Below are 72,089 nucleotides of genomic sequence, written 5' to 3'. Positions count from 1 at the left end.
CAATCTAACCTAACCTAACACAATCCAACCTAATCACTCTTACCTTAACTCATTTAGGTGCATCAACTATGGCACTCAAATTTGAATGTAAAGAATTATACTGCACGTCTTTCCTTTGAGAAAACATTTGTAATGTATGGAGAACAATGAGATTTTAGTAAGAGCCGTAGCAAGCAACGATTTTTTTTTTTTTTTTTTACAGTACCCATTTCTTATTCTGTGTTTTGTAATTAACCAAAATATCAGAGTTTAAAAAGGAATATTTGGTCTTATACTTTTTATACACATTTATTATCTATTAGCTCATAATAATGTCATTGAAAAGCAAAGTAATCAAGTAAGAATAATGTAAGAAGATAAACAGAAAAACTAATCATCTTGATTTGACAAAACCAGGAGCCACGTCATAACAGTCCCCAAATCGTGGTTACCAGGAGGGGATTTGCAGGTCTGTGTCCAGGTGACCAACCCAGAGGCTCTACAAGGGGAAATAACTGTCAGTATTGAAAATGGCCCACTTTATGCAAATCAACGAAATACGGACACCAGTCTCCTGATGCAGGAATCAATACAGGTTCTACAAGGTAAAGTCTGTTGATCTGAGTGTCCTGAAATACTCTGTTAATGAAATTGATAACTCGATGTTTTTCTTGCCTAGCTGTAGATAATTATGATCTTACGTTTACAACTTAATAAACCCCAAAACAAAGTGGCACTACATTATACATCCCTTTCAGGTAACCAAAACTTCTGCACCAACATAACTCTACCCGAAATGGAACAAGACTCAATGTTACATCAGGAAGGAAGAGATATCATACACATAAATGGAACACTTGATGGTCTTACTGTAAACTATAATAGGACTATTTACCGTCAAATTATTGCCAGAAAGATGATTGTACAGACAGACAAGCCCTTATACGAACCAGGCCAAACCGTCCACTTCAGAGTGCTGTCACACACTGGTCGCTTGAAGGAGATTTCAACTGAAAACGTCAGTTCTAAGCACAAGAGTGAACGATTCGTTTTATAATTTATTTCTCTGGTTCTTAATACGTTTATTTATATATATATATATATATATATATATATATATATATATATATATATATGTACATATATATACATATATATATATATACACAGATATATATATATACATGTATATATATATATTTATATACATATATATATATATTCATAATTATATATATACATATGCACACACACACACACATATATATATATATATATATATATATATATATATATATATATATATATATATATATATATATGTATATATATATATATATATATAAATGAAAAGTATATTTGCCCTTGCCATATACTTTAGCACTGGTTGGTCAACCATAGAAAAATCTTACAACATTAGCTACATCATGCACCATTCACCACTTCCATAAAAGCCTGTTCCCAAAATTCAAGGTAGCACCAAATCCTGTGTAATACCATTGATTCCTGGTGTCCTAGAAATCTTTATCCTTTTGACAGCCCTCCCCATCTCCTAAACAATCTACTGCAAAAATGTTCAGCCTTACAAAATCTATTTCTACTCATTTATTCAGCTCTTTTTCTCTTGCACCCTCCACAGAGAGCATATCCTCAAAATGACCAAGCTAGGACTACAATTACAGTATAATTTGCTATAGTCAGAGGCTATTTATGGAAAGCTCAGGGAAAATGGGAATATTAAGTTGACTAATATACAAAATTTAATGTTTTGAAATTATACCTCATGTCGAAGCTTAGAATTTTCATTAGCTTCCTTATCTTCCAGTACCAAGAGATATACATAACCAATCCATCTAAAATAATAATTGCCCAGTGGTTAGATGTCGACAACTCCAAAGGTTTGGTCCACTTGTCGTTTCAACTCACCGATGAACATGAGGAGGTAAAGTAGATTTTCTTCTTTTCTATGCTTTATATTTTATTAGGCAATGCTATAAATAAAAAGACAAAGTTTTATAATCACATTCTAAAATATGAAACTCAAATCTTCATATTTCTGGTAACAATTAAAATAGTGCTATAATCTTATCTAAAAATCTGATAACTTTACGTTCGCTGATCGTTGATATCAATATATCAATAAACAGGGATCCTACTACATCACAGTGAAGAGTCAAGAAGGTAAAAAGGAAAATGAACGCTTTACAGTGAGAGAAAACGTCAAGCCAAGGTTCCAGGTAGATGTAAAGCCACCTAACTCCCTCCTTGTCACACAACACAGCTTCACCTTCACTGCATGCGCCAAGTAGGTTGCTTCTTTTTCACTGACCAATTAACAGCACCATAGAAAACGAATAGTGAACATAGACCCCAGTCAGTGAAAAACTAAAATATAATATTGACCCATTATAGTAGACAATTTACAGTTAACAGAACTAAAAATATTATTCAATTTTCATGATTTCTTCCAGTAGAAAAAAATTACATTTATACTGTATGTATCTGAGCTTAACTTCAATTTAGTAAAAGTTCTCTTACCCTTGTATATAACAGGTACCCTTTTGGTCAACCTGTCAAAGGTAATATTCATTGGGAGGTCACCAACAATGATAGGAGGAGGTGTAAAGCAGTCATCAAGATGAATAACACTGTAAGGATGTGGTACATTTTTATTCTAATCCTATGAGAACACCAATGAAGTACGCACGAACTGATTCCACCTGATTGATAAGAAACTAAATACCTTTTCACTTGGCTCACATGAGCAATTATAGCCCATTTGAATATTCTATATTCTCAATATCTTATTATTTGCTAGAGTAGTGGAATAATTAATAAATTCATAATTCTAAAACATATTGTTTTTGCAAATTCCTTTGAATTCCACTTCTCAAAATCCATTTACTGAGAGCATTCCTTTCCAGATTTCTGGCTGTAGTGACATAACAGTCAAATCCAGTGATCTTAGAATCATTGAATGCGGTATAGAAAAAATTGAGGCTAAAGCAACAATAACCGATGCGGCCAGTGATGAAGTTGAGAAAGGAACAAGTGCAATCAGAGTTCAAACGACTAACGTGCGTTTTGAAACCCTTTATCAAGATGACTTTATGAAACCTAATTTGCCCTTCACACTCAAGGTACACCATACAAGTTTTTCAATTACTGACAATTTATTCATTACTTACCTAATATGTATTGTGTGCAAAGAGAAAAAAAAAATGACCCAAGTGTGGTTAAATAACTTAATTTTTGTGTAATTATAGTGAATTGTGAACATTCCTCGCTAATAGATTTATTTTTCACAAGGTATTGGCTAAATTACCAGATGGATCTCCTGCTAGTGGTGAACCTCTTGAGATCTGCCATGGACATATTTGCAATAACATCACTACCCCATCAGATGGCATTGTCAAACTCTATTTAACCAACCCCGACAGTCAGAGAGTAGTGGTAAGTATAGATTATCCTTAATCCATGTTATTCAGTTAATCTTCTGTATATATAACTAAAAAAACAGGGAAGACAATCTTCCTACTTTATAATGGGCAATGCCTAAAGTATATTTTCTATCACTTTTACTTACAGATGAAACACATGGTATCCAGAGCATTCTTAATTGTAAACACTTTTGTAATCGGTGCAAAAAGGTATTACTCTCCATCCAATTCCTCCTTAGTCATTCATGTTCCAGAGGAGACTATCAACTGTTCCAATGGAGAAGAAACCAGACTCACACTTAAAGTCTTGTTTGCAGCTGTTCAGCAAAGGTCTGCTGTTGTAAATGTTCAGGTAAATACTTCTGTTAACATTCATAAAGAAAGTAATTCATATCCTTTTTTTATAATAAGTGGTATTACACAAAAGTCATTCAAATCTCTATTACACTATTGGGAACTTGGTTTTCTACTAACAAATGAAGTCTCGTGGATGAAATAAGACCCAATATAACCTATTTAGGTTAGCAATATAACCTTCGATTTTCACAAGGTGACATCATCACTAATGCTTCCTTCCAAACCCACAGGTGATGTCAAGAGGAAAAATGCAGTACTTCAAGTCAGAAGAATATCAATTAACTTCCTCCAAATTTCCATTTGAAGAAGAATTCTTCATGGGTCACCTACCCCTTGCACCAAAAGATACTGTCACTGGTATTCTTAACATCCCAGTAACCTTGCCTTTAACTGCAGGACCAAAGATACAGGTAAGGAGTATTCCTACATTCAATGTCACTTATGGGTAATCCAATAATTTTACATTCAAACTGGTAAAACCTTATTAAAACCCTCTAATATTCTATTATTACAGGTGCTAGTATGGTACATAAGAGCTGATGGAGAAGTGGTCTCTGATGTCAGGGAGATAACTGTTGAAAAGTGCCTCCCTAACAAAGTAGATTTTGCCTGGTTCACCAACAGGGCCCAGCCAGGACTCGCAAACTCCCTCACAATCACTACGACCCCAGGCTCTATATGCAGTTACGGTTAGTTGCTAAACCTTATTAAGGTCATACTATCCTTTGCCCAGCAACCTTTACAGCACAACTGTCTTCAACTGATCTAATTTAATGCTTCAGCACCACCTAACTCCCTGTTTTCGTATCAATTCATTGTTATATAGCAATTCCCTCTTTACAGTCAATATCAGGAATATTTATAAAATATACAATGTTAAATATTTAACGTAAAACCTTGATACTGGAATTGTTTGATACAGTGAAAATATAAATGGTATAAAGTTACCAATGATGAATATAGAATATTAATTATTCAAAATATTGAATCTATTGTCAAAAATAGAAGCCCACACCTCAAAGCTCTCATTCATAACTACCTTCAGATACAGAATAAGACAGAAATACTGTATTAATTATTTAATATTTGAGTCACCTAAATATAAGTTAATGAAATGATATTCATGAAATTTATTCTGATTTATTCTATAATCTTAAAATATTCATTTTGTTGGAGTAAGTAGGTTACCCAATAAGGCTAAATATGAACATAAAGGAAAATGGAATTGTTTATTTTTTTGAGGGCAAAATTATGTTTTCATTGACCAACAGGTGTTCTGGGAACAGGAGTAGATTTGGACACAACCAGACGAGATACAGAAACCATTGACAGCTTCTTCTTGAGTGACCCTAATTACAACGAGTATCCGTGGAGTTCAACGCAGGTCGATGACCACGAATACTGCGAGAGGATGAAAGAGGAAAATCCTAAAGGTATGGTAGAGATTTCATACAAAAAATAGGCAACATTTTACATATTTTACGTCATCAATTAGGCATACCTTACTCCTTTAGTTGCAAACCAAAGATGTATGATACTACATAATTAAAATGCATTGAAAACATGTCATTTCTTTTTTAATATAAATCTAAAATACATCTTTATCCTCTAAAACATAATTTTTCTAATTTCCAGATCACACAATATCCCTATTCAGTACTGATTACATTGATACTCTTCATATGTTTGATGTAAGTAGAATATTAAAAGTACATATTATGAAAATTTATTTATGGAATAATTATAAAAATTTTACTATTCTCAAATCATTAAAAAAATTATTTTCCACAAATTCTTGATTTTCACAGCAATCTGGACTTTACATTTTCACCGACCTCACCTTAGAAACCAGACCATGCATCGATCTAGGTAAGAATCTCCAGCACATTAATGCCTGACTAACATAAATCTACATTACTGTCCTAACCTAAACATGGTGTCAACACTGCTATGCAAGTATTTTGAAATTGAGCCAGAAGTGTTCCTCATAAAGCCGATATAAACATTAGAATGGGTAGATGTAATTACAAAACTGGCATTATGAGAGTGGAATCGTTCGCAAGAGTATTTGTCATATTTTGGTTGATCCAAATCAGTTTCTCAGACATCACTGAGCTAATCTCGTTGACCTCTGGAAAACACTTGAGCCATTCCTATTCTGCTCAAGGAAAGAACGTCCTTCTTTATGATAACATACCTACAAGTAATGAACTTATATCATTTAAATTGATGTTTACTTGTTACCCGCATAATAGTTATATATACAAAAAAAAGGCTAGGGAAGACATAGATATATTCCTTTAAATTTGTATTAGGTACTCTGACTTTAACAAAAGCTCTATAAATTCACTGCATCTCTCATCATTGGCATCATTCATATAAAGCTGCCTCACTTCAATAGTAAAAAGACTACTAAACAACTTGATTCCTTTCTAAATTAAAATCCAACACTATACGTTGCAGGTTACCATTTTCTAGAAATACAAGGTGAAAATCTTTCCATCACAATCAAATCCCTCCTTCCTAATTGTCCCCCTCTGCTACTTCCATCTATCAAAGTCTTACTTGAAGAAGGTATGGCAGGCATTGGGATCTAAGGACCTAGCTGTGATACACACCACCTACTTGCTACAAAATGGTACTCTTTATAACTCTTCTAAATTTTGGGAAAATTAATACATACATACATATACCAAGGCACTTCCCCCAATTTTGGGAGGTAGCCAACATCAAAACAAATGAAATGAAAAAAAAGGGGGCCTTTCCTCTCTACGTTCCTCCCAGCCTGACAAGTTCGGCTGGTTCTGCTAGAGTGCCACAGCCCACCCTCCCCAGTTATCCATCACAGATGAAGCTTCATAACGCTGAATCCCTTCAGATGCTACCTCTGCGGTCATCCAAGGCGACCGAAAGAAGCAGCAGGACCTACCGGAACTGCGTCAAAATCGCTCATCATTCATTCCTATTTCTAGCACGCTCTCTTGCCTCTCTCACATCTATCCTCCTATCACCCAGAGTTTCCTTCACTCCATCCATCCACCCAAACCTTGGCCTTCCTCTTGTACTTCTCCCATCAACTCTTGCATTCATCACCTTCTTTAGCAGAAAGTCACTTAATTAATGTGGTAGGCCTACGTGTATATTATGGGCAGCTGATAGAAACCCGTAAAAAATATTGGTATAAATTCTATTTAAAATCACAATACCTAAGTTGACCCAAAAGAGTAAGGGTCATCTGATAGAATGACTGACTGCCAAATAGAAGATAATATCTAAAAATTAACTTTGGATCAATTTAATTAGATTGTTGGTTTACTAGCAACTTTTAAATTGGACATAAATAGCTCTTTATCTAAAAATAAAGTAATATCCTGGTTAGTAATTCAAACTCTGAGACAGTTTTATCTGCCCTCTACCTTGCAAATTGACATCTATATCTACATACCTGGTACACTAAGGTGATTACAAATATGAATGATAACAAATTTGGAAAAGAATTACTGTCAGCCATACAAAAAGATTAATATCAATATGTACTGTTGTTTTTCTACATTTATTGGTATTAGCTTATGTATCACAAATACATCTTCTGCAATGAAAGTTAGGTCTATCATTAACATCCCGGGCTGATGTGAGTCCTTGGAAGGGAGAAGACAATCTCCGTTGGGGGACTGGCTACATCTGCTGCACGTTTCTAAAAATGTTAAAATTCAAACAAATTTTGCATTTATCTACAGATTATCAGAAGTCTAATGAAGGATACTACAGCAGCTACAGTTCATCAGAAACAAACTTCCATGAAACATTGCTTTGGAATCTAGCAGTTGTTCCGTAAGTGTGCGTTCTCTATTTTTCTTTATATAGAAGCAAATCAACAATTCTTTATCACGAATATAATCTCTTTATATAATAACTGAAATTTAAATTCGTTTCCCCAAAAGGTCAACTGGGATACTCAAACAGGATGTTGAGCTCCCACCAACCTTTACCGAATGGATTGGAACTGCCGTGTGCGTCCATCCACATGTAGGTGTTGGAGTGTCAAAAAGTTCTTCGCTCACCAACTACACTTCCTTCTATGTAGACATGTTGCATCCTCCATCAATCAAGAGAGGGGAAGATATGCCTGTAAAGATCTTTGTCTTCAATAACCTTCAGCAACCCCTGCCAGTGAGTGTTTAGAATAGAATAGATTTGTTAATTGAATCTATAACAATTACATAAATAAATGACATTTCCTTATTTGTAACTTTTCTCAAAATATCATGCAAGTACATAGCTACTACAACTACTTATCATATCTAATAGGTGAGAGTTACTCTGGAAGGAAGCACTAAATATGAGCTCATTGGGGAAAACAATGCAGGCTTACCAGCTGGCCAAAGACTATCCTGTGTTGGAGCCCAAAACAGACATGTCCACACTATCAAAATAAGGCCTATCACCATTGGTCAAGTGAACATTACAGTCAGGGCCTCAGTAGACACTGAAACCTCTGTGCCTTGTGGAGATGAATCTCTCAATATCGGCAAAAGGTAATTACAATGTTTCAAAGGTCTTTCTGAACACAATATGGTTATAAAGATAATTTTTGAAATATATTGCTTTTTTTACGAAATATAAAGGACATTATTCTAATTATGAAATATTTTTTCATGGATTTTTCATTTTTATATCTTATCCATAAGAGAATATTCACTTTTATAGGCATGATCTTGTGAGTCCACTACAAGTAAGAAGAGAAGGTTATTTGAGAGAAAAAACTTGGAGAAAATATATCTGTGCAAAAGGTAAACTCAGCTAACATTCAGCTCTAAAGTATCAGCATTTCATTGTTCAAAAATATTATACTGTGCATTTAATAAAAGAAAAAGAAATTACTTTTAAACTAAAAACTGGAGAAATCATTAAACTTCCATACGAGAATGTAAACATAAGGGAGAGGTACAATCACAAAGATATATATATATATATATATATATATATATGTGTGTGTGTGTGTATATATATACATATAATTATATGTATATATATATATACATATATAATTATATATATATATATATGTGTATATATATATATATGTGTATATATATATATGTATATATATATATATATATATATATATATATATATATATATATATATATATATATATTTATATATATATTTCAAAGTTTCAATATAATTTAAATATATATATATATATATATATATATATATATATATATATATATATATATATATTGAAATTATATTGAAACTTTGAAATATATTTTAAATTTTTAATGCTTGGCATTCAAGTAATTTTATGTATAAATCTATGTATCACTTTGAACCAAATTCATTTATTTTCAGTAGTAGATTCATATGAACTTAAATCACGTATTACAACACTAACTAAAGTGAAAATGTGTCTATTCCATCCTGCAAAACTAGCAAAAGGACAAGACTCCCTTGAAACAACAGAACTGACCATACCCCCAGGAATGGTGGAGGGATCTGTAAAGGCATGGATCAGTGTTGTAGGAGAACAGTTGGTCATACCTTTAGAAGTAAGTCTTTTCCACTGTCTTTAATCAAACCATTTTCATCTTAGCTCCCTAAAGTACAGCTAAGCAGTTAGTAGAGTCATACTACTTCCAATTATTACTCAGTAACAATGGCTTCTAAACAGTACCGCCTTACTAAAAGACTCATCACACTCATCTCATGAAAAAATATTCATAAGATTTAACTCAAAATTATACAAATTCGAATGAATTTTCCCACAATACTGATAACTCCCATCTCGATGACAGGATCTTGAAATCATGATTTCGAACTCACAAAAATGCAACGGTGATAATATAATAGAGTTGTACAGACACTTACTCATCTTCAAGTACTTACAAGCTACAAAACAAGAGACGCCAGAAGTAAAAGCAAAGCTTCTTGACGTCATGAGAAGAGGTGAGTTATATCAGCAAAACGACTACCATTCCCTCGCGTCTCCTATTTCAGGTTTAGATAGCATACATCCTTGCAAATATTTTAGGAGTTTGCCAGTGGTTCCTCTCAATGATGGTATGACAAAAGACACTTTATATCTGTACATCAACTTGGTCTGAAGTACATTTGAAGAATTCGGTACCTCAACCAAACCTTTTAATTAAGGACTCTGTAACACTTTTATTTACCATTACTAAGGCATCTAATAATAGCACAAATTTGAAGCAAATTATAACTAAATTCAAACTTGTAACACCAAAACACAATATTGGATGAAATGTATAATTTTCTCTACAACGTTTTCTTGCAGGATATCGATGCCAGATGCTATACCAACGTTTGGATGGTTCCTTCAGTAATTTTGGCAATGCTGATGATTCTGGCTCAACTTCGCTCACTGCTCTTGTTCTAAGGATCTTTTCTCAAGCAAAGGAATTCATACCGGTCAGTTCAGCTAATTACCTTCAATAGATGTATTTACAATATATTGGGAAAATGTAGTGATAAAAAACTTACTATATTTTCATAATTACTACATACTCACAAAAAAAACAGCAAAAATTTGATATCTGCAATTTCTCAAAAATATTGGTACCTAAATGCCCCATAGCTCTGACATCTTCCTGTATTCTGGCTGATATATACCGACTTGAAATACACATTAGATAAAATTCTTTCAGATTGACGATGGAAGCCTGAATGCAGCCACTTCATGGCTAATCAATAACTATGGCAATGAAACTTGTGCTCAATCCATTGAAGATGGTCAGACCACAGTAAGTACATGTATTTCTTTTAGGTGAAACTTGCCTAGAAACGTTATTGGGTTAACATTGGGGTCAGATTGATTGATTGATTGATCAAAGTCCCGTGATAGCATCCTTATCAATATAAACTAATATTATCTAAAAAAAACTTGTTTATAAAGAAACCAAAAGGTGCAAAAAATCCAATAATATATTTAGGTATTCTAAAATTTATTGTGTGGTTCACAGAAAACAATGAATACAGAATAGCCTCTCAACTCATCAGATGCAGAAGGGATTTTCCCCTTCTGATAGGTAACTAAGTTTGATCAGAAAGAAATAATTATACGGGAGAATCTTTACGATATTACAAATCTAGCTCTTTTTTTTTCATCTAGTATTGACCTATAGTTAACTGTAATGTACTTTTTAACATCTAATCTTTTTAGATTAATTGAAAACTTCATCAGATCAATATGATGATCAAGTAAAAAAATCACCCAAAATATACCTATATGTATAGTAAAGAAGTCACTAAATTGAGGTTCACATAGATAAGATGGGATAATAGCCTATATATTTTTCCTACCCCGCGTCTTTAGTCACTCACATTCTTTCAAACACACACCATTACTGAAATATGTACAAACACAATAAAAATCTAAAATAAATTCACAGGAAGATCCTAGTCATGAAGAATCCTCACAAGTCTCACTGACAGCAGACGTCCTCATGGCTCTCTTGGAATCAGGAGTGTCGGCTTCACACCCTACAGTGCTACAGGGTGTGAGGTGCCTCAACCAAAGTAATTCTCTCGACTACTACACGATGGCCTTGAAAGCCTACACTCTAGCACTTGCTGGAATCCCAAAGGCCCGTGTAGTGCTACACAAGTTGATGGAAGAAGCTAATATTACTGATACCTTGATTCACTGGCATGAGAGAAAATCAGACTCTGGAAATAACGGTAAGACTTCAAGTACAGGAATTTTCTTAACTGAAAAACCAGTTACTCTGCTTAATACCAACTCTTACTAAAATGTATTTCAGTTTGCTTACTTCAAAGACCACATCCTACATTATCTAGTAACTTTGATAAATTTATGGTGTAAAAACTGTTGCAAATAAAATTGAAAGTATAAGTTAATACTAATGAAGTTTTACACAAATTTAATCTATGAAATAATTTCTTTCATTCACAGAATTTTACAAATATGATGATGAGACAAGTGCAATAGTTATCTTGGCAATGGTAGCCATAGATCCTTCAACTTATCAGCAAGAATTGCGTAAATTGATCAGGTCACTTTCTCCTAGAAGATATCACTTCTATATACATAATGAAAAAGTAAGTGAATGATACACTGAGATTAAGATTCAAGACATGAATAAGGAAATATAATACATCCATAGATGTTGCCTTCCCAGTAAATAATAAACAAGAACATCACCTATTCAATACAATTCTTGAATTTACAGTGGAAAACAATCCTCAACGCCAGATGTAAAGATTGTAAAGCCTAATATAAAATATTTCTATCCCAGGAATCATTTATCGGGGAAGCTCTATCTGCTTATGAGTCATCACAGTACCAGGGTGACCTGAATGTGGATGTTGCAGTCCAGGCTCGAGATTTCCACCACACATTCTTCATGACAGAATCTAATAAATTATTACAACAGGAGGTTTCTCTGCCAATCCTTCCAACTAATGTCTCCTTTAGCATGAAGGGTCAGGGTTGTGCCCTAATTCAGGTAAGCAAGAGTATATGTATCATGTGCATTTTTTAAAAATTTCTAATGCAATAATTACTACATGTCAATTAAAGAAAAAACCTACATATACTTATGGCCAAATAAAACCAAAATATCATTAATCACCCATCGATTTAGACTTTCTCTTATGGAAACAAACATTTTCTTCATTTCCAGACCATCCTCCATTACAATGACCCTCAGCCTGATGATACTGAATCACATGGATTGTAGTTTACCTCTTCAATTGAAAAAGATGCTTCCTGTGTGACTCATGAACTTACCATTCATTATTTTGATTTTCTGTTATGGGTGCAGTTTTGCAGGTTTCATGTGGTATATTTATACATAAAAAAATACTTTACAAATTTGATTTTCAATTGTAACAATGCTTAGAAATTGGCATACTACACTGAAGACGACCACTCCTTTGTGACTATGGGTCGTGTCTCTGCAATCATGTATTTGCTTCTGTTGTGTTTAAATGCAGTACAGATTTTGTATTTTGTATTTTCTACTGATAAGAACAAATTTATGGGATAGAATTTTTCTTTAGTAAATTATCTTTTCTGATTGTTTCATATGGATGTGCATAGATTTCCAAAGACAGTTATAACAGTAATGATAATAATTGCCCCAATGGACTTGCCACTTGCTTCACCACATACAGTAAATGAAATGGGGGTTACTGAATTGATATGACAAAAACACCAGGAACTGTAACACATTCATTTTTTTGGGAGAACTGTCCTACATCTTTAATACCCTGGGCATTTCAAATAACCCTAGTTGGAATTTCATGACATTTATGCTAAAAATGCAGCCCTTTGGGCCCTGGGCGATATACCAACACCAACCTAAACCAAACCTGGGCCGGATAACATAAGAGTTATCTTATATTTGATTTTAATTTGTGGAACTTTATAGCGATAGCCCTTTGAATTTTTATTGTATTTAGATTAATTTTATAGTTCTAAGTCCTTTTATTTATTATAGTGTTAGAATGTTCGTTTTAAATATCTATTAAATTATGTTTTAACTCATATTTATACAACGTATCTATTCTTAAGGCTCTGATGAAGGAAATAGATTTTCCTAAAGCTAAGCAATAAAGATGTATATCATAACTCTGGTACTATTATTGGTGTTGAAACTCCACTTTCCACGGAATAAATCAATAGCCGATACACACACACACACACACACACACACACACACACACACATATATATATATATATATATATATATATATATATATAAATATATATATATATATATATATATATATATATATAAAGAGAGAGAGAGAGAGAGAGAGAGAGAGAGAGAGAGAGAGAGAGAGAGAGAGAGAGAGAGAGAGAGAGAGAGAGAGAAGGAAAATTGTACACAATTTTTCCTTTCAATAACCGTTGTTGTTGTTTATCACACCAGTATAGTAGATGAATGTGATACCTGGTGTTCCCCAGGGTAGTATTCTGGGTCCAATATTTCCATATAAAGTATAAATGTGGTTTGGCGGAGAAAACAAGCTTGATGCTACTATCTTTGCATCAGTTCAAATTTTTGAATGTAAATCTGGGGTTGCTGAACCCCGTAACAGAGATCTAGCTAAATATTGTGCATTGTGCAAATTACGGGGCAAGAAGTTTAACTCTAACAAAACTCATAACAATATCAGAGATGGTCAGGACAGACAGACAGACAGACAGACAGGCAATTGATTGACCGAGAAGAAGGGATTGCTATGGGATATTCGCATCAATTCTATGGATCCAATCGATAACTTTCAATCTGAATAACTAAACTTAAGCCTTGAAAAGCGAACACGAAAAGTGTCAGGGTCATCGACCTCCTAACCTTTTATCAGGCCTTTCCCCTTCCAGAAACAGTGTGCTTCTCTCAGAGGCGTAGGAGCGTGTTTTCGAGAGGGAGGGGGGGGAGGGTTAAAGTTTGAAAAAGAACTAAAGCCGGGGAGTCTGGGGGGGGGGGGGGGGGGGGCGCTTCCCAAAGAATTTTCTATGCTCCGATGTAATTTCCTGACATCTGACAGCAGATTGTAGCTAGATAAAAATCTTATTCTTTGGAACAATTTTCTTGTGACCAATTGCAATTTGTACACAATGTTGTGGTCTGATTGGTAACGTCTCTGCCTGGTGTTTGCCATACGGGGGTTCGAGTCCCGCTCAGACTTGTTAGTGCCTCTAGCATCTGTAACCCTTTCATTTTTGTGAGCTAATCTGATCTTAAGGAATGAAGAGAATTGATGTAACTAATTTTCAGATTTTAAGAAATATATAATTTTTTTTTTTCATAATGTGTATGAAATGTATAAAAATCAAAGCAATTATCATATGGCAAATGTAATATAGGAAATTATTTTTTCATTTAGTTCATGAAATACCTGAAATTGATTAAATTAATTAATTTATCAAAAGAAGGAGTGAAATCTAACAAAACCTTAAAGCATATCCCAGGTGTAATCCCACTTCAAAATTGAACCATTCCATTTTGCCAGACCACTTCAGAAAAATACAGATAATTCCAATTTTTCATCAAACCAGGTAAAACTGAATCGAATCTAATTCATTAAACAAAGCCTCAAAATTCATCAGTACCTTTTGATAACGGCGTCAAATAACCAAATTAATCAATCATTACTGGTTACAGAATCTAGTGTTCGCTTTCGGACAAATTCTGGATTAAATTCTAAATGCGAGGTGAAGTAAACATTATTAAAACGTGGAGATTTCCCAGCTCATTGATAAATAAAAAAGTTAAATCTACGCTTCTTAAATAAACGTCACAATCTTATAGAAATTTTCTTTCTGAATCAGAAATATGTCAGCTGATTTTTCTGACAAAAAACAAAGGAAAAAAAATGTCTTTAAAAACGTATGCATCCAGAAATAAATATCGGGTTGCAAAGTAAACAATTCAAACACATTTCCATAAATACAAGCAGTTAACATGGAAGAAATTATGAATTTGTGGAAGGACAAAAGCCTCTGTGACCTTGTGGTTGTCCAAAATGACGCCAGGCAGAATGAAATGGGAGGTTTATGCCTTTCTAGTGACACAATACAGCAGATAACCACCTATGGGCTAGACGCTCCGTCAAAATGCCCCTGTCTGGAGAGAAGCTCCGGGCAATCTAAAGAAGAAGAAATATATAGCAGATTCAAACTACATGCCTTGAATGGAAATCTTGTGGATGGTCAGGACAGTCACACAGACAGGTAAATTAATGGACAGAGATTCAGTGATTGGTATGGGGTACCCGCATGAATTACGTACATCATAACAATAACTTTCAAAATCTGAATAACGGAATTTAAGCCTTGAAAAGGGAGTCACAGACCTCCTCGTGTACATTTCCACTTCCCTGTAGGAACAAGCAATTCATTTCCATCTTCATCTTCCTCACTTCCCATCATTAAGCTGAGCACATCCGCATGTTCGTGTGTGAATGATTCGCTCATTGCTACGTCAAAATTCCTATAACTCAGATTTCCAGGTTAAAAGAAATTAATGTCAATAAAAAATAAGTTCTCAAGCCGCTATCCCTTGGGAAGAGCTACCCGGCTAAATACCAGTTTTAGATTAACAGTAAACAGAAGTAGGAAACTTATAGGCACTGAACGGTCCTTGACTTTGTGTTGAACCGGCTGACATAAGTCTTCTTATAGTTTATATAGTATATGACATATGTATTTTTATGTTGTTAATGTTTTTAAATTATCTTATTGTTATTTTTCTCAAATCGAATATTATTTTCCTTGTTTCCTTTCCTCACTGGGCTATTTTTCCCTGTTGGAGCCCTTACGCTTATAGCATCTTGCTTTTCCAACTAGGGTTTTAGCTTGGCTAATAATAATAATAATAATAATAATAATAATAATAATAATAATAATAAAGGACCCATGGCTTCGGAGAAGAGCAGAAGACGACCCTATTGAATAAGCTTTCACAAGTCGTGACCTAAACCTGATGTCTAAAGTATGAGAAGAGTTCTCTCTCTCTCTCTCTCTCTCTCTCTCTCTCTCTCTCTCTCTCTCTCTCTCTCTCTCTCTCTCTCTCTCTCTCTCTCTCTCATATGGAGAGCTTCAAGGGCTCAAGGCGTCTCTCGAAAAAAGAAACATTTTGACCTTCGGTTGCTGTACTAGTCAAGTGTTCATTAGTGCAATACATATACTGTATGTATACATACAATCAAATATGTTAATAATAAACATATGTGTTTATATAGAATTCGAATTGAAAATTCAGTGTGTACGCATAGAAACAATTAAATGCATAAATATTAAAAAATAATGAAACTATAAATTAACATATATCTATACCTATATATATATATATATATATATATATATATATATATATATATATATATATTTGTATATATATATATATATATATATATATATATATATATATATATATATATATATATTTATATATATACATATATATATATATATATATATATATATATATATATATATATATATATATATATAATATTAAAGTTTGAAGCACTCATTTAAGGATAAAAATACGAATGCGAAGATACATCTTAAATACATAAAATACAAATAAATGACCAATACTTATCTTAACAGAATATAGGTTAAAAAAAAATTATTATAAAAAAGGAATATCTTTAAACGCTTAATGTTAGTTAATTCATGTCTGAAATAAAAATATAAGTATATGCAAACACATATTATAGTCCAGCCGTTTTCGGTAAAAATATGGAGGAATCGTTCACATTTGGTTAAAAGCACCAAATTTTGCACAAAGTTAGCTTTTGATGTACCTTTTGAAATGTGATAGAGACCCATTTGATATCTTTCCAATATGGCCGCTTTTTTCAAGATGGCCGACAAAATTCAAGAAAATGCTGCTATTCGAACGATTTTCATCGTATAGTTACAATTTTGGAGTCTTTACCTATACTGTATTTTCAAGGATATTCTATTCAATGAGAATAAAAATAAGTACAGGAGAACAATATTTTACCAGCAAATGCCCGTTTAAATTCTGAAATAAGGCAAACATACTGAAAAATTCCTCCAAATGTTGTTGTTATCTGTCTCAATTCTTACAATTCTACAGTGACAACCATTTTGTTTGTTATGCAATCATTTTGCAGGTGGTAGAAACATGTAAAAGAAGAGATTGAAGTGAGTCATCAACAGACCTAAAGACATCCTGGGCTGCATACCATGCTGATCAGGTCCACACAGAACAGCCTGCTCCTTCCGACATCAGCTCATTGCTCCCACTGCTCTATGAGGAGGCTAAGTCAAGTGCCATGATTGCCCATACTATGAAAGTTGTGAAGAATGCAGTAGATTTTCTGAATCCTGTTCAGATCCCTGTAGTTGCCTGTGATCAGCCACTGTATGCTATTGCCAAACAACTCTAATGGTAATACCCCAACATTCACGGTGAGAACCATGTTGTAGTGATGTTTGGTGGCTTACACATTGAGCTGGCCTTTCTCAAAGTTCTTGGAGACTGGCTCGAAGGAACTGGATGGACCAACACCCTTTTGCAGGCAGAGATAGCCTCACAAGGTACTGCAGATTCCTTCCTGAAAGAAGCGTCACCAAACAGAAGACCACACCACAGATCCTCTAAGCTTTGAGCAATGGAGAGTGAAAATGGAAAATGCAGTCCCTATGTTTAACTTCTGGTCCATCACACTTGACCTAGAACTAGCTTTGATGGATTTCCTCCAATCACTGCGACAAGGCAACTTCAATCTGTACAAGGCTGCACTCACAAAGCTGGCCCCATGGTTCTTTGCACTTGACCACCCAAATTATGCTCGTTTGGTTGCAGTGCATATTAGAGATATGGCTTCCCTAGATTTGATGCATCCTGAGGTTGCTGCTGAATTCTCAGAGGGAAAGTTTGTTGTTCATAAAACACAACACTCATTTTCTGGCATCCCATTAGACCAAGCTCACGAACAGAACAACGAACAGATTAAAGGAGATGGTGGTGCTGTGGGCCTAACTGAAAACTGTACATAACTCCAAAGATGGATGGTGGCTGGGCCAGAAGTGTCAAGAGTTGTGAATGAGTTTAAAACTGTGGTGGAAGGACTCCGGGGATAGGCGGAAAAGCATTCAGACCAAAGACACCATAAAGCTCAACAGGGGGTACAGACAACATACAGAAAGCAAGTCAAATCCTTGTGTGATACATTAGAAGACATGGGAAATCCATTCATGGAAGATTCATCTGATCTTCTTGTATTAGGCACCCAGGATGTTGTAGACAAAGAGATTATAGAAACCGTAAGGCATATCAAAAGGGTGGGAAATGATCAATATAGTGATTTTGTGAAGGAACAGCTAGAAGACAGAACCAAAAGTCTGACAGACCCTATCAATAGGAACAAATTTCCTCTATTCAGCAGCCAGCCTACCCACAAAGTGTCAAAGGAGAAGCAACAAATTTCATCATTGAAACAAGACTGTTCTCTTTTCTGTAAACTGTATGTGTCTTGCCAAGTGAGAGATGGGGATATTGATGAGTTTTTCCACCATGAGAATCAGTCCAGTCCACCATCATTGTCACAGGGTGGAAAACGTCAACATAGGACCAAAGCTGATCTTCTCCCATTCCTTGCACAGCATAGTACCACAATCAAGGACAAGCCTGATACTGATGCAGTTCTTCTACAATAGATGGGGCTGCCATTGTTAATATGCTTAACCTAGGTGCATCAAGAACATTTCAAGAGTATGCTGACCAGGTATCTGTACCACATGTAAAGCGTCAACTGGAGCCAGCAAGAAGAGTTGATATTATCTTTGATCAGTACTTCCAAGACAGTCTGAAGGCGACTGCTAGGAGTCTCAGAGGAGAGGGGGACCGCAGAAAAGTAAAGGCTATCACTCCTGTTCCTGGCAACTGGAAGGCTTTCTTGCGGTGTGATGCAAACAAAGCAGAGCTCTTCAGTTTTCTAGCGGATCACTGTACTACTGTCATCTGTCCAGAGGGCAAGCAAATTATTTTCACAAAAGGAGAATTGGTCCTTTGCAACCCCCAGAGGGACAGTATTGATCAAATATCTCCGTGCTCTCATGAGGAAGCAGACACAAGGCTTCTTCTCCATGCAAAAGATGCTGTTCAACATGATTGTAAGAGGATCATGATCAGAACTGTGGACACTGATGTAGTAGTGTTAGCTATAGCATTGTGTCTTCCAATTCATGCAAGTGAACTGTGGATCAGCTTTGGGGTTGGGGACAACTTCAAATATATCCCTGTACACACCATAGCTGGTTCTCTAGGTCCAAAGTGTCGAGCTCTGACCATGTTTCATGCCTTCTGCGAGTGTGACAACACATCCTCCTTTGCTGGTAAAGGGAAGAAATCTTCTTGGGAGACGTGGCAAATATGTGAAAGTGTAACTGATGTGTTTGCAGACCTTGGGAATGTACCAACACTGGAGAGAATTGACCAGCACATGGCAAACCTTGAGCGATTTGTTGTTCTGCTTTATGACATCTGCCACCTCAGCTTATGAAACGAGAAAAGATCTCTTCACCAGGAAGGGCAGGTCTATTGATCTCATACCACCAACTTCTGCTGCTCTCTACCAGCATGTCTTAAGAGTATCTTCTTAAGCGGGTCATGTTTAGGGCCAGTCACTTCTCCCCAATCCCGTGTTACCTTCACCTGTTGAATGGGGTTGCATGAAAGGACCTGGGAATGCATGGGAACCCTATTGGTCAGATCTGCCTCAAGCATCAGTTTCCTGTATGGAATTCTTGAAACGTGGATGTGTCAAGGGGGGGGGGTGTTGATTGTTGCCTGTGTGTGATTAGACTGTGTACTTGAATTAGTCATTTCAGTACTGTACTAGCAATTGATGGTTACAAGGATAAGACCTATTTTGGGATTAAGTTAATATAAAACTCTTCATATTGAATTAATAAAACACTGTACTTATGTTTGACATTCAAATACATTCTTTACTTTGCGTTAAATTACAGAACAAATATGATTACAGCCGGTTTAATATTTTTGTAGGCAATTTCTGTAACAAAAGGGCCATTTGCTCCTTAAATATTTGTCTTATGTGCCCACATTTGCTTTTAATGTTTAGAACATCCTTGAAAATATAGGTTTAGACTCCAAAATTGTGACTATACGATGAAAATCCTTGAAATAGCAGCATTTTCCAGATTTTTGGCGGCCATCTCGAAAAAAGCGGCCATATTGGAAAGATATCAAATGGGTCTCTATCACATTTCAAAAGGTACATCAAAAGCTAACTTTTTGCAAAATTTGGTGCTTTTAACCGAATGTGAACGATTTTTACTGAAAACGGCTGGACTATTATATATACATACATATACATACATACATACATATATATATGTACATATATATATATATATATATATATATATATATATATATATGTGTGTGTGTGTACATATATATATATATATATATATATATATATATATATATATATATATATATATATATATATATATATATATATATATCGGTAGTAGGTTGGCCAGGGCACCAGCCATCCGTTGAGATACTACCGCTAGAGAGTTATGGGGGTCCCTTGACTGGCCACACAGTATTACAGGGGATCCCTCACTCTGGTTGCGGTTCAATTTCCCTTTGCCTACACATACACCGAATATTCTGGACTATTCTTTACACATTCTCCTCTGTCCCCATACACCTGACAACACTGAGATTACCAAATAATTCTTCTTCACCAAAGGGGTTAACTACTGCACTTAAGTTGTTCAGTGGCCACTTTCCTCTTGGTAAGGGTAGAAGAGACTCTTTAGCTATGGAAAGCAGCTCTTCTAGGAGATGGACACTCCAAAATCAAACCATTCTTCTCTGGTCTTAGGTAGTGCCATAGCCTCTGTACCATGGTCTTCCACTGTCTTGGGTTAGATTTCTCTTGCTTGAGGGTACACCCGAGCACACTATTTTATCTAATTTCTCTTCCTCTTGTTTTGTTAAAGTTTTTATAGTTTTTATGGGAAATATTTATTTTAATGTTGCTACTATTCTTAGAATATTTTATGTTTCCTCGTTTCATTTCCTCACTGGGCTATTTTCCCACTAGAGGCCCCTGGGCCTATAGCATCCTGCTTTTCCAACTAAGCTTTTAGCTTAGCAAGTAATAATATATATATATATATATATATATATATATATATATATATATATATATATATATATATATATATATATCATACATACATATACCAAGGCGCTTCCCCCAATTTTGGGGGGTAGCCGACATCAAACAAATGAAACAAAAAAGGAGACCTCTACTCTCTACGCTCCTCCCATCCTGACAAGGGACTCAACCGAGTTCGGCTGGTCCTGCTAGGGTGCCACAGCCCACCCTCCCCCGTTATCCACCACAGATGAAGCTTCATAATGCTGAATCCCCTACTGCTGCTACCTCTGCGGTCATCCAAGGCACCGGAGGAAGCAGTAGGGCCTACCGGAACTGCGTCACAATCGCTCGCCATTCATTCCTATTTCTAGCACGCTCTCTTGCCTCTCTCACATCTATCCTCCTATCACCCAGAGCTTTCTTCACTCCATCCATCCACCCAAAACCTTGGCCTTCCTCTTGTACTTCTCCCATCATCTCTTGCATTCATCACCTTCTTTAGCAGACAGCCATTTTCCATTCTCTCAACATGGCCAAACCACCTCAACACATTCATATTCACTCTAGCTGCTAACTCATTTCTTACACCCGTTCTCACCCTCACTACTTCGTTCCTAACCCTATCTACTCGAGATACACACGCCATACACCTTAGACACTTCATCTCAAACACATTCAATTTCTGTCTCACCATCACTTTCATTCACCAAAACTCCAATCCATACATCACAGTTGGTACAATCACTTTCTCATACAGAACTCTCTTTACATTCATGCCCAACCCTCTATTTTATACTACTCCCTTAACTGCCCCCAACACTTTGCAACCTTCATTCACTATCTGATGTACATCTGCTTCCACTCCACCATTTTCTGCAACAACAGACCCCAAGTACTTGAACTGATCCACCTTCTCAAGTAACTCTCCATTCAACAAGACATTCAACCTCGCACCACCTTCCCTTCTCGTACATCTCATATCCTTACTCTTACCCACATTAACTCTCAACTTCCTTCTCTCACACACCCTTCCAGATTCTGTCACTAATCGGCCAAGCTTCACTTCCGCGTCTGCAACTAGTACAGTATCATCCGCAAACAACAACTGATTTACCTCCCATTCATGGTCACTCTTGTCTACCAGTTTCAATCCTCGTCCAAGCACTCGAGCATTCACCTCTCTCACCACTCCATCAACATACAAGTTAAACAACCACGGCGACATCACACATCCCTGCTTCAGCTCCACTCTCACCGGAAACCAATCGCTCACTTCATTTCCTATCCTAACACATGCTTTACTACCTTTGTAGAAACTTTTCACTGCTTGCAACAACCTTTCATTAATTCCATATAACCTCATCGCATTCCATATTGCTTCCCTATCAACTCTATCATACGCTATCTCCAGATCCATAAACGCAACATATACCTCCTTACCTTTTGCTAAATATTTCTAGCATATCTGCCTAACTGTAAAAATCTGATTCATACAACCCCTAACTCTTCTAAAACCACCCTGTACTTCTAAGATTGCATTCTTTGTTTTATCCTGAATCCTATTAATCAGTATTCTACCATACACTTTTCCAACTACACAAAACTAATACCCCTTGAAATAAAACACTCATGCACATCTCCCTTACCCTTATATAGTGGTACAATACACGCACAAACCCCATCTACTGGTACCATTGACAACATAAAACACATATTAAACAATCTCACCAACCATTCAAGTACAGTCACTTCAGCTCTCACACTATTCATACCAGATGGTTTTCTTTCTCTCGTTTCATCTAGTGCTCTCCTCACTTCCTCTCTTGTAATCTCTCTCTCATTCTCATCTCCCATCACCGGCACCTCAACACCTGCAACAGAAATTAAATATAAATATATATATATATATATATATATATATATATATATATATATATATATATATATATATATATATATAAGACATATATTATAATCCTAATATCTGCATTCTCTCTACCTCGGGATCAGAGACCCAGTAACTATGGACCTTCCCACTGACCCCTTTGGTCTCTGATCCCGAGGTAGAGAGAATTCAGATATTAGAAGTATAATGTATGGCTTATATATATATATATATATATATATATATATATATATATATATATATATATACACACACATATATATATATATATATATACATATATATATATATATATATATATATATATATATATATATATATATATATATATATATATATATATATATATATATGTATATATATATGCGTGTGTGTGTATATATACGGTATATATATAACTCAAAAAGCTATGGAAAGAACAATAACGGGAATAATGCTTCGAGACAGAAAACAAGCAACATTATTACGAAAGCAAACTAAAGTAGATGATATTCTAATTGGTAAGAAAAATAAATGGACATGGCCAAGACATATAATGAGAATGACAGATAATAGATGGACATTACGAATAACAGAATGCGTCCCTAAAGATTGAAAATGAAGCAGGAGAATGAAGAGAAGACGATGGATTGGCGAACTAAGAACGTTTGCGGGAGTGAACTAGCATAGTAAGACCATAAACAGAAGCGAATGGAAGGACATATCAGAGACCATTGTTCTGGAGTGGACTAAAAACCGCTGATGATACATACATACATACACACACATATATACTGTGTATATATATATATATATATATATATATATATATATATATATATATATATATATATATATATATATATATATATTATTTATATATATATATATATATATATATATATATATATATATATACAACTTCACATACTTGTAATTTAATATGGATAGAACAAAGCCCGAAGCCTGGTAAAGCTACCACCCAATAATTTTAAGCTCATTAATATATAAGATACTTACAAGGATCATAATAGGCCTAATAGAAAGACAGCTAGACTTTAATCAACCAAGAGAACAAGCAGGATTTTGAGGCGGGTATTCAACAAATGTCCCATATCCATATAATTAACCAGATAATGGGAGAATCAGCAAAGTTTGAAACAACACTATGTATGGCATTTATAAACTATGAGAAAGCATTCGATTCTCTCAAAGCTTCAACAGTAATGAAAGCCTTTCAAAGACAAGGAATAGAGTAATCTCATATTAAAAGAATCGAAGACGTCTACACGGGAAGTACGGCAATATTAAAACTACATAGATAGAGAGAAAATTCTGATTGAGAAAGGAGTTAGAAAGGGAGAACAATCTCTCCTCAATTATTCACTGTGTGCTTAATAGTTTTTTAGGATTTAGATGGGAAAAGTGAAGGAATTAACATTAAAGGGGAAAACCTTAACAACTTAAAATTTGCACATGATGTAGTTCTATCCAATGAACCAAAGTAAGAATTGTAAAAGGCAATAAAAGATTTGAAAAGAAAAAGCAGAAATGTAGGACTGAAAATGAATATGAGTAAGACTAAGATAAAGTTTAATGAAAAGGCAGGGACAACAAAAACAGGTTATGAACGAACCTCTAGAGATTGTTAATGAATACATATAGTTATGACAGACAATAAGTATTTCACAAGAATATGAGACAGAAATTAAAAGAAGGATAAGCTTAGAATAGAGGCCTTGGCAAACAAAATGTGAGTATGAAAATTATAATGCCACTTTCTATAAAAAGAAAAGAATTCAATCAGGTGACCATACCAGTTCCAACTTTTGCATCATAAACTTGACAACACTTGAGATTACCAAACAATTCTTCTTCACCCAAAGGGGTTAACTACTGCACTTAAGTTGTTCAGTGGTCACTTTCCTCTTGGTAAGGGTAGAAGAGACTCTTTAGCTATGGTAATCAGCTCTTCTAGGAGAAGGACACTCCAAAATTAAACCATTGTTTTCTAGTCTTGGGTAGTGCCATAGCCTCTGTACCATGGTCTTCCACTATCTTGGATGAAAGTTCTCTTGCTTGAGGGTACAATCAGGCACACTATTCTATCTTATTTCTCTTCCTTTTGCTTTGTTTAAGTTTTTATAGTTTACATGGGAAATATCTATTTTAATGTTACTGTTCCTGAAATATTTTATTTTTCCTTTCCTTTCCTCACTGGGCTATTTTTCCTGTTGGAGCCCCTTGGTTTATAGCATCCTGCTTTTCCAACAAGGGGTGTAGCTTAGCAAATAATAAAAATAATAATAATAATAATAATAATAATAATAATAATAATAATAATAATAATAATAATAAACAGATGCGTGTGTAAGGTCATGTCTGAGGACTTGTAATGCGAGGGATTACCAACGACTGATGAGGGTTAAGATTATATATATATATATATATATATATATATATATATATATATATATATATATATATATATATATATATATATATATATATATATATTACCACTGTTAAGTACTGGTAAGGGAATAGTGATTCAATCAAAGAAAGCATAACATTCTAAAATAAATCCTCTCAAGACAAGGAGGTTGAATCTTATATATCGCAGATAAATTGCAATTATATGAATAAATAAAGACATGCATTCATGCAAGGATGACTCTAATTTAAAAAAAAAAAGTAATTCATTTAAGGCCCAGGCAAATATTTACACTCACATTACTAGAGTCATTATTGCTAAATAGGATTTGATTTTAATGTATTGAACATTTTGCGAACGATTGGCAGCAGATGATGTTCCTATATGCATTATTGCGAATTTGTTGATATTGATAGAAGAAGGCGCAAAGAAATGAGAAAGCAAAGTGTTTCCTAAATTTCTCTAACGGGTTGCCTTAGTTAAGATGACCCAGAGAGGTCCAATATAAATTCTCTGTGCGGCAGAATCCAGCATCACTTCTGGAACCCGTTCTTGCTGGGGACTAGCAGTATATAAGGACTCGGCCTCTACCCTTTGGGAGGAGCAAGCAAGAAAGCATTTTGCTTGACACTTGTTGTGCGTTAGAACTGTGCCGGGATGGGTCGTACATCAAAACTTCTGAGAGCAATCGTTGCTCTGATCTGTTTTGCGACTTCTTCTGGGTGAGTACGCTTTCATACACAAGTTATGTAACCACAAGTATCTTACCATCAATTTCATAATATATATATATATATATATATATATATATATATATATATATATATATATATATATATATGTATATAAATATATATATATATATATATATATATATATATATATATATATATATATATGTATATATATGTATATATATATGCATATATATATATATATATATACATATATATATATTATATTTATGCATATATATATAAATATATATATATATATATATATATATATATATATATATATATATATATATATATACCGTACACACACATAACTTTACATATATATACACACATACACAGACACCTATATATATATATATATATATATATATATATATATATATATATATATATATATATATATAATACGTATATATACACATACATATATATAAATATATATATGCATATATTCATATATATATATATATATATATATATATATATATATGTATATATTGATATATATAAATATATATTTACATATATACATATATATATATATATATATATATATATATATATATATATATATATATATATATATTGAGTAATTCACAAAGGAAACAAATACCTTTTAATATAGAATTCTCCCTTTGGGTCTTTCCGGGTATCTTTAGACCAAAAGGGAAATTTTCCTTTTATGACTAACTGTTGTTGGTAGGGTGGTAGGGCACCAACCACCCGTTGAGAAACTACCGCTAGAGAGTTATTGGCTCCTTCGACTGGCCAGACAGTACCATATTGGATCCATATCTCTGGTTATGGCTCATTTTTTTTCTTTGGCTACGCATACACCGAGTAGTCTGACCTATCATCATTGTATGTATGAATGTATGTATGTATGTATGTATGTATATATTTATATATATATATATATATATATATATATATATATATATATATATATATATACATAATATATATGAGAGAGAGAGAGAGAGAGAGAGAGAGAGAGAGAGAGAGAGAGAGAGAGAGAGAGAGAGAGAGAGAGAGAGAGAGAGAGCCTTATTGCCTTATATTTTGTTTGGGTTCCCCCAGGTCCCTCAGTGTGAGGCACCTCGTATATCCACCAGAGAGTTGCTAATGCATCTTCCGGTGTATTTTACATCTTCCAGTCTTGGATAGTCTGGGATGCATCTTAGGTATTTATCGAGCTTATTCTTAAACATATCTACGCTCACTCCTGATATGTTTCTTAGACAAGCTGGCAGCACATTAAATAGTCGCTGCATTATTGATGCTGGTGCGTAGTGGATTAATGTCCTGTGCGCCTTTCTTAGTTTACCTGGTATATTTTTTGGCACTATTAATCTACCTCGGCTTGCTCTTTCTGATATTTTTAGCTCCATGATGTTTTCAGTAATTCCTTCTATTTGCTTCCATGCTTGTATTATCATGTAGCATTCTCTTCTCCTTTCTAGACTGTATAGTTTTAAAAATTGCAGTCTTTCCCAGTCAAGGTCCTTAACTTCTATTCTAGCAGTATAGGATCTTTGTACACTCTCTATTTGCGCAATATCCTTTTGGTAGTGTGGGTACCATATCACATTGCAGTACTCGAGTGTACTACGTACATAAGTTTTGTAAAGCATAATCATGTGTTCAGCTTTTCTTATTTTAAAGTGTCTGAGTAACATTCCCATTTTTGCTTTACATTTAGCCAACAGTGTTGCTATTTGGTCGTTGCATAACATATTCCTATTTAACATTACACCAAGGTCTTTAATTGCTTCCTTGTTTGTGATTGTCTCATTATTAGGTCCCTTGTATGCATATACCATTCCTTCTCTGTTTCCATAATTTATTGATTTGAATTTATCGGAGTTAAATACCATCCTATTTATCTCCGCCCATTCTTATATTTTGTTTAGATCTCTTTGTAGTGAGTTCCTATCTTCATCACAAGTAATTTCGCTACTTATTCTTGTGTCATCGGCGAAACTTCTCACTACGGAGTTTTCAACATCACAGTCTATGTCTGAGATCATAATAACAAACAGCAGTACAGCTAAAACCGTACCTTGTGGCACGCCAGATATTACCTGGGCTTCATCTGATTTCTCATCATTTGCAACCACTATCTGTTTTCTGTTTTGCAGGAATTCTTTTACCCATTTTACTATCTTTCCCACAATATCATGCTTTCTCATTTTTTTCTCTAATATATTATGGTCTACCTTGTCAAAGGCTTTTGCAAAATCTAGATAGATCACATCTGTGTCTTTTTCATTTATCATATTTTTGTATATGTTTTCATAGTGTGCTATCAGTTGGGTCTGTGTACTTTTTCCAGGCACAAAACCGTGTAGACCTATATTAAACAAATTATTTTTAAACAAATGATTCATTATTTTCTTTTTCATTACCCTCTCATACACTAACAGGTCTATAATTGCTTGCCTCTAGTCTTGATCCACTTTTGAAGATAGGGGTTATATTAGCTAATTTATGTTTAACATATATCTCGCTCATATATACACTTTGTCTTAGCAGTATTGCAAGTGGCTTCGCGATAGTGTTTGCAGTTTTTTTTTAACAAAATCGCTGGAACTCCATCTGGTCCGGCTGCCGATCCCTTTTTAATTTCGTTTATAGCCTTGACAATATCTGCTTCATTAATATCTATATCCGTTAGATATTCAACATTTTCTTCTCTCATTTCTGTTTCATTATTCTCATTCGCAATTCTTGGCGTGAACTCACTCTTATATTTTTCTGCTAATATGTTGCATATTTCCTTTTTTTCATTCGTTAGCCGTCCTTCAATTCTTAGAGGGCCTATTTCTAATCTCCCTTTATTCATCTTTTTTGCATAGGAGTAAAGTACTTTGGGGTTTATTTTTATATTTTGAAGTGTCCTTTCTTCTAAGTCCCTTTTTTCATTTTCTTTCGACTGTATAATCTTTTGTTCTGCATTTTCTATCTTACATTTTATTTCCATCATTTTCCACACATTTTTTTTCTTTTGCAAGATTTTTCTTCCACTTTCTAATTTTCTGTGTCTTGGTATGCACGTCTTTTGTTTATTATTTTTTTTTCGGTACATATTTTTCAACAATTTTCTCCGGTATTTTGTACAGTATGTCCGTATTTACCTGTATATTATCACTTACAAATACATTTTTCCATTCTTTATTCAGTTCTTCGTTTATTTCTGACCATTTTATATTCTTACTGTAAAAATTATATTTTCCATATCCTTCCCAAAGTTTTGTGCTTTTATTAATTCTGCGATCACTTGCTTTGGAATGGACTATCAAATCTATGACATTGTGGTCTGAAATTCCCGTGTTATACACTATTATTTCTTTGACATAATTCACCTCATTCACAAATACTAGATCTAGGACATTTTCCTTTCTTGTTGGAATGTGGTTTATTTGTTGCATATTATGTTCTAATAGCATATCTTGAAGCTTTTCAAATTGCCTCTTATCTTCTGCGCTACTATTACTCTCTTTTTTTATATGCATACATACAACCACTTTCTTCTATCCGTTCTTTCCTATCCACGAAAGGAAAGTTAAAATCTCCGGATAGGAGTATATTCCAGTCTTTATGGTTTCTACATATATCATCTATTTTTTTTATTATTATGTCAAAGTCCTTAGTATTTGGGGGTCTGTAAACTACAATATTCACTAGTTTTTCAAATTCAAATTCTACCGCAATCAATTCACATTCTGTGTTGCTGTATTTTTCATAGACTTTTCCTTGATTTATGTCTCTTCCATATATTGCGGTTCCCCCTTGATTCCTATTTTTTTTTCTAATATATAAGCATGGAAACCCTTTATCTGGTCATCACTGACAGTCTCTTGGGAATACCATGTTTCACTTATATCTAATATATCTATTTTTTTCAATTTGGGTTAGTTCTTCTGAGAACTCTATTTTCCTTTTAGAGTTACTCGTGACTAAACCCTATGCATTCATCACTATTATGGTTTGTGTTTCATCCCCATTATTCAATATTGGTAATAATATGGATTCTCCCATGCTTCCTTCCTGTTCTGATATGATGTTCTTTTCTTCATTTCCCGGAATTCCGCCATTAAAAAATCCAACTTTTCTATTATATTTGCTCTTTCGCCTTCATATTTATTTTTGTGTGTATACCTGCAATTATCCCCATATCAGCACCAACCCCTGGCATTATAGATGCATTCTTTGTAGTTGGGCTCTAAATGTGCATATTTGGGTTGGAAAGAGAGAGAGAGAGAGAGAGAGAGAGAGAGAGAGAGAGAGAGAGAGAGAGAGAGAGAGAGAGAGAGACGTGCAATTAGTGATTTCATGCAATCACAACTTTTCAGTGAATACCTGTAATCACCTAGACCATTCATAAGTACAACACTAAAAATTCCAGTGATTTCATGTAATCACTGAAATGTAGAACGGTGATTACATGAAATCAGTAAGCGATGCCAATTTAGTTGAAAAAAATTATAAACTTAATATTTCAACGTTATAACATGTAATTTTAGTAATTAGGATGTGGTGATGTTAAATGTCCAATCACCATAATCTATTAAACTAGCAATAGTTTTCTCCAGTTAGCATGCGAGCAATCACATCGTTAGGAAATGTGGAAGAAGTTAAACAAACTTTGACCTCAAAGCCCAACACAACGGTCCGTGATGTCCGATTAATACCAGCATTTTAGCTGAAGTTTTCCTGGAATTACATAAATTCAGCTTCGTTGTCTCCCGTCCAGCAACAAGCAAATGTTTGATGTCGCCATTGCCACGTTCTAAGGAACACTGGCTTTGTGAGGGGCCTGACTTTCCATGGACAATAACTAGATTTTACCATATGCATTTTATCTGTAATAATTTCAGCTGTGAATTCACTACAAGTATTGCTCTACAGGGTGGATGGAGCTCTGAGAAAAAGAAGAGTAGCTGATATGCTACTTAAGGTGCTCGCTTAGATGTCAATGCATGGATAACCACAAATTTAGTAAAATGATCTTGATAAACCATTATCCATTTGTAAGAGTTCCAGCTCATGGATTATATGTCTATTACATAAAACTACGCACGCAGGATGCAAATTTATGAGTCAGAATAGAGTGAACGACAACACCTTAAGCTACTTACCTACTCAGCAAAATAGAAACACTGGGAAAACAATAGATTCCGGCAGTTAATACGTTTGGCTATTTAGCTACTCAGTAAATTTGGAGAACAGGAAGACAATAGACTCAGTTGGTTATTGTCATTGGCAGTTTAGCTACTTAGTAAACTTGGATCACAAGGAAAACAGTTGACTCCGGTGGTTATTAGGACTGGCTGTTTGGTTACATAGTAAACTAGGATAATAGGGAAAACAGTTGACTAAGGTGGTTATTCCGATATGATCTTTAGCTACACAGCAAACTTGGATCAGAGGGAAAACAGTTGCGTCCGGAGTTTATTACAATTGGCTGTTTAGTTACTCATTAAACTTGGATCACAGGGAAAACAGTTGCGTCTGGTGGTTATTACAATTGGCTCTTTACCTACTCAGCAAACTTGGATCACAGAAAAAATAGTTGACTCCGGTGGTTATTACAATTGGCTGTTTAGTTACTCAGTAAACTAGGATTACAGCGATAACAGTTGACTCCGGTGGTTATTACAATTGGCTGTTCAGTTACTTAGTGAACTTGGATCACAGGGAAAACAATTGAATTTGGTGATTATTATGATGGCTCTTTAGCTACTCAGCAAACTTGGATCACAGAAAAAATAGTTGACTCCGGAGGTTTTTAATATTGCTGTTTAGTCACTCAGCAAACTTGAAGTACAGGGAAGACAATAGACTGGTGGCTATTACTATTGGCTATATGGTTTCTCAGTAAACTCAAGGCACACGGAAAATATTACTCAAGTGGTTATTACAATTGGCTATTTAACTACTCAGCAAACTCGAACCACATGAAAAAAACAAACTAACAGAGTTTGTAGGAGTAACTATTTGGCGCTCAAGACAACTCTAAGTAATTCAAAATAAACCCTGTTCTTCAGAATTAATCTTGAAGTTGGGAAATATATTTTGTATTTGATTCCTGTAAAGTAATCGAATTTGAGGATCATTAACAAACAAACATGAAGTATTCATATAATCTGCTTTTTTAAAACACTAATCGTGCTGAATTACAAGATATTAGAACACAGTAACATTTACCATGCGCTTAGCAATTATTTATAAAATACATGTGAATAATTTTGTTGGAGCGACTCTTAAAATGTAACATTAAGATTGTGTTTTTATGTTAATGACTGTTATACCTTTTACACATTAAAAATGTTTATCTTTCACTAAACTCTAATTTTAAAGACCCTGTATTGGAGATCAGAGTTCCTAAATACTTAAATGATTCTACCTCATTAATCCTTTCTCCATCCAATGATATTTCATCTTCCATTGCATAATCCATTCTCATCATCTCTATCTTTCTTCTATTTATCTTCAGCCCAAATTACAGTCACTCAAGTCACTTGGTAACATTATCGACTATGTATGTTTAGTCCTGACTATAAACCAACATAACCTAACCACTAACCCACTCTAACCTAACCTAACACAATCCAGCCAAATCACTCTTACATTAACTCAGTCAAGTGCTCCAACTATGGCACTCAAATTATAAACTGCATGTCTTTCCTTTGTCTTTCTGTCACCATATATGATCTTATATCAATTAATTTCTTGAAAATAAGTAGCAAGAACAGTAATTCCCATTAAAAGATACATTAGCATATGTTTTTTTTTTTTTTATCCCACATAGAATCAGCTAATCGAACTCTAATAAAGGAAAAATATTACGGAGAATCAGTTTCAAAATTCATTCGAGGACAAAAAAGAACAGTTTCTTTGAAAAGTCAAATTAAAGCCTTTATCCTTTCTTATATCATCAATTCAGTAATCGTCCTCACTTTTCACCTTAGATCTTTAGTCCATCATTAGTAGGACACCTATTAGCAGTTTTCCTCTTCTGAACACATTCATTGTTCCCATGAAAATGTGGAACAATGAGAAAACATTTGTAGTGTATGGAGAACAATAAGATTTAAGTAAGTGCCACAGCAATCAACGAGTTTTTTTTTTTTTTTTCTTTACAGTACCCATTTCTTATTGTGTGTTTTGTAAATAATCTAAGTATCAAAGTTTAAAAAGGAAAAGTTGGTTTTATACTTTTTATACACATTTATTATCTATTAGCTCATAATAAGTAGGTCATAACGAGCAGAGTAGTCAAGTAAGAATAATGTAAGAATATAAACAGAAAAACTAATCATCTTAATTTAACAAAACCAGGAGCCACGTCATAACAGTCCCCAAATCATGGTTACCAGGAGGGGATTTGCAGGTCTGTGTCCAGGTGACCAACCCAGAGGCTCTACAAGGGGAAATAACTGTCAGTATTGAAAATGGCCCACTTTATGCAAATCAACGAAATACGGACACCAGTCTCCTGATGCAGGAATCAATACAGGTTCTACAAGGTAAAGTCTATTGATCTGAGTGTCCTGATATACTCTGTTAATGAAATTGATAACTCGATGTTTTTCTTGCCTAGCTGTAGATAATTATGATCTTAGGTTTACAACTTAATAAACCCTAAAACAAAGTGGCACTACATTACACATCCCTTTCAGGTAACCAAAACTTCTGCACCAACATAACTCTACCACAAATGGAACAAGACTCAATGTTACATCAGGAAGGAAGAGATATCATACATATAAATGGAACACTTGATGGTCTTCCTGTAAACTATAATAGGACTATTTCCCGTCAGGCTATTGCCAGAAAGATGATTGTACAGACAGACAAGCCCTTATACGAACCAGGCCAAACCGTCCACTTCAGAGTCCTGTTACACACTGGTCCCTTGATGGAGATTTCCACTGAAAACGTCAGTTCTAAGCACAAGAGTGAACGATTCAATTTGTAATTTATTTCTCTGGTTCTTAATACTTATATATATATATATATATATATATATATATATATATATATATATATATATATATATATATATATATATATATTTATATATCTATATATATATATAAATATATATATATATTTATATATACATATCTCTCTCTCTCTCTCTCTCTCTCTCTCTCTCTCTCTCTCTCTCTCTCTCTCTCTCTCTCTCTCTCTCTCTCTCTCTCTCTTTATGTGTATATATATATATATATATATATATATATATATATATATATATATATATATATATATATTTAAAAGAAAAGTAGCTGCATCATGCACCATTCACCACTTCCATAAAAGCCTGTTCCCAAAATAAAAGGTAGCATCAAATCCTGTGTAATACCATTGATTCCTGGTGTCCTAGGAATCTTTATCCTTTCGACAGCCCTCCCCATCTCCTAAACAATTTACTCAAAATGACCAAGCTAGGACTACAATTACAGTATAATTTGCTATGGTCAGTAGCTACTTTTAGAAAGCTCAAGGAAAATGGGAATGTTTTGTTGACTAATATACAAAATTTAATCTGTTTTGAAATTATACCTCATGTCGAAGCTTAGAATTTTCATTAGCTTCCTTATCTTCCAGTACCAAGAGATATACATAACCAATCCATCTGACATAAGAATTGCCCAGTGGTTAGATGTCGACAACTCCAAAGGTTTGGTCCACTTATCGTTTCAACTCACCGATGAACATGAGGAGGTAAAGTAGAATTTCTTCTTTTCTAAGCTTTATATTTTATTAGGCTATGCTATAAATAAAAAGACAAAGTTTTATCATCACATTCTAAAATGTGAAACTCAAATCTTCATATTTCTGGTAACAATTAAAATAGTGCTACAATCTTATCTAAAAATCGGATAACTTTACATTCGCTGATCGTTGATATTAATATATCAATAAACAGGGACGCTACTACATCACAGTGAAGAGTCAAGAAGGTAAATATGAATTTGAACGCTTTACAGTGAGAGAATACGTCAAGCCAAGGTTCCAGGTAGATGTAAAGCCACCTAACTCCATCCTTGTCACACAACACAGCTTCACCTTCACTGCATGTGCCAAGTAGGTTGCTTCTTTTCACTGACCAATTTACAGCACCATAGAAAACGAATAGTGAACATAGACCTCAGTCAGTGAAAAACTAAAATATAATATTGACCCATTATAGTAGACAATTTACAGTTAACAGAACTAAAAATATTATTCAATTTTCATGATTTCTTCCATTAGAAAAAAAATACATTTATACTGTATGTATCTGAGCTTGACTTCAATTTAGTAAAAGTTCTCTTACCCTTGTATATAACAGGTACCATTTTGGTCAACCTGTCAAAGGTAATATTCATTGGGAGGTCACCAACAATCATAGGTCGAGCTGTGGAGCAGTCATCAAGATGAATACAACTGTAAGTATGTGGTATATTTTTATTCTAATCCTATGAGAACACCATTGAAGTACACATCAACTGATTCCACCTGATTGATAAGAAACTCTAAATACCTTATCACTCAGCTTACATGAGCAATTATAGCCCATTTGAATGTTCTATATTCTCGATATCTTATTATTTGCTAGACTAGCGGAATAATTAATAAATTCATAATTCTAAAACCTAATTTTTTACAAATTCCTTTGAATTCCACTTCTCAAAATCCATTTACTGAGAGCATTCCTTTTCAGATTTCTGGCTGTAGTGACATAACAGTCAAATCCAGTGATCTTAGAATTGCTGAATGTAACATATATAAAATTGAGGGCTGAAGCAACAATAACTGATGAGGCCAGTGGGGAAGTTGAGAAAGGAACAAGTGTAATCAGAGTTCAAACGAGTAACGTGCGTTTTGAAACCCTTTATCAAGATGACTTTATGAAACCTAATTTGCCCTTCACACTCAAGGTATAGCATACGAGTTTTACAATTACTGACAATCTATTCATTATTTACCTAATATGTATTGTGTGCAAAGAGAAACAAGTTGACCCTAGTGTGATATTGAATAACTTAATTGTTGTATAATTCTAGTGAATTGTAAACATTCCTCGCTAATTGATTGATTTTTCACAAGGTATTGGCTAAATTGCCAGATGGATCTCCTGCTAGTGGTGAACCTCTTGAGATCTGCCATGGACATATTTGTAATAACATCACTACCCCATCAGATGGCATTGTCAAACTCTATTTAACCAACCCCAACAGTCAGAGAGTAGTGGTAAGTATAGATTATCCTTAATCCATGTTATTCAGTTAATCTTCTGTATATATAACTAGAAAAACAGGGAAGACAATCATTCCTACTTTATAATGGGCAATGCCTAAAGTATATTTTCTATCACTTTTACTTACAGATGAAACACATGGTATCCAGAGCATTCTTAAATGAAAGGCCGTTTGAACTCGCTACAAAAAGGTATTACTCTCCATCCAATTCCTCCTTAGTCATTCATGTTCCAGAGGAGACTATCAACTGTTCCAATGGAGAAGAAACCAGACTCACACTTAAAGTCTTGTTTGCAGCTGTTCAGCAAAGGTCTGCTGTTGTAAATGTTCAGGTAAATACTTCTGGTAACATTTATAAAGAAACTAATCCATATCTTTTTTATAAAAGTGATATTACACATGTCATTCAAATCTCTATTACACTATTGGGAACTTGGTTTTCTACTAACAAATGAAGTCTCGTGGATGTAATAAGGCCCATTAAAACCTATTTTGGTTAGCAATATAACCTTCGATTTTCACAAGCTGACATCATCACTAATGCTTCCTTCCAAACCCACAGGTGATGTCAAGAGGAAAAATACAGTACTTCAAGTCAGAAGAATATCAATTAACTTCCTCCGAACTGCCATTTGAAGAAGAATTCTTCATGGATCACCTACCCCTTGCACCAGCAGATACTGTCACTGGTATTCTTAACATCCCAGTAACCTTGCCTTTAACTGCAGCACCAAAGATACAGGTAAGGAATAATCCTACATTCAATGTCACTTACGGGTAATCCAATAATTTTACATTCAAACTGGTAAAACCTTGTTAAAACCCTCTAATATTCTATTATTACAGGTGCTAGTATGGTACATAAGAGCTGATGGAGAAGTGGTCTCTGATGTCAGGGAGATAACTGTTGAAAAGTGCCTCCCTAACAAAGTAGATTTTGCCTGGTTCACCAACAGGGCCCAGCCAGGACTCGTAAACTCCCTGACGATCACTACGACCCCAGGCTCTATATGCAGTTACGGTTAGTTGCTAAACCTTATTAGGGTCATACTATCCTTTGCCCAGCAACCTTTACAGCACCAACTGTCTTCAACTGATCTAATTCAATGCTGTAGCCACAGCTAACTCCCTGTTTTCGTATCAATTCATTGTTATATAGCAATTCCCTCTTTACACTGAATATCAGGAATATTTATAAAATATACAATGTTAAATATTTAACATAAAACCTCGATACTGGAATTGTTTGATACAGTGAAAATATAAATGGTATAAAGTTACCAATGATGAATATAGAATATTAATTATTCAAAATATTGTATCTATTGTAAAAAATAGAAGCCCAAACCTCAAAGCTCTCATTCATAACTACCTTCAAATGCAGAATAAGACAGGAATACTGTATTAATTATTTAATTTTTGAGTCACCTAAAAATAAGTTAATGAAATGATATTCAAGAAATTTATTCTTATTTATCTTATAATCTTAAAATATTTATTTTGTTGGAGTAAGTAGGTTACCCAATAAGGCTAAATATGAACATAAAGTAAAATGGAATTGTTTGTTTTTTGAGGGCAAAATTATGTTTTCATTGACCAACAGGTGTTCTGGGAACAGGAGTAGATTTGGAGACAACCAGACGAGATAGAGAAACCATTGACAGCTTCTTCTTGAGTGACCCTAATTACAACGAGTATCCGTGGAGGTCAACGCAGGTCAATAACTACCAATACTGCGAGAGGTTGAAAGCAGAAAATCCTAACGGTATGGTAGAGATTTCATACAAAAATTGGTAACATTCTATATACTTTTACGTCATCGATTAGGCATACCTTACTCCTTTGGTTGCAAACCAAAGATGTATGATACTACATAATTAAAATGCATTGAAAACATTTCATTTCTTTGTTAATGTAAATCTAAAATACATCTTTATCCTCTAGAATATAATTTTTCCTACCTTCCAGATGACACAATATCCATATACAGCACTGATTACATTGATACTCTTCATATGTTTGATGTAAGTAAAACATTAAAAGTAAAACTAATGAAACTTTATTTATGGAATAATTTAAAAATTGAGACTATTCTTAAATTATTAAAAAAATAATTTTCTAAAAAATCCTTGATTTTCACAGCAATCTGGACTTTACATCTTCACCGACCTCACCTTAGAAACCAGACCATGCATCAATCTAGGTAAGAATCTCCAGCACATCAATGCCTGACTAACATAAATTTACAGTACTGTCCTAACCTAAACATGGTGTCAACACTGCTATGAAAGTATTTTGAAAGTGAGCCAGAAGTGTTCCTCATAAAGTCAATATAAACATTAGAATGGGTAGATGTAATTACAGAACTGGCATTTTGAGAGTGGAATCACTAAGCTAATCTTGTTGACCGATGGAAAACACTTGAGCCATTCCTATTGTTAACTTGAGCCAATGTTTTGCCCAAGGACAGAACGTCTTTCTTTATAATAACATACATACAAGTAATGAACTCAAATGACTTAAATTGATATTTACTTGTTATCCGCATAATATTTATATATACACAAAAAAAGGCCAGGGAAGACATAGATATATTCCTTTAAATTTGTATTAGGTACTCTGAGTTTAACAAAAGCTCTATAAATTCGTTGCATCTCTCATCATTGGCGCCACTCATGTAAACCTGCCTCACTTCAATAGTAAAAGGACTAAACAACTTGATTCCTTTCTAAATTAAAATCCAACACTATACGTTGCAGGTTAGTATTTTCTAGAAATACAAGGTGAAAATCTTTCCATCACAATCAAATCCCTTCTACCAAATTGTCCCTCTATGTGCCACTTCAAGCTATCAAAGTCTTACTTAAAGAAGGTATGGCAGGCATTGGGATCTAAGGACCTAGCTGTGATACACACCACCTACTTGCCACAGAATGGGACTCTTTATCACTCTTCTAAATTTTGGGAAAATTAATACATACATACATATACCAAGGCACTTCCCCCAATTTTGGTATGTAGCCGACATCAAAACAAATTGAAATGAAAAAAGGGGGCCTTTCCTCTCTACGTTCCTCCCAGCCTGACAAAGGACTCAACCGAGTTCGGCTGGTACTGCTAGGGTGCCACAGTCCACCCTCCCCGGTTATCCACCACAGATGAAGCTTCATAATGCTGAATCCCCTACAGCTGCTACCTCTGCGGTCATCCAAAGCGAACGAAGGAAGCAGCAGGACGTACCGGAACTGCGTCACAAGCGCTCGTCATTCATTCCTATTTCTAGTACGCTCTGTTGCCTCTCTCACATCCATCCTCCAATAACCTTGGCCTTCCTATTGTACTTCTCCCATCAACTCTTGCATTCATCACCTTCTTTAGCACAGTCAGTCATTTAATTAATGTGGGTGTTTATTATGGGCAGCTAATAGAAACCCTTAAAAAAATATTGGTATAAATTGTATTCAAAATCACAATAACACTGTTGACATTAATATATAAAAACTAGAAAATCGAGCCAAAATAACCAAAAGGGCCAGGGTCTTCTGATGGAATGACTGACTGCCAAAGGGAAGATAATATCTAGAAATTAACTTTGGATCAATTTAATTAGATTGTTGGTTTACTAGCAACTTTTAAATTGGACATAAATAGCATTTTATCTAAAAATTAAGTAACATCCTGGTTAGTTATTGAAACTCTGACATTCATACAAAGAGATTACACCAATATGTACTGTTGCTTTTCTACAATTATTGGTAATAGCTTGTGTATCACAAATACATCCTCTGCAATGAAAGTTAAGTCTATCATTAAGCCTCCCTGGCTGATGTGAGTCCGTGGAAGGGAGAAGAGAATCTCCGTTGGGGGACTGGCTACATCTGCTGCATATTTCTAAAAATGTTAAAATTCAAACCCATTTTGCATTTTTCTACAGATTATCGGACGTATTCCGATCCAAGTAATGGAGGAGCCTACAGCAGCTACAGTTCATCAGAAACAAACTTCCATGAAACATGGCTTTGGAATCTAGCAGTTGTTCCGTAAGTGTGCGTTCTCTATTTTTCTTTATATAAAAGAAAATCAACAACTCTTTACCACGAATATAATCTCTTTATATAATAACTGAAATTTAAATTCGTTTCCCCCAAAAGGTCAACTGGGATACTCAAACAGGATGTTGAGCTCCCACAAACCTTTACCGAATGGATTGGAACTGCCGTGTGCGTCCATCCACATGTAGGTGTTGGAGTGTCAAAAAGTTCTTCGCTCACCACCTACACTTCCTTCAATCTAGATATGTTGCATCCTCCATCAATCAAGAGAGGGGAAGATATGCCTGTAAAGATCTTTGTCTTCAATAACCTTCAGCAACCCCTGCCAGTGAGTGTTTAGAATAGAATAGATTTGTTGATTGAATCTATAACAATTACATAAATAAATGACATTTCCTTATTTGTAACTTTTCTCAAAATAACTTGCAAGTTCATAGCTACTACAACTACTTATCATATCTAATAGGTGAGAGTTACTCTGGAAGGAAGCACTGAATATGAGCTCATTGGGGAAAACAATGCAGGCTTACCAGCTGGCCAAAGACTATCCTGCGTTGGAGCCCAAGACAGACATGTCCACACTATCAAAATCAGGCCTATCACCATTGGACAAGTGAACATTACAGTCAGGGCCTCAATAGACACTGAAACTTCTTTGCCTTGTGGAAATAAATCTCTCAATATCGACAAAAGGTAAAAAAACTATTTCAAAGGTCTTCCTGAACAAAATATGTTATAAAGATAATTTTTGATATATGTTGATTTTTTACGAAATATAAAGGACTATTCTAATTATGATTTCTTTTTTCATGGAATTTTCATATGTACGTCTTATCCATAAGAGAATATTCCCTTTTATAGGCATGAGCTTGTGAGTCCACTACAAGTAATAAGAGACGGTTATTTGAGAGAAGAAACTTGGAGAAAATATATCTGTGCAAAAGGTAAACTCAGCTAACTTTCAGTTCTTAAGTATCAGCATTTCGGTATTCAAAAATATTTTACTGTGCATTTAATAAAAAAAAAATACTTTTGAACTAAATACTAGAGAAATCGTTAAACTTCCATATGAGATTCAAAACATAAGGGAGAGGTACAATCATATATATATATATATATATATATATATATATATATATATATATATATATATATATATATATATATATATATATATATATATATATATATATATATATATATATATATATATATATATATATTTATATATATGCTTGACATTCGAGTAATTTTATGTATAAATTTATATATCACTTTGAACCAAATTCATTTGTTTTCAGTAGTAGATTTATATGAACTTATATCACGTATTACAACACTAACTAAAGTGAAATATTGTTTATTTCATCTTGCAAAACTAGGAAGAGGACAAGACTCCCTTGAAACAACAGAACTGACCATACCCCCAGGAATGGTGGAGGGATCTGGAAGGGCATGGGTCAGTGTTGTAGGAGAACAGTTTGTCATACCTTTAAAGGTAAGTCTTTTTCACTGTCTTCAATCCAACCATTTTCATCTTAGCTCCCTAAAGTACGACTAAGCAGTTAGTACAGTCATACTACTTTCAATTATTACCCAGTAACAATGGCTTCTAAACAGTACTTTTTCTGCCTTACTAAAAGACTCTTCACACTCATCTCATGAAAAAATATTCATAAGATTTAATTCAAAATTATACAAATTCGAATGAATTTTCCCACAATACTGATAACTCCCATCTCGATGACAGCATCTTCAAACCATCATTTCGGACCGACAAAAATGCTACGATGATAATATAATGGAGTTGTACAGACACTTACTCATCTTAAAGTACTTACAAACTACAAAACAAGAGACGCCAGAAGTAAAAGAAAAGCTTCTTGATGTCATGAGAATAGGTGAGTTACATGAGCAAAACGACTACCATTTCCTCGCGTCTCCTAGTTCAGGTTTAGATAGCATACATCCTTGCAAATATTCTAGGAGTTTGCCAGTGGTTCCTCTCAATGATGGTATGACAAAAGACACTTTATATCTGTACATCAACTTGGTCTGAAGTACATTTGAAGAATTCGGTACCTCAACCAAACCTTTTAATTAAGGATTCAGTAACACTTTTATTTCCCATTATTAAGGCATCTAACAATAGCACAAATTTGAAGCAAATTATAACTAAATTCAAACTTGCAACACCAAAACACAATATTGGATGATATGCATTATTTTCTCTACAACGTTTTCTTGCAGGATATCGATGCCAGATGGTATACCAACGTTTGGATGGTTCCTTCAGTACTTTTGGCAATGGTGATGATTCTGGCTCAACTTCGCTCACTGCTCTTGTTCTAAGGATCTTTTCTCAAGCAAAGGAATTCATACCGGTTAGTTCAGTTAATTACCTTCAATAGATGTACTTACAATATATTAGGAAAATATAGGGATAAAAAACTTACAATATTTTCATAATTACTATATCCCCCATAGCTCTGGCATCTTCCTGCAATCTGGCTGATAGATACCCACTTAAAATACACATAAAATCCAATTGTTTCAGATTGACGATGGAAGCCTGAATGCAGCCACTTCATGGCTAATCAATAATTATGGCAATGAAACTTGTCCTCAATCCATTGAAGATGGTCAAACCACAGTAAGTACATATATTTCGTTTAGATAAAGCTTGCCTAGAAACGTTATTGGGTCAACATTGGGATCAGATTGATTGATCAAAGTCCCATGGTAGCATCCTTATCAATACAAACTAATATTATCTAAAAAAAAAAGTTGTTTATAAATAGACACTAAAAGCTGCAAAAAATCCAAAAATATATTTAGGTATTCTAAAATTTATTCGGTGGTTCACAGAAAACAATGAATACAGAATAGCCTCTCAACTCATCAGATGCAGAAGGGATTTTCCCCTTCTGATAGGTAACTAAGTTTGATCAGAAAGAAATAATTATACGGGAGAATCTTTAGGATATTACAAATCTAGCTCTTTTTTTTTTCATATAGCATTGACCTATAGTTAACTGTAATGTACTTTTTAACATCTAATCTTTTTAGATTAATTGAAAACTGCATCAGATCAATATGATGATCAAGTAAAAAATCACCTAAAATATACCTGTAGGTATAGTACATAAGTCACTAAATTGAGGTTCACATAGATAAGATGGGATAATATATATTTCTCTTATCCCAGCGTCTTTAGTCACTCACATTCTTTGAAACCCCCACCATAACTGAAATATGTACCAACACATAATAAAAATCTAAAATAAATTCACAGGGAGATCCTAGTCATGAAGAGTCCTCACGAGTCCCACTGACAGCAGACATCCTCATAGCTCTCCTAAAATCAGGAGTGTCGGCTTCACACCCTACAGTGCAACAGGGTGTGAGGTGCCTCAACCAAAGTAATTCTCTCGACTACTACACGATGGCCTTGAAAGCCTACACTCTAGCACTTGCTGGAATCCCAGAGGCCCGTGCAGTGCTACACCAGTTGATGGAAGAAGCTACTATTACTGATACCTTGATTCACTTGCATGAGATAAAATCAGACTCAGGAAATAAGAGTAAGACTTCAAGTACAGGAATTTTCTTAACTGAAAAACCAGTTACTCTGCTTAATACCAAAACTGTATTTCAGTTTGCTCACTTGAAAGACCACATCCTACATTATCTAGTAACTTTGATAAATTCATATGGTGTAAAAACTGTTGCAAATAAAATTGAAAGTATAAGTTAATACCGATGAAGTTTTACACAAATTTAATCTATGAAATAATTTCTTTCATTCACAGAATTTTACAGATATGGTGATGAAACAAGTGCAATTGTCATCTTGGCAATGGTAGCCATAGATCCTTCAACTTATGAGCAAGAATTGCATAAATTGGTCAGGGCACTTCCTCCTAGAAGTGGTATCTTCTATACACGTAATGTAACAGTAAGTGAATGGTACACTAAGTTTAAGATTCAAGACATGAATAAGGAAATATAATACATCCAAAGAAGTTGCCTTCCCAGTAAATAATAAGCAAGAACACCACCTATTCAATACAATTCCTGAATTTACAGTGGAAAACAATCCTCAACGCCAGATGTAAAGATTGTAAAGCCTAATATAAAATATTTCTATCCCAGAAATCATTTATCGGGCAAGCTCTATCTGCTTATGAGTCATCACAGTACCAGGATGACCTGAATGTGGATGTTGCAGTCCAGGCTCGAGATTTCCACCACACATTCTTCATGACAGAATCTAATAAATTATTACAACAGGAGGTTTCTCTGCCAATCCTTCCAACTAATGTCTCCTTTAGCATGAAGGGTCAGGGTTGTGCCCTAATTCAGGTAAGCAAGAGTATATGAATCATGTACATTTTATAAATATTTCTAATGCAATAATTACTAAATGTCAATTAAAGAAAAACCTACATATACTTATGGCCAAATAAAACCAAAATATCATTAATCACCCATCGATTTAGACATTCTCTTATGGGAACAAACATTTTCTTCATTTCCAGACCATCCTCCATTACAATGACCCTCAGCTTGATGATACTGAATCACATGGATTGTAGTTTACCTCTTCAATTGAAAAAGATGCTTCCTGTGTGACTAATGAACTTACCATTCATTATTTTGATTTTTCTGTTATGGGTGCAGTTTTGCAGGTTTCATGTGGTATATTTATGCATACAAAAATACCTTACAAACTTGATTTTCAATTGTAACAATGCTTAGAAATTGGCATACTACACTGAAGACGACCACTCCTTTGTGACTATGGGTCGTGTCTCTGCAATCATGTATTTGCTTCTGTTGTGTTTGAATGCAGTACAGATTTTGTATTTTCTATTTTCTACTGATAAGAACAAATCTATGGGATAGAATTTTTCTTTAGTTAATTATCTTTTTAGATTGTTTCATATGGATGTGCATAGATTTCCAAAGACAGTTATAACAGTAATGATAATAATTGCCCTAATGGACTTGCCACTTGCTTCACCACATACAGTAAATGAAATGGGGGTTACTGAATTGATATGACAAAAACACCAGGAACTATAACACAAACTTCATTTTTTGGGAGAACTGTCCTACATCTTTAATACCCTGGGCATTTCAAATAACCCTAGTTGGAATTTCATGACATTTATGCTAAAAATGCAGCCCTTTGGGCCCTGGGCGATATGCCAACACCAACTCAAACCAAACCTGGGCCGGATAACATAAGAGTTATCTTATATTTGATTTTAATTTGTGGAACTTTATAGCGATAGCCCTTTGAATTTTTATTGTATTTAGATTAATTTTATAGTTTAAGTCCTTTTATTTATTATAGTTTTAGAATGTTCGTTTTAAATATTTATCAAATTATGTTTTAACTCATATTTATACAGAGTATCTATTTTTAAGGCTCTGATGAAGGAAATAGATTTTCCAAAAGCTAGGCAATAAAGATGTATATCATAACTCTGGTACTATTATTAGTGTTGAAAATCCACGTTCCACGGAATAAATCAATAGCCAATACATATATATATATATATATATATATATATATATATATATACAAGAGAGAGAGAGAGAGAGAGAGAGAGAGAGAGAGAGAGAGAGAGAGAGAGAGAGAGAGAGAAGGAAAATTGTACAAAATTTTTCCTTCAATAACCGTTGTGGTTGTTTATCACGCGAGTATAGTACAGGAATGTGATATCTGGTGTTCCTCGGGTAGTATTCTGGGTCCAATACTTTCCATAGCATGTACACAATGTGGTTTGCGGAGAAATCAAGATTGTTGCATAAGCAGATGATGCTATTATCTTTGCGTCAATTCAAACTTCTGAATGTAAATCTGGGGTTGCTGAACCCCGTAACAGAGATCTAGCTAAATATTGTGCATTGTGCAAATTACGGGGCAAGAAGTTTAACTCTAACAAAACTCATAACAATATCAGAGATGGTCAGGAAAGACAGATAGACAGACAGACAAAGACACAGAGAGGCAATTGATTGACCGAGAAGAAGGGATTGCAATGAGATATTCGCATCAATCCTATGGATCCAATCGATAACTTTCAATCTGAATAACTAAACTTAAGCCTTGAAAAGCGAACGCGAAAAGTGTAAGGGTCGTGGACCTCCTAACCTTTTATTAAGCCTTTCCCCTTCCAGGAACAGTGTGCTTTTCTCAGAGGCGTAGAAGCGTGTTTCGACGGGGGGGGGGGGTTTAAAGTTTGAAAAAGAAACTTACGACAGGGTGTTGTGGGGGGGGGGGGGCCTTCCCAAAGACGTTTCTACGAGGAAATACTCTTCGATGTGATTTCCTGATATCTGACAGGAGATTGTAGCAAGAAAATAATCTTATTCTTTTGGACGATCTTCTTGTGACCAATTGTAATTTGTACACCAATGTTGTGGCTTGATTGGTAACGTCTTTGCCTAGTGTTTGCCATACGGGGGTTCGATTCCCGTTCAGACTCGTTAGTGCCTCTAGTGTCTGTAACCCTACCATCCTTGTGAGCTAAGGTTTGGGGGGTTTGGGGGAGCCTATAGGTTTATCTGCTGAGTCATCGGCAGTATGCCTGGCCCTCCCTGGTCCTAGCTTGGATGGAGAGGGGGGGCCTGGGCGCTGATCATATATATATATGGTCAGTCTCTAGGGTATTGTCCTGCTTGCAAGGGCAATGTCACTTTCCCTTGCCTCTGCCATTCATGAGCGACCTTTAAACCGGTAGGAATACTTGATGAATTTCCAAAAAACATTCTAACGATGTTAATTCTTTGCTATAAACTCATTTCAATATCGATCAAATTAAGGCTACCAAATTTCTAAGCCTGTAACGATTTTACTTGCGATTTATTACATCTATCATTTGTTTTTCAGTTTAAATTTTATTTCTAACTTTTTAACGGCTTTTAAATTCTTAATTTCGTCTAATTTCTATTTCACAGAAGCCAATTATGTAATGTCTTCATTGATAATCGTGTTATTTGTGTTTAGTTTTAAACTATGTTGATAAGATATGAAAAGGAAAAGAAATTTATTCCAGAGACTCAATACTGCATTGGTTATATAAAATCAAGGTTTTTAAAAGATTTGAAAAGAAAAAGCAGATATGTACGACTGAAAATGAATATGAGTAAGACTAAGATAATGTTTAAGGAAAAGGCAGGGACAACAAATACCGGTTATGAACGAACCTCTAGAGATTGTTAATGAATACATATAGTTATGACAGACAATAAGTATTTCCAAAGAATACAAGACAGAAATTAAAAGAAGGGTAAGTATTGAATAGAGGCCTTGGCAAACAAAACGCGAATATGGAAATTAAAATGCCACTTTCTATAAAAAGAAAAGAATTCAATCAGGTGATCATACCAGTTTCAACTTTTGCATCATAAACTTGGAGCTTTGCTGAACCATAACAACACAAGTTAGTTACAACGTAAAAGAGCTACGGAAACAATAATGATGGGAAGATCACTAAGACAGAAAAACAGCAACATGAATACGAGAACAAACTAAAGTAGAAGATATTCTAACAAAAAGTAAGAAAAAGAAATGGAGATGACGCACAATGAGAATGATAGATAATAGATGGACAAAAAGAATAACAGAATGGATCCCTAGAGATTGTGAACGAAGCAGGGAAAGGGGAAGATGATGGATTGACATTCTAAGAAAATTTGAAGGTATAGACTGGCATAAAAGACCATATATAGGTAGGTAGTAGGTTGGCCAGGGCACCAGCCACCCGTTGAGATACTACCGCTTGAGAGTTTTGGGGTCCTTTGACAGGGGACAATCGATTAGAAAACGTAATCCTATTTTGGTAGCAAATCCTTTTTATGTTATAACATATCTTTGACAAGCAGCCTTTGTAATTTGCATCAAATATTGTTTCTTTTATTTGAAATCAAAATATTTCAACGTTTTTTAGACCACCTCTACTTTTTGTAAATATTTGTGTATATCGTCTCAACATTATCTTCCTCTCTGGCTTGACCATTGTTCATATTCCTCATTGCCGGAGGAAATCGAATATTGTTTTTACAACATAATTCTAAATTGATGAAAAAATAAGATCTCTTTTAAACTAGGTCAATTACTTCCTCATTTAGACCTAATACGTCTGGTTTTCACTCCTCAATAGCTAATGTTCAGAAACTGAATATATGACATGAATAGGAACGTTATCAAAACTTTGGCTATTGATACGTTCTCCCTTGTGATAATACTCTTCACTAGTATCATAATACATTTGTATTAGATCACTGAACAAAAAGACCGCGATACAGTAAGCAAAGTGTTTCCTAAATTTCCCTAACGGAGTTGTTACAGTTAAGATGACCCACATTGGTCACTGCCTTCCAATAAAAGTTCTCGGTGTGGCAGAATCCAGCATCTCTTCCAGAACCCGTTCTTGCTGAGGACTAGCAGTATATAAGGACTCGGCCTCTACCCTTTGGGAGTAGCAAGCAAGAAAGCATTTTGCTTGACACTTGCTGTGCAATAGAACTGTGCCGGGATGGGTCCTACAACAAAACTTCTGAGAGCAATCGTTGCTCTGATCTGTTTTGCGACTTCTTCTTCTGGGTGAGTACGCTTTCATACACAAGACTAATCACTTATGTAACCACAAGTTTCGTACCATCAATTGCATAATATATATATATATATATATATATATATATATATATATATATATATATATTATATATATATATATATATATATTATATTTATACACACACATACACACACACACATATATATATAAATATATACAGTACACACATATATTTACACATATATATACACACATACACACACACCTATATATATATATATATATATATATATATATATATATATATATATATATATATATATATATATATATATATATATACATGTATATATATATACATGTATATATATATATATATATATATATATATATATATACATATATATATATATATATATATATATATATATATATACAATACGTATATATAACAATACACATATATATACATATATATATGCATATATTCATATATATACAGTATATATATGTATATATATACATATATATGTATTTATATATTAATATATATAAATATATATTTACATATATACATATATATATATATATATTAGATTCACAAAGTAAAACAAATACCTTTTAATATAGAATTCTCCCTTTGGGTCTTTCAGGGTATCTTTAGACTGTTGTTGGTAGGATGGTAGGGCACCAACCACCCATTGAGATACTACCGCTAGAGAGTTTTTGGCTCCTTTGACTGGCCAGACAGTACCATATTGGATCCATATCTCTGGTTATGGCTCAATTTTTTTTCTTTGCCTACGCATACACCGAATAGTCTGACCTATTATCATTATGTGTATATATCTATGTATGTATGTATGTATGTATGTATGTATGTATGTATATTTATATATATATACATACATATATATATATAAATATATATATATATATATATATATATATATATATATATATATATAGAGAGAGAGAGAGAGAGAGAGAGAGAGAGAGAGAGAGAGAGAGAGAGAGAGAGAGAGAGAGAGAGAGAAAACGTGCAATCAGTGATTTCATGCAATCACAACTTTTCAGTGAATACCTGTAATCACTTAGACCCTTCATGAGTACAAGTAATCACAAAAATTCCAGTGATTTCATGTAATCACTGGAATGTAGAACGGTGATTACATGAAATCAGTAAGCGTTGCCAATTACGTTGAAAAAAAATTCTAAACTTAATATTTCAACGTTATAAAATGTAATTTTAGTAATTAGGATGTGGTGATGTTAAATATCCAATCGCCATAATCTATTAAACTAGTAATAGTTTTCTCCAGTTAGCATGCGAGCAATCACATCGTTAGGAAATGTGGAAGAAGTTAAACAAACTTTGACCTCAAAGCCCAACACAACGGTCCGTGATGTCCGATTAATACCAGCATTTTAGCTGAAGTTTTCCCGGAATTACATAAATTCAGCTTCGTTGTCTCCCGTCCAGCAACAAGCAAATGTTTGATGTCGCCATTGCCACGTTCTAAGGAACCCTGGCTTTGTGAGGGGCGTGACTTTCCATGGACAATAACTAGATTTTGCCATAAGCATTTTATCTGCAATAATTTCAGCTGTGAATTCACTACAAGTATTGCTTCATAGGGTGGATGTAGCTCTAAAGAAAAGAACAGAAGCTGAAATGCTACTTGGAGTGCTTGCTTAGATGTCAATGCATGGATAACCAAAAATTTGGTAAAATGATATTGATAAACCATTATCCATTTGTAAGATTTCCAACTCATGGATTGCACGTGCACAGGATGCAAATTTATGAGTCAAAATAGAGTGAACGACAACACCTTAAGCTACTTACCTACTCAGCAAAATAGAAACACGGGGAAGACAATAGATTAAGGCGGTTAATACGTTTGGCTATTTAGCTACTCAGTAAATTTGGAGAACAGGGAAGACAATAGACTCAGGTGGTTATTGTCATTGGCAGTTTAGCTACTTAGTAAACTTCGATCCCAAGGAAAACAGTTGACTCCGATGGTTATTAGTACTGGCTGTTTGGTTACTTAGTAAACCTGGATAATAGGGAAAACAGTTGACTAAGGTGGTTATTCCGATTGGATCTTTAGCTACACAGCAAACTTGGATCAGAGGGAAAACAGTTGCGTCCGGAGTTTATTACAATTGGCTGGTTAGTTACTCATTAAACTTGGATCAGAGGGAAAACAGTTGCGTCCGGTGGTTATTACAATTGGCTGTTTAGTTACTCATTAAACTTGGATCACAGGGAAAACAGTTGACTCCGGTGGTTATTACAATTGGCTGTTTAGTTACTCAGTAAATTGGATCACAAGGGAAACAGTTGACTCCGGTGGTTATTACAATTGCTGTTCAGTTACTCAGCACCCTTGGATCACAGAAAAAACAGTTGACTCCAGTGGTTTTTACAATTGCTGTTTAGTCACTCAGCAAACTTGAAGTACAGGGAAGACAATAGACTGGTGGCTATTACTATTGGCTATTTGGTTTCTCAGTAAACTCAAGGCACACGGAAAATATTACTCAAGTGGTTATTACAATTGGCTATTTACCTACTCAGCAAACTCGAACCACATGAAAAAAAAACAGACTATCATGGTTTTTAGGAGTAACTATTTGGCGCTCAAGACAACTCTAAGTAATTCAAAATAAACCTTGTTCTTCAGAATTAATCTTGAAGTTGGGAAATATATTTTGTATTTGATTCCTGTAAACTAATCGAATTTGAGGATCATTAACAAACAAACATGAAGTATTCATATAATTTGCTTTTTTAAAACACTAATGCGCTGAATTACAAGATATTAAAACACAGTAACATTTACCATGCGCTTAGTAATTATTTATAAAATACATGTGAATAATTTTTTTGGAGCGACTCTTAAAATGTAACATTAAAATTGTGTTTTCATGTTAATGACTGTTATACCTTTTACACATTAAAATTGCCTATCTTTCACTAAAATTTAATTCTAAAGACCCTGTATTGGAGATCATAGCTCCTAAATACTTAAATGATTCTACCTCATTAATCCTTTCTCCATCCAATGATATTTCATCTTCCATTGCATACTCCATTCTCATCATCTCTGTCTTTCTTCTATTTATCTTCAGCCTAAATTACAGTCACTCAAGTCACTTGGTAACATTATCGACTATGTATGTTTAGTCCTGACTATAAACCAACATAACCTAATCACTAACCCAATCTAACCTAACCTAACACAATCCAGCCAAATCACTCTTACATTAACTGAGTCAAGTGCTCCAACTATGGCACTCAAATTATATACTGCATGTCTTTCCTTTGTCTTTCTGTCACCATATATGATCTTATATCAATTGATTTCTTAGAAATAAGTAGCAAGATCAGTAATTCCCATTAAAGGATACATTAGCGTATATTATTTTTATTCCACATAGAATCAGCTAATCGAACTCTAATAAAGGAAAAATATTACGGAGAATCAGTTTCAAAATATATTTGAGGATAAAAAAATAACAGTTCCTTTGAAAAGTCAAATTAAAGCCTTTATCCTTTTTTATATCATCAATTCAGCAATCGTCCTCACTTTTCACCTTAAATCTTTAGTCCATCATTAGTTGGACACTTATTCGCATTTTCCTCTTTTGTACACATTCATTGTTCCCATGAAAATGTGGAACAATGAGAAAAAATTTGTAGTGTATGGAGAACAATAAGATTTTAGTAAGTGCCACAGCAAGCAACGAGTTTTTCTTTCTTTACAGTACCCATTTCTTATTCTGTGTTTTGTAATTAACCAAAATATCAGAGTTTAAAAAGGAATATTTGGTCTTATACTTTTTATACACATTTATTATCTATTAGCTCATAATAATGTCATTGAAAAGCAAAGTAATCAAGTAAGAATAATGTAAGAAGATAAACAGAAAAACTAATCATCTTAATTTAACAAAACCAGGAGCCACGTCATAACAGTCCCCAAATCGTGGTTACCAGGAGGGGATTTGCAGGTCTGTGTCCAGGTGACCAACCCAGAGGCTCTACAAGGGGAAATAACTGTCAGTATTGAAAATGGCCCACTATCTGCAAATCAACGAAATACGCACACCAGTCTCCTGATGCAGGAATCAATACAGGTTCTACAAGGTAAAGTCTGTTGATCTGAGTGTCCTGAAATACTCTGTTAATGAAATTGATAACTCAATGTTTTTCTTGCCTAACTGTAGATAATTATGATCTTATGTTTAAAACTTAATAAACCCCAAAACAAAGTGGCACTACATTACACATCTCTTTCAGGTAACCAAAACTTCTGCACCAACATAACTCTACCACAAATGGAACAAGACTCAATGTTACATCAGGAAGGAAGAGATATCATACACATAAATGGAACACTTGATGGTCTTCCTGTAAACTATAATAGGACTATTTCCCGTCAAGTTATTGTGAGAGATATGCTTGTACAGACAGACAAGCCTTTATACAAGTCAGGCGAAACCGTCCACTTCAGAGTCCTGAAGATGTCATACACTGGTCCCTTGATGGAGATTTCAACTAAAAACGTCAGTTCTAAGCACAAGAGTGAACGATTCATTTTATAATTTACGTCTCTGGTTCTTAATACGTTTATATACATATATATATATATGTATATATATATATATATATATATATATATATATATATATACATATATATATAGATATATGTATATATATTAACATATATATGTATGTATATATACACACACACACACACACACATATATATATATATATATATATATATATAAACGAAAAGTATATTTGTTCTTGCCATATATCTTAGCAATGGTTGGTCAACCATGGAAATCTCTTACAACATTAGCTGCATCATGCACCATTCACCACTTCCATAAAACCCTGTTCCCAAAATTCAAGGTAGCATCAAATCCTGTGTAATACCATTGATTCCTGGTGTCCTAGGAATCTTTATCCTTTCGACAGCCCTCCCCATCTCCTAAACAATTTACTACAAAAATGTTTAGCCTTACAAAATCTATTTCTACTCATTTATTCAGCTCTTCTTCTTTTGCACCCTCCACAGAAAGCATATCCTCAAAATGACCAAGCTAGGACTACAATTACAGTATAATTTGCTTTAGTCAGAGGCTACTTATGGAAAGCTAAGAGAAAATGGGAATATTTTGTTGACTAATATACAAAATTTAATCTATTTTGAAATTATACCTCATGTCGAAGCTTAGAATTTTCATTAGCTTCCTTATCTTCCAGTACCAAGAGATATTTTTACTCAATCCAGATGGCATAAAAATTGCCGAGTGGTTAGATGTCGACAACTCCAAAGGTTTGGTCCACTGGTCGTTTCAACTCACCGATGAACATGAGGAGGTAAAGTAGATTTTCTTCTTTTCTAAGCTTTATATTTTATTAGGCAATGCTATAAATAAAAAGACAAAGTTTTATCATCACTTTCTAATATGTGAAACTCAAATCTTCATATTTCTGGTAACAATTAAAATAGTGCTATAAGCATATCTAATAATTTAATAACTAAACGTTCACTGATCGTTGATATCAACATATCAATAAACAGGGATTCTACTACATCGCAGTGAAGAGTCAAGGAGTTGGAATTATAGGAAAATACTTTAGAGTGAAAGAATACGTCAAGCCAAGGTTCCAGGTAGATGTAAAGCCACCTAACTCCATCCTTATCACACAACACAGCTTCACCTTCACTGCATGTGCCAAGTAGGTTGCTTCTTTTTTCACAGACCAATTTACCGCACCATAGAAAACGAATAGTGAACATAGACCCCAGTCAGTGAAAACTAAAATATGGTATTGATGCATTATAGTAGACAATTTACAGTTAACAAAACTAAAAATATTATTCAATATAAATTCAACATTCTCATGATTGCTTTCAGTAGAAAAAAAAATTGCATTTATATGTTTTTGAGCTTGACTTCAATTTAGTAAAAGTTCTCTTACCCTTCTATATAACAGGTACCCTTTTGGTGAACCTGTCAAAGGTAATATTCATTGGGAGATCACTAACAATCGTTGGTCGAGCTGTAAAGCAGTCATCAAGATGAATAGCACTGTAAGTATGTGGTACATTTTTATTCTAATCCTATGAGAACACCAATGAAGTACGCATCAACTGATTCCACCTGGTTGATAAGAAACTAAATACCTTTTCACTTGGCTCACATGAGCAATTATAGCCCATTTGAATATTCTATATTCTCAATATCTTATTATTTGCTAGAGTAGTGGAATAATTAATAAATTCATAATTCTAAAACTTAATTTTTTTTGCAAATTCCTTTGAATTTCACTTCTAAAAATCCATTTACTGAGAGCATTCCTTTTCAGATTTCTGGCTGTAGTGACATAACAGTCAAATCCAGTGATCTTAGAATCGCTGAATGTGACATTAATAGAATTAAGGCTGAAGCGACAATAACCGATGCGGCCAGTGATGAAGTTGAAAAAGGAACAAGTGAAATCGGAGTTCAAACGAATAACGTGCGTTTTGAAACCCTTTATCAAGATGACTTCATGAAACCTAATTTGCCCTTCACACTCAAGGTACAGCATACACGTTTTTCTATTACTGACAATTTATTCATTACTTACCTAATATGTATTGTGTGCAAAGAGGAAAAAAAATTGACCCTAGTGTGATATTAAATAACTTAATTTTTGTACAATTCTAGTGAATTGTAAACATTCCTCGCTAATTGATTTATTTTTCACAAGGTATTGGCTAAATTGCCAGATGAATCACCTGCTAGTGGTGAACCTCTTGAGATCTGCCATGGACATATTTGTAATAACATCACTACCCCATCAGATGGCATTGTCAAACTCTATTTAACCAACCCCAACAGTCAGAGAGTAGTGGTAAGTAAAGATTATCGTTAATCCATGGTATTCAGTTAATCTTCTGTATATATAACTAAAAAAAACAGGAAGACAATCATTCCTACTTTATAATGGGCAATGCCGAAAGTATATTTCCTCTCATTTTACTTACAGATGAAACACATGGTATCCAGAGCATTCTTAAATGGAAGGCTGTTTGAACTCATTGCACAAAGGTATTACTCTCCATCCAATTCCTCCTTAGTCATTCATGTTCCAGAGGAGACTATCAACTGTTCCAATGGAGAAGAAACCAGATTCACATTTAAAGTCTTGTTTGCAGCTGTTCAGCAAAGGTCTGCTGTTGTAAATGTTCAGGTAAATACTTCTGTTAACATTTATAAAGAAAGTAATGCATATCTTTTTTATAATAAGTGATATTACACATAAGTCATTCAAATCTCTATTACACTATTGGGAACTTGGTTTTCTACTAACAAATGAAGTCTCGTGGATGTAATAAGGCCCATTAAAACCTATTTTGGTTAGCAATATAACCTTCGATTTTCACAAGCTGACATCATCACTAATGCTTCCTTCCCAAAACAAACAGGTGATGTCAAGAGGAAAAATGCAGTACTTCAAGTCAGAAGAATATCAATTAACTTCCTCCAAATTTCCATTTGAAGAAGAATTCTTCATGGATCACCTACCACTTGCACCAGCAGATACTGTCACTGGTGTTCTTAACATCCCAGTAACCTTGCCTTTAACTGCAGCACCAAAGATACAGGTAAGGAATAATCCTACATTCAATGTCACTTATGGGTAATCCAATAATTTTATATTCAAACTGGTAAAACCTTGTTAAGACCCACTAATATTCTATTATTACAGGTGCTGGTATGGTACATAAGAGGTGATGGAGAAGTGGTCTCTGATGTCAGGAATATAACTGTTGAAAAGTGCCTCCCTAACAAAGTAGATTTTGCCTGGTTCACCAACAGGGCCCAGCCAGGACTCGCAAACTCCTTCACGATCACAACGACCCCAGGCTCTATATGCAGTTACGGTTAGTTGCTAAACCTTATTAAGGTCATACTATTCTTTGCCCAGAAACCTTTAGAACTGTCTTCAACTGATCTAATTCAATGCTTCAGCCCCAACTAACTCCCTGTTTTCGTATCAATTCATTGTTATATAGCAATTCCCTCTTTACAGTGAATATCAGGAATATTTATAAAATATACAATGTTAAATATTTAACATAAAATCTTGATACTGGAATTGTTTGATACAGTGAAAATATAAATGGTATAAACTTACCAATGATGAATATAGAATATCAATTATTCAAAATATTGCATCTATTGTCAAAAATAGAAGCCCACACCTCAAAGCTCTCATTCATAACTACCTTCAGATACAGAATAAGACAGAAATACTGTATTAATTATTTACTTTTTGAGTCACCTAAAAATAAGTTAATGAAATATTCATGAAATTTATTCTTATTTATCTTATAATTTTAAAATATTTATTTTGTTGGAGTAAGTAGGGTACCAAATAAGGCTAAATATGAACATAAAGTAAAATTGATTTGTTTATTTTTTGAGGGCAAAATTATGTTTTCATTGACCAACAGGTGTGCAGGGTACAGGATTAGATTTGGAGACAATCAGACGAGATACAGAAACCATTGACAGCTTCTTCTTGAGGGACTACAGTTACAACGAGTATATGTGGAGTTCAACGCAGGTCGATGACCGCGAATACTGCAAGAGGTTGAAAGCAGAAAATCCTAAAGGTATGGTAGAGATTTCATACAAAAATAGGTAACATTTTATATACTTTTAAGTCAACATTTAGGCATACCTTACTCCTTTGGTTGTAAACCAAAGATGGTTGATACTACATAATTAAAATGCATTGAAAACATTTCATTTCTTTTTTTAATATAATTTTAAAATACATCTTTATCCTCTAGAATATAATTTTTCATACCTTCCAGATGACACAATATCCGAATTCAGCACTGATTACATTGATACTCTTCATATGTTCGAGGTAAGTAAAACATTAAAAGTAAAACTAATGAAACTTTATTTATGGAATAATTTAAAAAATGAGACTATTCTCAAATCATTAAAAAAATAATTTTCTAAAAAATCCTTGATTTTCACAGCAATCTGGACTTTACATTTTCACCGACCTCACCTTAGAAACCAGACCATGCTACAAACAAGGTAAGAATCTCCAGCACATCAATGCCTATATAACATAAGTCTACAGTACTGTCCTAACCTAAACATGGTGTCAATACTGCTATGAATGTATTTTGAAATTGAGCCAGAAGTGTTCCTCATGAAGCCAATATAAACATTAAAATGGGTAGATGTAATTACAGAACTGGCATTATGAGAGTGGAATCACTAAGCTAATCTTGTTGACCACTGGAAAACACTTGAGCCATTCCTATTCTGTTAACTTGAGCCAATATTTTGGTCCAACACTATACGTTGCAGGTTACTACTTTCTAAAAATGCAAGGAGAAAATCTTTCCATCACAATCAAATCCCTTCTACCTAATTATCCCTCTATGTGCCACTTCCAGCTATCAAAGTCTTACTTGAAGAAAGTATGGCAGGCATTGGGATCTAAGGACCTAGCTGTGATACACACCACCTCTTTGCCACAGAATGGAACTCTTTATCGCTCTTCTAAATTTTGGGAAAATTAATACATATATACATATACGAAGGAACTTCCCCCAAATTTGGGAGGTAGCCGACATCAAAACAAATTGAAATAAAAAAAGAGGGTCTTTCCTCTCTACGTTTCTCCCAGCCTGACAAGGGACTCAACCGAGTTCGGCTGGTACTGCTAGGGTGGCACAGCCCACCCTCCCCGGTTATCCACCATAGATAAAGCTTCATAACACTGAAGGAAGCAGCAGGACCTACCGGAACTGCGTCACAATCACTTGTCATTCATTCCTATTTCTAGCACACTTTCTTGCCTCTCTCACATCTATCCTTCTATAACCCAGAGCTTTCTTCACTCCATCCATCTATCCAAACCTTGGCGTTCCTTTTGTACTTCTCCCATCAACTCTTGCCTTCATCACCTTCTTTAGCAGACAGTCATTTAATTAATGTGGGTGTTTATTATGGGCAGCTGATAGAATTCCTAAAAAAAATATTGGTAAAAAATTGTATCTAAAATCACAATAACACTGTTGACAATAATATATAAAAACTAGAAAATCGAGCCAATATAACCAAAAGGGTCAGGGTCATCTGATGGAATAGCTGACTGCCAAACAGAAGATAATATCTAGAAATTAACTTTGGATCAATTTAATTAGATTGTTGATTTACTAGCAACTTTTAAATTGGACATAAATAGCTCTTTATCTAAGAATGAGGTAACATCCTGGTTAGTTATTGAAACTCTGACATCCATACAAAGAGATTAACTCCGGTATGTACTGTTGCTTTTCTACATTTATTGGTAATAGCTTATGTAACAAAAATACATCCTCTGCAATGAAATTTGGGTCTATCATTAAGCCTCCCAGGCTGATACGAGTCCGTGGAAGGGAGAAGACAATCTCCGTTGGGGGACTGGCTACATCTGCTGCACATTTCTAAAAATGTTAAAATTCAAACCCATTTTGCATTTATCTACAGACTATCGGACGTCTTTCCATCCATATAATGGAGGATACTACGGCGGATATAAAAACTAGAAATCCAAGCCAAAATAACCAAAACTTTGGATCAATTTAATTAGATTGTTGGTTTACTAGCAACTTTTAAATTGGACATAAATAGCATTTTATCTAAAAATGAAGTAACATCCTGGTTAGTTATTGAAACTCTGACATTCATACAAAGAGATTACACCAATATGTACTGTTGCTTTTCTATATTTATTGGTAATAGCTTGTGTATCACAAATACATCCTCTGCAATGAAAGTTAAGTCTATCATTAAGCCTCCCTGGCTGATGTGAGTCCGTGGAAGGGAGAAGAGAATCTCTGTTGGGGGACTGGCTACATCTGCTGCACATTACTAACAATGTTAAAATTCAAACCCATTTTGCATTTTTCTACAGATTATCGGAGGTATTCCGATCCACGTAATGGAAGAGCCTACAGCAGCTACAGTTCATCACAAAAAAACTTCCATGAAACATTGCTTTGGAATCTAGCAGTTGTTCCGTAAGTGTGCGTTCTCTATTTTTCTTTATATAGAAGAAAATCAACAATTCTTTATCACGAATATAATCTCATTATATAATAACTGCAATTTAAATTCGTTTCCCCCAAAAGGTCAACTGGGATACTCAAACAGGATGTTGAGGTCCCACCAACCTTTACCGAATGGATTGGAACTGCCGTGTGCGTCCATCCACATGTAGGTGTTGGAGTGTCAAAAAGTTCTTCGCTCACCACCAACACTTCCTTCTCTGTAGACATTTTGCATCCTCCATCAATCAAGAGAGGGGAAGATATGCCTGTAAAGATCTTTGTCTTCAATAACCTTCAGCAACCCCTGCCGGTGAGTGTTTAGAATAGAATAGATTTGTTAATTGAATCTATAACAATTACATAAATAAATGACATTTCCTTATTTGTATTTTTTCTCAAAATTACTTGCAAGTACATAGCTACTACAACTACTTATCATATCTAATAGGTGAGAGTTACTCTGGAAGGAAGCACTGAATATGAGCTCATTGGGGAAAACAATGCAGGCTTACCAGCTGGCCAAAGACTATTCTGCGTTGGAGCCCAAGACAGACATGTCCACACTATCAAAATCAGGCCTATCACCATTGGACAAGTGAACATTACAGTCAGGGCCTCAGTAGACACTGAAACCTCTGTGCCTTGTGGAGATGAATCTCTCAATATCGGCAAAATGTAAAAACACTATTTCAAAGGTCTTTCTGAACACAATATGGTTATAAAGATAATTTTTGAAATATATTGATTTTTTACGAAATATAAAGGACATTATTCTAATTATGAAAATTTTTTTCATGGATTTTTCATATTTATGTCTTATCCATAAGAGAATATTCACTTTTTCAGGCATGAGCTTGTGAGTCCACTACAAGTAAGAAGACGTTATTTGAGAGAAGAAACTTGGAGAAAATATATCTGTGCAAAAGGTAAACTCAGCAAACTTTCAGCTCTTAAGTATCAGCATTTCTTTCTTCAAAAATATTATACTGTGCATTTAATAAAAGAAAAAGAAATTACTTTCAAACTAAAATCTGGAGATATCGTTAAACTTCCATACGAGATTGTAAACATAAAGGAGAGGTACAATCATAAATATATATATATATATATATATATATATATATATATATATATATATATATATATATATATATATATATATATATATATATATATATATATATGTATATATATATATATAAATTATATAAATATATATTTTGAATTTTGAATGCTTTGCATTCGAATAATTTTATGTATAATTTTATATATCACTTTGAACCAAATTCATTTGTTTTCAGTAGTAGATTCATATGAACTTAAATCACGTATTACAACACTAACTAAAGTGAAATTTTGTCTATTTCATCTTGCAAAACTAGGAAGAGGACAAGACTCCCTTGAAACAACAGAACTGACCATACCCCCAGGAATGGTGGAGGGATCTGGAAGGGCATGGATCAGTGTTGTAGGAGAACAATTGGTCATACCTTTAGAAGTAAGTCTTTTCCACTATCTTTAATCAAACCATTTTCATCTTAGCTCCATAAGGTACGACTAAGCAGTTAGTACAGTCATACTACTTCCAATTATTACTCAGTAACAATGGCTTCTAAACAGTACTTTTTCTGCATTACTAAAAGACTCATCACACTCATCTCATGAAAAAATATTCATAAGATTTAACTCAAAATTATACAAATTCGAATGAATTTTCCCACAATAATGATAACTCCCATCTCGATGACAGGATCTTCAAACCATCATTTTGGACTCACAAAAATGCTACGATGATAATATAATGGAGTTGTACAGACACCTATTCATCTTCAAGTACTTACAAACTACAAAACAAGGGACGTACGCAGTAGAAGAAAAGCTTCTTGATGTCATGAGAAGAGGTGAGTTACATCAGCAAAATGACTACCATTTCCTCGCGTCTCCTATTTCAGGTTTAGATAGAATACATCCTTGCAAATATTCTAAGAGTTTGCCAGTGTTTCTCTCAATGATGGTATGACAAAAGACACTTTATATCTGTACATCAACTTGGTCTAAAGTACATTTGAAGAATTCGGTACCTCAACCATACCTTTTAATTAAGGACTCTGTAACACTTTCATTTACCATTACTGAGGCATCTAACAATAACACAAATTTGAAGCAAATTATAACACAATTCAAACTTGCAACACCAAAACACAATATTGGATGAAATGTATAATTTTCTCTACAACGTTTTCTTGCAGGATATCGATGCCAGATGCTATACCAACGTTTGGATGGTTCCTTCAGTATTTTTGGCAATGCTAATGATTCTAGCTCAACTTCGCTTACTGCTCTTGTTCTAAGGATCTTTTCTCAAGCAAAGGAATTCATACCGGTCAGTTCAGCTAATTACCTTCAATAGATGTACTTACAATATATTAGGAAAATGTAGTGATAAAAAACTTACTGTATTTTCATAATTACTATATGCTCACAAAAAAACCACCTATAATTAAACATAAGCAATTTCTAAAGAATATTGGTACCTAAATACGCCATAACTCTGACATATTCCTGCAATCTGGGTGACAGATACCCACTTAAAATACACATTAAATAAAATTCTTTCAGATTGACGATGGAAGCCTCAATGCAGCCACTTCGTGGCTAATCAATAATTATGGCAATGAAACTTGTGCTCAATCCATTGAAGATGGCCAGACCACAGTAAGTACATATATTTCGTTTAGATAAAACTTGCCTAGAAACGTTATTGGGTTAACATTGGGGTCAGATTGATTGATTGATTGATCAAAGTCCCGTGATAGCATCCTTATCAATATAAACTAATATTATCTAAAAAAAAACCTGTTAATAAGCAGATACTAAAAGCTGCAAAAAATCCAATAATATATTTAGGTATTCTAAAATTCATTCTGTGGTTCACAGAAAACAATGAATACAGAATAGCCTCTCAACTCATCAGATGCAGAAGGGATTTTCCCCTTCTGGTAGGTAACTAAGTTTGATCAGTAAGAAATAATTATACGGGAGAATCTTTACGATATTACAAATCTAGCTCTTTTTTTTTCATCTAGTATTGACCTATAGTTAACTGTAATGTACTTTTTAACATCTAATATTTTTAGATTAATTGAAAACTGCATCAGATCAATATGATGATCAAGTAAAAAAATCACCCAAAATATACTTATATGTATAGTAAAGAAGTCCCTAAATTGAGGTTAACATAGATAAGATGGGATAATATATATTTCTCTTATCCCAGCGTCTTTAGTCACTCACATTCTTAGAAACCCCCACCATAACTGAAATATGTACCAACACATAATAAAAATCTAAAATAAATTCACAGGAAGATCCTAATCATGAAGAATCCTCACGAGTCTCACGGACAGCAGACATCCTCAGAGCTCTCCTGGAATCAGGAGTGTCGGCTTCACACCCTACAGTGCTACAGGGTGTGAGGTGCCTCAACCAAAGTGATTCTCTCGACTACTACACGATGGCCTTGAAAGCCTACACTCTAGCACTTGCTGGAATCCCAGAGGCCCGTGCAGTGCTAGACCAGCTGATGGAAGAAGCTAATATTACTGATACCTTGATTCACTGGTTTGAGAGAAAATCAGACTCTGGAAATAACAGTAAGACTTTAAGTACAGGAATTTTCTTAACTGAAAAACCAGTTACTCTGCTTAATACCAACTCTTACTAAAATGTATTTCAGTTTGCTTACTTCAAAGACCACATCCTACATTATCTAGTAACTTTGATGAATTTATGGTGTAAAAACTGTTGCAAATAAAATTGAAAGTATAAGTTAATACTGATGAAATTTTACACAAATTTAATCTATGAAATAATTTCTTTCATTCACAGAATTTTACAAATATGATGAAGAAACACGTGCAATTGTCATCTTGGCAATGGTAGCCATAGATCCTTCAACTTATCAGCAAGAATTGCGCAAATTGGTCAGGTCACTTCCTCCAAGAAGTTATCACTTCCATATGCCTAATGAAAAAGTAAGTGAATGATACACTGAGATTAAGATTCAAGACATGAATAAGGAAATATAATACATCCAGAGATGTTGCCTTCCCAGTAAATAATAAACAAGAACATCACATATTCAATACAATTCTTGAATTTACAGTGGAAAACAATCCTCAACGCCAGATGTACAGATTGTAAAGCCTAATATAAAATATTTCTATCCCAGAAATCATTTACCGGGGAAGCTCTATCTGCTTATGAGTCATCACAGTACCAGGATAACCAGAATGTGGATGTTGCAGTCACGACTCGAGATTTCCAACACACATTCTTCATGACAAAAAATAATAAATTATTCCAACCGAAGGTTTCTCTGCCAATCCTTCCAACTAATGTCTCCTTTAGCATGAAGGGTCAGGGTTGTGCCCTAATTCAGGTAAGCAAGAGTATATGAATCATGTGCATTTTATAAAGATTTCTAATGTAATAATTACTACATGTCAATTAAAGAAAAACCTACATATACTTATAGCCAAATAAAACCAAAATATCATTAATCACCCATCGATTTAGACATTCTCTTATGGGAACAAACATTTTCTTCATTTCCAGACCATCCTCCATTACAATGCCCCTGACCCTGATGATACTGAATCACGTGGATTGTAGTTTACCTCTTCAATTGAAAAAGATGCTTCCTGTGTGACTAATGAACTTACCATTCATTATTTTGATTTTCTGTTATGGGTGCAGTTTTGCAGGTTTCATGTGGTATATTTATACATAAAAAAAATACTTTACAAACTTGATTTTCAATTGTAACAATGCTTAGAAATTGGCATACTACACTGAAGACGACCACTCCTTTGTGACTATGGGTCGTGTCTCTGCAATCACGTATTTGCTTATGTTGTGTTTAATGCAGTAGAGATTTTGTATTTTGTATTTTCTACTGGTAAGAACAAATCTATGGGATAGAATTTTTCTTTAGTTAATTATCTTTTTAGATTGTTTCATATGGATGTGCATAGATTTCCAAAGACAGTTATAACAGTAATGATAATAATTGCCCTAATGGACTTGCCACTTGCTTCACCACATACAGTAAAGGAAATGGGGGTTACTGAATTGATATGACAAAATAACCAGGAACTGTAACACATTCATTTTTTGGGAGAACTGTCCTACATCTTTAATACCCTGGGCATTTCAAATAACCCTAGTTGGAATTTCATGACATTTATGCTAAAAATGCAGCCCTTTGGGCCCTGGGCGATATGCCAACACCAACTCAAACCAAACCTGGGCCGGATAACATAAGAGTTATCTTGTATTTGATTTTAATTTGTGGAACTTTATAGCGATGGCCCTTTGAATTTTTATTGTATTTAGATTAATTTTATAGTTTTAAGTCCTTTTATTTATTATAGTTTTAGAATGTTCGTTTTAAATATTTATTAAATTATGTTTTAACTCATATTTATACAGAGTATCTATTTTTAAGGCTCTGATGAAGGAAATAGATTTTCCAAAAGCTAGGCAATAAAGATGTATATCATAACTCTGGTACTATTATTAGTGTTGAAAATCCACGTTCCACGGAATAAATCAATAGCCAATATATATATATATATATATATATATATATATATATATATATATATACAGAGAGAGAGAGAGAGAGAGAGAGAGAGAGAGAGAGAGAGAGAGAGAGAGAGAGAGAGAGAGAGAGAAAATTGTACAAAATTTTTCCTCTCAATAACCGTTGTGGTTGTTTATCACGCGAGTATAGTACAGGAATGTGATATCTGGTGTTCCTCGGGGTAGTATTCTGGGTCCAATACTTTCCATAGCATGTACACATGTGGTTTGGCCAGAAATCAAGATTGTTGCATAAGCAGATGATGCTATTATCTTTGCGTCAATTCAAACTTCTGAATGTAAATCTGGGGTTGCTGAACCCCGTAACAGAGATCTAGCTAAATATTGTGCATTGTGCAAATTACAGGGCAAGAAGTTTAACTCTAACAAAACTCATAACAATATCAGAGATGGTCAGGACAGACACACAGACAGACAGACAGGCAATTGATTGACCGAGAAGAAGGGATTGCTATGAGATATTCGCATCAATTCTATGGATCTAATCGATAACTTTCAATCTGAATAACTAAACTTAAGCCTTGAAAAGCGAACGCGGAAAGTGTAAGGGTCGTGGACCTCCTAATAGCCCAGCGGCATAGTAAGAAATATGAAACCAATTGTTCAAATTGTTCTAAAAGCACCAAAATTGGCACACATGTGGATTAATACATTCTGAACAATTTTGGATATGGAGGCATTCAAGATTCTCCCCGTAGCACATTTGGCGGCCATTTTTCAAAATGGCCGCTATTTACCGTTAGCGTCATTGAATATGTACAATAATTTGTCTTTTTGTGGATGCTAAAGGTGATAAGTGTGCTAGAGGTGATAAGTATTGTACAATTACACATACTTCTGTGCTTACCAAATAATTTGGCTACCATTTCACAAGAAAATGAATTTTACTTTGCAGCGGCAGCGTTGGTGGCAGTGACGGCGGCTGCAGTAATAGTATAGTGTTGATAGTCATGGTGCTTGTAGTAGTAACTTGTGGTAACATGGTGGTGTTTTGTGTCTTTGCAGGTGAGGCAGCAGCAGCACCACCTGACATCAGAGACGCGTTGTTCCAGACTGCAGCCATGGCAAAGAAGTTCCAACTGGTCGATACTTTTGAGCAACGTACTCCCACAACACCTCCTGAGACAAACTGTAAGCTGTGTCTTGTATGTCAAGAGGAGACAACAGAGTCACTTGTCTGCCCAGTACTGTCTAAACGCCGAGACCCTGGGAGTGGATACACGACAATGGCTGCAAACTTGGTCAAATTTGATGAACTCGGAGAACTGCCAAGAACTGTTCAGTTACAGAGACTAGATGAAGGACAAGGTGTTGAGGCGACAATGGTTGCCCACCAGGCCAAGTGGCATAAAACATGTATGCTCAAATACAATAACACAATGCTACGAAGAGCAGAGAAGAGACGCATCGCAAGCAGCTCAGCATTTAATAGTACTGACAATGTCCAGGCCAAGCGCGCCAGAACACACTCTTCAGAAGCCACTACCAGCGGCACCTCCTGCTTTTTCTGTGGAAAGTCTGGCACAGAGACCCTACATGAAGTAACAACCTTCCAGGTGGACACACGCGTACGGAAGTGTGCAGCGCAAGTTGGGGACAATGAACTCATAGCCAGGCTCAGCATGGGTGATATGGTGGCTCTGGAGGCCAAGTACCATTCCAAGTGTTTGTTGGCTCTTTACTATCGTGCAAAGACCACTGTAGAAGCCGAGCAGAAAACTGACCATGAAGGTGTAATGTCAAGAATCGTACTGGCTGAACTGGTCCTGTATATCGAGGAAACCCACCTAGAAGAGGGCACCACCCCAGTCTTCAGACTCGCAGAACTTGTAAAGCTATACACAACAAGAATGGAACAGCTCGGGGTTGTTTTGTGCCAGAAAGTTAATAGCACAAGGCTGAAAGAGCGCCTGTTAGCCCAGATACCAGGCCTGAGATCCCACAGCAAAGGCCGAGATGTTTTACTAGCGTTTGATGAAGACATTGGTGAAGCGCTAGGCAAAGCCTGCGAGCAAGACTGTGACACTGAGGCAGTTCACCTTGCGCGTGCTGCACAGATAGTTCGTCGATATATGTTTGAAGACACTTACCAATTCCGTGGATCATTCCCGGGCGGCTGTCAGGAGGACTCTGTGCCAAACGTACTAGTTGCAATGGTAAATATGGTGCTGGATGGCCCCACCATCAAGAATCAAAGCCATTCCTCTTCAACACAAGCAGCTCTTTCCATTGCGCAGCTTCTCAAGTTCAACAGTGTCAAGCAAAGTCGGAAGCAGGGAGCAACCAAGACACAGGAGCCTCCAGCTGTCAGACACAGTACGTCTCAAGAAACTCCTCTTCCAACCTATGTTGGGCTGATGCTGTATGCTGAAACACGCAAGAGAGGACTTGTGGACAAGCTCTTCCCTCTGGGCCTAAGCATCTCATATGACAGAGTCCTACGTCTTTCTGCCCAGATGGGAAACAGCGTGTGTCAGCTGTACCGCATAGAGGAAGTGGTCTGCCCGCCTACCCTGCGTAGCAATGTGTTCACAACTGCGGCTGTGGACAACATTGACCACAACCCAAGTGCCACCACAGCCAAGAATTCATTCCATGGAACAGGAATCTCGCTTTTTCAACACCCAACGTGTGCAGATGAGGGAGTGGATCGTAGCATTGCTCTCACTGGGCGTGATACTGGATCAAAGACGGTTGAGCCTCTACCAGAATATTACACGGATGTACGTCCTGTTGCTTCTTCTGTCAAAGGGCAAATGATCCCAGCTACTTCTGTGACCTCTCTTAGACGCCACAACTGTGAGCAGCACATAGAAGATGAGTATATGTGGCTGGAGAACACGAGAAGTGTTCTCAAAGATGATGTTGAGGCCTGTGAAAACACATCATGGGCTGCATACCATGCAAGGCACCAAGATCCAAAGCAACCAGTCATCACACCAACGTCCCTGCTTCCCTTGTTCCAGGAGAGTGCTCACACTGTGGCAATGATCAGACACTCTATTGATGTAGTCAGGAGTGCAGTTAAACATCTCAACCCAGGCCAAACTCCAGTTCTGACTTGCTACCAGCCACTATTCACTCTAGCAAAACAGATCCAGTGGAAGTGGCCAAACACATATGGAGAAGACCAACTGGTGGTGATGTTTGGGGGGTTGCATATTGAGATGACGGCACTGAAGACCCTGGGTGACTGGTTGCAGGGAAGTGGGTGGACCCAAGCACTGGTACAAGCAGAGATCACAACTGAAGGAATAGCAGACTCATTTCTTCGAGCAGCTCACGTCACACGCACCAGAAGAGCACACCAAGTCACAGCGGCTGCGTTGTATAATCTCCAACGGCGTGCCTATGACAAGTACAGCACCACCAATACAGAAGATGATGAGCACCCTGAAAGCTTCGAAGACTGGTGCAGTCAGAGAGAACAGAGTTATCCGCAGTTTCAGTACTGGTCAACAGTCTTGGCACTGGAGCTGTCCACTCTGATCTATGTGCGATCTCTGAGAGAAGCCAATTTTAGCATGTACGTGGATGCTCTGACAGAACTGGCTCCGTGGTTCTTCGCACTAGACCACACGAACTATGCCCGATGGATACCAGTGCATCTACGGGACATGGCAGAACTGGCAAACAAACATCCAGACGTCTTCACAGAGTTTAGCAAGGGACACTTCACAGTCCAGAAGACCAAGAGGATCTTTTCAGCAATCCCTCTTGACCAAGGACATGAGCAGAACAACGCGTATGTCAAGGGTGATGGAGGAGCCATCGGCCTCACAGACAATCCAACTGCACTGAGGCGCTGGATGGTTGCCGGACCGGAGGTTGCTAGAGTGATTGTGGAATTTGACGACTTCAATCTGCATCCACACGATCAAGAGGAGACACGTCACCACGAAGAGACACCAAGTGTGCAGAACACTTTTGCCAGAGATGTGCGCTCACTCGTGGCCGTCATTGAAGAGCTGGGCAACCCTTTCGAGGAGGACAGTCAGGACTTGCTGGTGCTCGACACAAAGGAGATCGCAGACCCTGCAGTCATAGAAACAGTCCGTAACGCCAAGCAGATTGGCCAAGACCAGTTTGAAGCATTCTCAAAGGAATGCATCGTGGACAGAACCAAGTCCATTGAGGTGGCAATCCACCGGAACAAGCTACCACTGTTTGCGACCAAGAGAGGACCCAATATACCCAAAGGAAAAGAACAGGTCAAATCTCTGAAGAATGATGTTGCGCTCTTCGCACGATTATATATCGGCTGCCAGACCCGTGATGGGAATCTAGAAGAGTTCTTCAGGCATGAAAATCAGCAATGCCCTCCAGCTTTATCTGACGGAGGGAGACTGTACCTAGGGAGCAAGAGTGACTTGCTGGTGTGCCTTGAAGGCCATGCTGAGCCTCAGTTTGAAGCTCCTACTGTCACTGCTGTTGTCCTCGATGGAGCAGTAATCGTACAGATGTTGAAGCCGGGTACTGCCAACACGTTCGAGGAATATGCACAGCAAGTGTTCATCCCATACGTTGTACAACGTTTCCAACATGTATCACGTCTTGACCTTGTGTGGGACAGCTACAGAGCAGATTCCCTGAAGGCATCAACCAGAGAACAGCGTGGAAAGGGAGTACGTCGGCGTGTTGTCGACTCAGCAGTCATACCAGGAAATTGGCAAAGTTTCCTGCGAGTTGATAGCAACAAAGTGGAGCTCTTCAGCTACCTCTCCACCATGCTTGCAGAGTCCTTTCAAGAAGAAGGCAAGGAACTGGTCGTCACTGATGGGGAGCAGGTGATCTGTGTTCCACAGCAAGAGGATGTCAACTCACTCGCACCATGCAACCAAGAAGAGGCAGACACCCGCATGATGCTACATGTAGCACATGCTGCACAACATGGTCACCACCAGATACAGGTTCGAACAGTAGACAGTGACGTCATGGTCCTAGCAGTGATGGTAGTCCAGAAACTACCAGCTGGAGACGAACTCTGGGTAGCCTTTGGGACAGGCAAGAACTACCGCTACATTGCAGCCCATGAAATAGCTTCCTCCCTTGGTCCAGAGAAGGCATGTGCTCTTCCAATGTTTCATGCCATCACAGGGTGTGATACTGTGTCAGCCTTCGTCGGACATGGGAAGAAATCTGCCTGGGCAACATGGAACACGCTGCCAGAACTCACTGATGCCCTGCTGAGTCTGGCAAATGCACCCACAAGCATCCAAGAGGATACAATGCATGTCATCGAGAGGTTTGTCATACTCCTGTATGACCGCACAAGCAAATGCAAGGACGTCAACAAGGCGAGAAAGCAGCTCTTTGCAAAGACGAACTCTGTTCAGAACATCCCGCCAACCTACGCTGCTCTGGAGCAGCATGTGAAGAGATCTGCCCTTCAGGGTGGTCATGTCTGGGGCCAGGCATTGGTACCAACGCCCGTGCTCCCTCCACCAACAGACTGGGGCTGGCATCGGAGTGATGATGGGCTCTACACACCACTCTGGACCACACTCCCTGAGGCATCCAAGGCCTGCTATGAGCTGGTGTCTTGCGGATGCAAGAAAGGCTGCAAAAACCGCTGCAAGTGCAAGAACGCTTCACTGCAATGCACTGGTCTATGTTTCTGTGAAGGCGAATGCCAGTAGATTGGGACAGAAAACTTGCTAACCAACATTATGATCTGTAGACATTCATAATTCTGGTGACCAGATTTGAAAAGTTCGGAATCATAATTAACATAGTGTGGCAAAATCTACGTTATTGTATTACATGTATGTACTGCAGGATTACACAAGTACTGTGCCTAGAGACTGGGCTTTTGGTCGACTATATAACTACAATCTGACCATACTGTAAACTTCCCGTAC

General features: G+C 35.3%; 3 protein-coding genes and 1 pseudogene across 3 annotated transcripts in view; all 4 read left to right on the top strand.

Moving 5' to 3' along the window:
• The window catches only part of LOC137658821 (alpha-1-inhibitor 3-like), a 17,574-nt gene extending 4,363 nt beyond the window's left edge, over nt 1-13,211 (top strand). The window contains exons 2-26 of the mRNA XM_068393891.1: nt 397-584; nt 738-997; nt 1,805-1,921; nt 2,127-2,284; nt 2,533-2,629; nt 2,904-3,119; nt 3,289-3,432; nt 3,568-3,771; nt 4,007-4,186; nt 4,291-4,465; nt 5,048-5,209; nt 5,412-5,467; nt 5,585-5,645; nt 7,514-7,607; nt 7,718-7,946; nt 8,085-8,311; nt 8,484-8,566; nt 9,216-9,331; nt 9,578-9,728; nt 10,078-10,211; nt 10,448-10,543; nt 11,192-11,480; nt 11,716-11,861; nt 12,059-12,268; nt 12,446-13,211. Coding sequence (XP_068249992.1) covers nt 397-584; nt 738-997; nt 1,805-1,921; nt 2,127-2,284; nt 2,533-2,629; nt 2,904-3,119; nt 3,289-3,432; nt 3,568-3,771; nt 4,007-4,186; nt 4,291-4,465; nt 5,048-5,209; nt 5,412-5,467; nt 5,585-5,645; nt 7,514-7,607; nt 7,718-7,946; nt 8,085-8,311; nt 8,484-8,566; nt 9,216-9,331; nt 9,578-9,728; nt 10,078-10,211; nt 10,448-10,543; nt 11,192-11,480; nt 11,716-11,861; nt 12,059-12,268; nt 12,446-12,502 — 3,850 coding nt within the window. The 3' untranslated portion in view covers nt 12,503-13,211. The remainder of the gene's footprint in view (nt 1-396; nt 585-737; nt 998-1,804; nt 1,922-2,126; nt 2,285-2,532; nt 2,630-2,903; nt 3,120-3,288; nt 3,433-3,567; nt 3,772-4,006; nt 4,187-4,290; nt 4,466-5,047; nt 5,210-5,411; nt 5,468-5,584; nt 5,646-7,513; nt 7,608-7,717; nt 7,947-8,084; nt 8,312-8,483; nt 8,567-9,215; nt 9,332-9,577; nt 9,729-10,077; nt 10,212-10,447; nt 10,544-11,191; nt 11,481-11,715; nt 11,862-12,058; nt 12,269-12,445) is intronic.
• Nucleotides 13,212-26,353: 13,142 nt separating this feature from the next.
• On the top strand, nt 26,354-46,141 carry LOC137658824 (alpha-1-inhibitor 3-like; annotated as a pseudogene).
• A 3,126-nt stretch (nt 46,142-49,267) lies between these two features.
• On the top strand, nt 49,268-54,032 carry LOC137659317 (uncharacterized). Its single transcript, XM_068394338.1, has 3 exons — nt 49,268-49,441; nt 53,387-53,574; nt 53,728-54,032. Exons 1-3 carry the CDS (start codon nt 49,374-49,376, stop codon nt 54,030-54,032), a joined length of 561 nt encoding a protein of 186 aa, XP_068250439.1. The 5' UTR covers nt 49,268-49,373.
• A 630-nt stretch (nt 54,033-54,662) lies between these two features.
• On the top strand, nt 54,663-66,096 carry LOC137659316 (alpha-1-inhibitor 3-like). Its single transcript, XM_068394337.1, has 23 exons — nt 54,663-54,821; nt 55,027-55,184; nt 55,443-55,539; nt 55,815-56,030; nt 56,202-56,345; nt 56,481-56,684; nt 56,920-57,099; nt 57,204-57,378; nt 57,952-58,113; nt 58,294-58,373; nt 58,492-58,552; nt 60,426-60,531; nt 60,643-60,871; nt 61,010-61,236; nt 61,408-61,487; nt 61,944-62,059; nt 62,312-62,462; nt 62,811-62,944; nt 63,181-63,276; nt 63,926-64,214; nt 64,450-64,595; nt 64,793-65,002; nt 65,179-66,096. The coding sequence occupies exons 1-23, from the start codon at nt 54,663-54,665 to the stop codon at nt 65,233-65,235; spliced, it is 3,477 nt and encodes a 1,158-aa protein (XP_068250438.1). The 3' UTR covers nt 65,236-66,096.
• The last annotated feature ends 5,993 nt before the right edge of the window (nt 66,097-72,089 follow it).

This window comes from Palaemon carinicauda, chromosome 19 (genome assembly GCF_036898095.1).
Source record: "Palaemon carinicauda isolate YSFRI2023 chromosome 19, ASM3689809v2, whole genome shotgun sequence".
Classification (NCBI taxonomy): Eukaryota; Metazoa; Arthropoda; class Malacostraca; order Decapoda; family Palaemonidae; genus Palaemon; species Palaemon carinicauda.
This window is presented reverse-complemented; position numbering and strand designations above follow the sequence as displayed.

Bases quoted from the DNA above. Each gene is read 5' to 3' on its own strand.
- LOC137659316 (XM_068394337.1), top strand. From the start codon at position 54,663: ATGTCGAAGCTTAGAATTTTCATTAGCTTCCTTATCTTCCAGTACCAA. The intron at 60,872-61,009 runs GTGAGTGTTTAG...CATATCTAATAG, and splicing joins ACCTTCAGCAACCCCTGCCG to GTGAGAGTTACTCTGGAAGG. The intron at 65,003-65,178 runs GTAAGCAAGAGT...CTTCATTTCCAG, and splicing joins AGGGTTGTGCCCTAATTCAG to ACCATCCTCCATTACAATGC.
- LOC137659317 (XM_068394338.1), top strand. From the start codon at position 49,374: ATGGGTCCTACAACAAAACTTCTGAGAGCAATCGTTGCTCTGATCTGT. The intron at 49,442-53,386 runs GTGAGTACGCTT...TAACAAAACCAG, and splicing joins TTTGCGACTTCTTCTTCTGG to GAGCCACGTCATAACAGTCC. The intron at 53,575-53,727 runs GTAAAGTCTGTT...CATCTCTTTCAG, and splicing joins ATCAATACAGGTTCTACAAG to GTAACCAAAACTTCTGCACC.